This window comes from Dreissena polymorpha, chromosome 8 (assembly GCF_020536995.1).
Source record: "Dreissena polymorpha isolate Duluth1 chromosome 8, UMN_Dpol_1.0, whole genome shotgun sequence".
In the NCBI taxonomy this organism is placed as follows: domain Eukaryota; kingdom Metazoa; phylum Mollusca; class Bivalvia; order Myida; family Dreissenidae; genus Dreissena; species Dreissena polymorpha.
Genome location: NC_068362.1, coordinates 107,356,809 through 107,428,897, shown reverse-complemented (window position 1 = coordinate 107,428,897; position 72,089 = coordinate 107,356,809). Strand labels below are relative to the sequence as shown.

The following is a 72,089-nucleotide window of genomic DNA, read 5'->3' as shown; positions in this document are numbered from 1 at the left end:
AAAATTTCCCGCGACCAGACACGAATGAATACACTTCATTTATTCCATTGGCTGATTTGAGCATACCACCAGAAAATTGGAAACATGACCTCGTCTTTGTAACACTGTTTTACTGCGTGTTCAGCATGAAACAATTTTATCTCTAATGAAAAGGCTTGATAGATAGAACAGTTTTACTCTCAACTCTTGACATCAATACAGTTTGTGCGTGCACCTTTTATTTTCAGAGGAGTGCCAGCGCCAGAGCGTTTGTACTTAAAGGCTATGTTCTCATATTTAGTAATTACTTCCATATTCCCGTTTGTGTACTAGTATATTTAAGTTCATAAAAGTATCGTTTTTCCCTATCCTGATATTCGTTTTGGCCAAACCATTTTAAATTGTTTTCGAAATTGAACATTTAACTTGTAAAAGTATAAAGTAACAAGCCGTCGTTCCAGCAGTGGAACCGTGGCCTCACTTTAATGCATTGCATTCCAACCCGCAAGGTATCAGGGTCAGTTCGCGGCCAGTAAAATAATCGTTATGTAATATAGACGCTATCGCGTGAACTAGGTGAACTGGAATTTTCTTAAAACCAGAAATATGGTAAATGAAGATATTCACCGATATAATTATGGTATCTCATAATAGATTCTTAATGTGTTTCCAACAATACCATGATAAACATTACTTCTGATTAATTTAACAAGAATTAAACCACCATATTGACTAATGTACTAAGCACTAGCGCGATGATGCTCGATACTGTTAATAATCGAATCAACTAGCAATGCCCGACAAACCACTTAACAGGTTTGTTCGAAGAACGCGCGTATACATATTTAAAATATGTACGGATACTTCGCGTGTGGCCGGTTGACTCATATGTTTTAATTTCACTTCCATTCTTCTTTTGGTTTTCTATTTTGTATCTATAGGTTTATGACTAGCAATATGTAATAATGTTAAATAAGCCGCGAAAACTCCGCGTAACATCCCGTACTGCGTGTGATGCAGCTAAGAACTGCACAGAAAAAGACATTCGCTATCTTTGATCTAATTCATTGAACTCTTTACCTTATACCAACCCCAACCACAATCAACGCCGTATATCTTTTCTTTAAAGATATTTCTTGTTTTTTTTTATTATGATCCTAAACGTATACACTATTTTCAAAATATGAAAGAAAATGACATTACTTTTTATAATACTTAAAAAAACTAAAACCTACCAAATCTGGATGGATTTTCTTGTGATGGCAGAGATTGTATGTGAGAGCATGGAACGACAACTCTGCGTGGAGTTTGGAAAACACAGTCAAATAAGAGGTATTCAAGACATTATTTCCGTTACTTTCAGATAAGGGAACGTCAAATGAACGGATCCACACGCCTGCCGTCGAAAATCGTGTCACGCGGTTTCAACGATGACGTGTTCGTCGATTTTTCGTGCACCTACACGCGCACCTACACTGTCATGGCGCTGGTCACGTCAGCGATCGTGTGCGTCACCACACTGTTCGGCAACACGTTGATTATTGTTAGCATCGTGAGATTTAGGCGCTACTTCAAAGCAAGTCTATATGTGATGATAGCAAACCTAGCAGCATCCGATCTCGTGCTCGGCCTAGCAATGATCTTAATGTTCGTAGAGTTAATAGTCACTGAAATACAAGGAAATCTAAAATTTTGCATGGCAGCGTCTACCATGAAACTCGTTTCGTATTCTACGTCAATTTTGTCGTTATTGTTAATAACCGCTGATCGATTTATGGCCGTGGTGTTTCCGCTAAAACATATGCTGAAAACGAATCAAAAGAAGTTCTTTTGTGGACTTATGGCTGCAACGTGGATTATTCCAGGTACTGCCATTATTGCTATTGCTGTCCGAACGACGAGCGGTATAACACATGAATTCGTAGTCTGCCGCATTGGCGCCATTATGCCGTTTGCAGCGGATGTTGCATCAATTCTATTTATGATTACCGTCATCGTGATTTGCACCGTTCTTTACTGTATAATCTTGTGGACTGTGAAAGAAAGACCAATGAGAGCTTTAACCGAACGACTTTACAAAAAATCCGTGAAAAAGACTTCGCTTATGCTTGTTGTATCAGCTTTATTTCTTCTGTGTTGGGTGCCATTTATAATCAGTTCTATAATAGTGTTTGTTTCACGATCTCTTTTGCAGAGTGCATCATGTGCTCGAGAGTATGTTGTATTTTTAGGCTTTTTGAATTCATCCGTTAATTGGATCGTATATGGTGCATCGAATAGGAAATTCAGAACTGCGTTTAAACAAATAATTATGTGTGCATTTGGTAGAATAGGCAGAAGGAACAATACATTACAACTCCAGTCTTCATCAGAAAACGCTGATCAGGCTGTCAAGGGTTCGACATCAAGAAGACAACAAATAATTATGCAGCCAGTGACTTTGAACTGACACTTTGTCTCGGTTAATGGAGCATCAGTAAACTTTGTAGAACAAGATTTATGCATGCGATCAATTTTTTTTTCGAATAATATACCACTTTATATATTCGTATGCAATCCAAACCAAACTGCGATTGCAGTTAACTATGACCTCCAAAAATAATTATGTACATTCCAATTGCTAGTAAACTTTAATCCCAATACAAACGTACATGCCAAAGAAAATAGTTGAGAATGACTAACACACCCTTATTATAAATGAAACCGCAATAAAAGAAGTAACTACATATAAATATATATTATACCTAACGTTTTTGGTATTTTATTGAGAAACACAATAAATGTTAAAATGGACACGTTATCTTAAATATATTATCTAAAAATGTCTACACATTACAAATATAATATTGAAAAATTAACTTTAAAATAGATAGAAAGTAACACTTTTCTGATCTTTTTCGCATCTCGTTATTTTTTTTTAATTGTTTTGTTTACATGTATGATTGGGCGCATTGACACTTTGTTGAACGTTTGAAATGTTTGTGTACATGTTTTACGAGAGATAGATACAATATAGATTACTTCTCAGGCACATCCAAAGCTTCTTTGAATGTGTAGACTATGCAAGTATCCCTCAAACTGTGTTCAAACCAAGCGCAACTTAACATAAGTAAATGCATATCACATTTTTGATGATGATATTTTTAATGCACATGTAGAATATATAGTTGTCACTATGTGATGCAGAGGAGAGAAATTGTGTTGATTTTAAGATGCTTTCAACCATTGTTAGGTACTTCTGTATGAAGTAATCTTTTTTTGTGTTTTGAGTGTGAATTGTGTTGATTTTAAGATGCTTTCAACGATTGTTAGGTACTTCTGTATGAAGTAATCTTTTTTTGTGTTTTGAGTTTTTTTACGCCTACCACCAATGACTGAAAGTTATGGACATTTTGATTACGATTGTACCTTCCAGGAATTGTTCTCAACAGAGGTCGCACTTATTATAAATGGCCATAACAAATGTGTTGCTACAAAACCAATACCATTTCAAACGATGGAAAAAAAACAATTATTCAGTACTATCTCAATTATCAACTAAACGTTCATTTCACATAAACATTTTACTCATACTCCAATTCATCGCTGCCAGGCATTGTACACTGCCATGAGAACACAATTTGTCGCAGCAACTCCAATACTGAATTGTTAAATGTAGTATAATCCGGTATATTGCGAATGAAAATGTTTCAGACACAAGAGACAATGGTGCCGAATAATCACCATTAAATTCCGTTATCACGTCAGATCTTCATTGGGCGCCGGTCTTTATGGAATTATATTTTTTGTAACCTGGAAAGGATTGATTATTACTTAAAATGCCAGTTTTATGTATGTTTTAATAAGTGTGGATTGTTTAAATTGATTTTAATTGAAGAAAACCATTTTTTTTAATTTAATATTTTTTAGGCTCATATTGTTCAATTGATGATAAATACAGGATAAACGATTGATATATAAATTTTCTTTATTTATAAACGATTGCTACTTAAGTGTGTGACGATATGATTTTATTATGGCTTTTATACAAAATTGTACATGACACTTATAAATGCTATATCCTACATCAAATCAGTTATTATTTTACTATATACTCTTTAACAGGCATAAGACGACTACACCCATCCATGTCTGATTAGTGACTCGTAAGCTATTTGCATCGCAGGGTAGTACTGATTGATTTGAAATTGTATATAATAACTATTATATGTTTGTATTATATGTCACTTAAATAAAATATGAAACTACTACAGGTCTCGATTATTGTTTTCATCACGCTGAAAACAGTGTCAGAGACCATTTGTCGGATCAATATTCGGCAAATTGAATATATTCATAGACATAGTTAACCACTGTGTTTTCTGTGTAAGCATAGGACCTTTATAGCATTTTCGTTAAGATTAAATAAATTATTTTAATTTATCAATATCAACGTTTAAATAACTATGTAAATATTTCAATTAAAGTGTTTCCCGGATCGGGTTCGCCCTTGACGAAACAGGCTTGCTTCCTACGAACAGCCTTCAATAAAGAGTTCATTCGATCATTTGTTTGTCAGAACTAGAAGTTGTTAATTTAAAACTATTGTCTGTTCATTTGAATTTGACATGATGGGATATTGTTACGAGATTAAAGACGTGTGCAAGCGTACCTTGTTGTTTCAATGAATAACGTCCATGATATACGGGTATGTGTCCAATCAGATCCACATAATTAAATACAGATTGGACAAAATGACAAAGTTTAAACACTAAAAGATGTTCTCATATAAGCAGGTATTATATGACTTACAATCCTGTATTGTTTACCTTGAATGTGTTTAGTATTTATGCATTTATGTTTAACAAAACATAAGATTATGTTATGCAAAGGTATGATGATGTTGCGATAAAAAACACAGAATTTTGGTATTTAAAGAAAACTGTTTACTCTCTTGGGGCAACAGCAATGCCAGGGACGAGATGACCGTGTTACCAGCTTCACTATGGAACCAGTAATAATTAATGTATGATCACGTTATTAATAAGCATACTACTTTTTTTTCATTTTATTTTAAAACATTGACTATGCTCTGCTGGAGGATTTAGAATAAATATCTCGGAAACATTTTTTATTTCCATCTTGATTATATCGTTTGATTAAAGGGATCTTTTCACGCTTTGGTAAATTGACAAAATTGAAAAAAGTTGTAACAGATTCGTAAGTTTTCGTTTTAGTTATGATATTTGTGAGGAAACAGTAATACTGAACATTATCCATGCTCTAATATAGCCATTATATGCATCTTTTGACGATTTTAAAACCTAAAAATTATAAAGCGTTGCAACGCGAAACGATTGAACAATTTGGAGAGTTCTGTTTTTGTCGTTAAATTTTGTGAAACTACGAAGATTGCTTATATAAGGTATAAAATACGTCATGAATGTGTACACGGCGGAATAGCTCAGTAGGCTAAAGCGTTTTTACTTCAGGACTCTGGCAGGACTCCAGGGGTCACTGGTTCGAAACCTGCTCCGGGCAATGTTCTTTTCCTTTTTTTAATTTTTTTCTTGATTTTTTACTGGAGCTTTTATGATCCAATGTTTACATTTATCAATATAAAGCATTTAATGAATAAGTTTTAAAAATGCCAAAATCTGTGAAAAGGCCCCTTTAATAATGTTCTGTGTTATTTTCACAAAGATAAAGTTAAATAAGAAAACAACCATGCAGTCAAATATCACATGTGGTCGCCCCTGTAATGCAGTATAATAGACGCGTTTGTAGAATATTGCAAATAACTAATCAGCTGTTAAAATTGTATCCTTGCATATCTTCACAAATGCATGGTGCAGAGCCTGGTCGAACCTGAGCTTAACAAGTTTACAGTTTGCTGTCAGTTTGGAATGTGTATGGGTGATAATAATAATTATTAATGTGTTTTGATGGAACTTTTTGAACATGGAAATAGAGAATACTATGTCAGTTGTGTACTTGAATTTATCCGACGAGTTGAAGAAAGGTTTACATTGCGAGGCTTGCCTACTACATATTTTTTTCTCGCCTATGAATTAACGCGAAATAGTTCTGCAGTTAAGCGTAAGATTGCTAAAAAATGAAGAGATTAAACATTATATACCTCGATTCAAATTTATTCAATACATTAAAATACACATTTTTTATTATAAAATATTAAGTATTTAATGATAATGTGCAAAAAAAATTCCATAAAAAGGAGAAGGTCGCCTTTTGCAATCATGAATGAAACATGTGACAGTGTTAATACACAGCGAATAGAACTGGAACAAAAACTTAAACAAATATTACGCAAATAACACGGATCGTTGGATTTACTTGGGGTAAAAGTTGAAAGTTTGTATATTGAAGACTGCTCCATAAAACTGAGAGTGTGTTTGAAGGAGATTCGTCGAATTTGAGAGAGACACGTGATTCTGTGCCGAGTAGGTGGGGGAAAAAAGAATATCAATGATCGGAATATTGACGGGCCTAGGTTCGGATGTTGGGGCCTTGACAGCGCTTGACGTGAGGGATGATGCTGCATCGTGATCACCGTGCTGTTCACTGCATATGTCAATCATTGCTGGTGATGGTGGGGACGTCACAGTTGCAGTCTCTGGATTGCGTCGTTTCCCAGAGAGGATATGTGATCCGGCCTTTTGTGTTGCTTCAGAAATGACACTTTAATTCAATACAGATTGGATGCTTCTGTGGCCTTTGAAGTGTCAGTAGGTGCAACGTTCTCGTCCCTGAGCTTTTGGCCCATTCGCTTGCCACCAGAGTGGTTTGTCAGCGATGACGGTCCAGCCCGCACTGCTCAGCCATTCTTTGAACCATATGTCCCAGTTTACTCATGCCAACCCACTGCATCATTAACCACTCGCCATTCGGTCCAGTCAAATCCTGGGTCATTGGCGCAATTTAAAAAGGACTTCCTGGCTGACAATATGCCTTGGGTCGTTTAGAGGCAAACAATGAGACATCTTTCATCTTGTGTAGAAAACATCCTAGGCGGCACTTTCCGGATGTTTGAAATATCACATCCTGTTTTTGTTTTGGTTTGGCGCTCATTCAGTTCAAGGAACTCTGTGCCATCTGCTGCCTGCCTGAGGGTTACTTCTTCCCAGCTAAAAAAACAGATAAACATTGGAAACATAAAAAAGTAAGGACATTTAGTTTGAAAAATGAAAACGAATGTATGTTAAAAACAATTTGAAAATTTCTTGTTAAAATAGTAAATGTAAAACTTTGTGCTGTGCCGTTTGCAATAAATGGACTATGCTGACTTTTTTTGTTTATTTTTTTTACTATCTGTAATCTTTCAATGTAACTTTATATATTTTTCAGGCAAAATAGAAGAAAACTGAATGAAAATGGTTACACGAATAATAAATTACTCAAACCAGAGATTGTAGTGCTCCGTGGTTCCCAGAAGGCAAAAGTGCACACAGTTGTTGTACTATATTGTATTCAGTAATGCACTGGGCGTCTGACAACCAATAATCTACTTCTGGTACATAGCCTCAATCTCGTGATCTGTCAGTGGAGAAGCAGCTTTGGACTTGTTGCCTTTGCCTTGTCTTTTAAGACTCTTGGACAATGCTGCAAATGCATCCCTTGATAGGCCGAACTCGGGGCCAGTGTTTGATATATGGATATTTAAGGTTTTTTAGTTCCCTATCTATGCTAAAAAATATGTTAAAATACTTGAATGTTCATAATCTTTTGCTGACTTGGTATTGCATGAATGAATGAAATTTAAAACATATTCATCTAAAATATCAACATCAAGTACATGTAATTCTCTGATCTCGCCTTTTAATTTCAGGAATCGTTTAAATGTTTCAACATCGATTTGTTTAATGTTGCTTTGTTTTCTCGCTCTAAAATACGATTTTTAACAGTGCTTATGTCAATGTCCTCATTGGAATGGTCTTTGTTAAAATTGTTGATTGGTGTGTTTTATTCTATTAACATTCTAAACAACCGAAGCAGAGAGAAAGCTAGGACGTTGTATAGGGTCACATTATTAAATACTTCGTATGTACATGTGATAAAACCAATTTACTCCTGTATCGTTATAGTGAAGGCCATTATTTCATCGTTGAATTGGAAAGTTGACAAGTACGTGGTTCTTCTTGAATGCTCTGAGCTTTTATGAGTACATACGTACAGCTCCCAACGACCCGGAGGGTAAATAGCTGGGAGTTGGATTTTTGCAACTAGACAAGTACGTTACGATATGTTGTTCTGTTGTATTACAGAAAATACTCATGCCCATGGTTGGTTAAATTTCAACAATTCTTAATTTCAAGATTCGATTTAATCCAGGTTAATGATAATTAGCTTCTTCTGACTATCGGTATATTGGTGAAGTTGACGTGGTGACATATAACATTTAAGAAGATATCAATTTTACGTATATATAAATGCTACAGTTGAAAATATTATAGCGCATGTACATGTACATGCAAATCACGACGTCCCTAGCGGACCTACCCATGCAGAACACACTCACGTTTTTTTTTACTAAATATAGATTTATGTATCTGCATAAACGAACCTATACATAATTGATTAAAATGTTTAGTAGGATTGACATTAAAGGGGCATATGGACGTTTTAAACGGTATTCTATTTATATAAATAGGAATCTCATTGCATATGAGTATATACCAATTGGATGATTAAATGTTATATCTCGTTTTTATAAACAGTCAATAAAATATTCATTTTTATAAATATACACGGTTGTCCCCAAAAACACTTTTATGGAAAATAAGAAGGGAAACAAATTGTGAAGGAAATGTACACGAAATATTGTAACTCGTCTCGTTTTCATTACCTATTTATTTTTAAATATAAAAAGTTGTTCCCTGAAACACTTTGCAGTAGAATATTGTTTAAGAAAATGTGCACTAAATACCGCTATATACGGTGGCATAGAGGTGACATTCACTTCTCATTTTTTAAATTGCTCTGCTCTTTTTTTACACGTGGCCACGAGTTAGCTATGTCGTGGCCACGAGATAGAAAAAAGAGGAGTGCAAAACTAAATAAAAGCGGCGTATAATTAAAAAAAGAGCGGTGCTTCTCTTTTTTTAAATTGCTCTCCTCTTTTTTCTATCTCGTGGCCACGAGTTAGCTATGTCGTGGCCACGAGTTAGAAAAAAAGAGGAGTGCAAAACTAAATTAAAGCGGCGTACAATTTAAACTAGAAATGGCGCGGCAGAGGCCGACGCGTATCCCCACGCCGAATGTTTGACCTAGGTGTGCCCCAGGGTTGGTAATGGGGCCATGCATAGCTGAGATTGACCGTATTGTCATAAGAGAAGTTCATCATCAATTAGAAGTGAATTGGTGTAGAAATGAAGAAGTTATAGTAAAAGGCAATTTTGGGTGGGTGTGACATATGTGGGCAGGGCGCCCAAGGGTTGGTAATGGGGCCATGCATAGTTGAGATTGACCGTATTGTCATAAGAGAGGTTCAGTATCAATTTGAAGTGAATCGGTGTAGAAATGAAGAAATTATAGTAAAAGGCAATTTTGGGTGGGTGTGGTCTATGTGGGCGGGGCGCCCCAGGGTTGGTAATGGGGCCATGCATAGTTGAGATTGACTGTATTGTCATAAGAGAAGTTCAATATCAATTTGAAGTGAATCGGTGTAGAAATGAAGAAATTATAGTAAAGGCAATTTTGGGTGGGTGTGGTCTATGTGGGCGGGGCCCCAGGGTTGGTTATGGGAACATGCATAGTTGAGATTGACCCTAATGTCATAAGAGAAGTTCAGTATCAATTTGAAGTGAATCCGTGTAGAAATGAAAAAATTATAGTAAATGGAATTTTTTGGTGGGTGTGGCCTATGTGGGCGGGCGCCCCAGGGTTGGGATTGGGGCCATGCATAGTTGAGATTGACCCTAATGTCATAACAAAAGTTCAGTATCAATTTGAAGTGAATCCGTGTAGAAATGAAAAAATTATAGTAAATGGAAATTTTTGGTGGGTGTGGCCTATGTGGGCGGGGCGCCCCAGGGTTGGGAATGGGGCCATGCATGGTTGAGATTGACCGTATTGTCATAGGTGAGGTCCAGTATCAATTTGAAGTGAATCGGTGTAGAAATAAAGAAGTAAATGTAAAATAACCTAAAAAAATGAGTGATAATTTCTGACGCGGCCCCACCCCAACCCCTATAACTTTTGACCCAGGGGTCAGATCAAAATTCCAAATAGTGCAGGGTCGCACATATGCTCATAGCTACCATGTGTGTAAATTTCAAGGTTCTAGTGCTTTTAGTGTAGGAGGAGATAGTGGCCAGGACGGACGGACAGACGGACGGACAGACGGACGGACGGCGGAGATCACCACAATATCCCCACCTTTTTTTCAAAAAGCGTGGGGATAAAAAGAGCGGTGCAGTAAATAAAGGCAGAGTGCATTAAACAAAAGAGGAGAGAATTTTCGCTATATCGAGATCCCGAGTTAGTCAGCCAATCAAATTTTGCGTTACATACTATAGATGGAAAATTTAAGTACGACGCTGAAAAAAAAAACAATTTGAAACGAAACGTTTTGAATAGTTCACTATTGATGTTACGTTATATTGTATATGTAACGTTATGCAACAGACCGAAGGTTGCGGTAAAGAAGACTGTCAACAAGGATATTTAATAATTTTTTTACGACTGAGTTAAAGAACTTTGTTAAGACCAGTAATACTGTTTCAAAACCCATATAATTTATTTGAATAGCATAGCACAATTCGAAAAGCGGTTGCGAAAAACGAATAATTTAAAGCGTCTTGAAAAAACTACTGTCCGTAAAAAAACTCAACAACCAGTACGTTAGCGAAGCATCAGTATAATTTGTAAAACACCATTACTGCTCTGTTATTCCTTGTCAACATGAATGACGTTGTTAATGCCATTAGTGACAGTGGCAGATTATTTAGGGATAGCACACCACTTTCTATAATTGTTTAAAACACGTAACCATGACCTCCAACAAAATGTCAGCCCATGCTAGTAGACTTTAATCCCATCGTAAATGTACGAGTAAAACGAAAGCGTTAAAATCATTCAGATGAAAACACCCATTTCACCCTCTACACCAAAAAACGCAATCGAAGAAATTACCATTTACAAATACTTAGGAATTTTATAAAGTACCAGAGTACATTGGACATGTTTTAGTGATGAACATGTTTTATCTCACTTTGAATAGATAATTTTGTACAGCTATACCTCGCGATTTAATGCTTATGTCATTTACCCCTAGCGCAATATTAGTAAAATACCACGTCCTTACATTTGCTTGTTATAGCTTTATATCGGCACCACTTACTAATGTTTTATATCATCAAATACCGGTACGTACCGTTTATTTTCGTCACAAATTGATTTTTTAATATGTAGTGTTTTGTTCTGTGTTATGTTTTGTATTATAATCTTCATGCGCTTTATTATATATTTGCCGAACCTCATTAGTCTGATAATAAAGAACACATGTGTACATTTCGTATTTTGCGTGAACTTTCCTTTTCACCATCTGATGACTTGTACGCATTTGTTTCACGCATACAATGCATTAATGCTTACCGAAGAAGTCGTGTAGTTCTTTTTGGTATGTTTGTGAGTGTCCGTTACTCCTGTGTATGTCTTGTAACTGTCTTGTGACAATATTTAGTCAATACGTGATACATTTCAAGTTCTCGTGTATATGCCTTATGCATACAACGATTTCCATAAGTGTGTGTAGCTGTAAATTTAAATTGACGTTTACATTGAAAGAAAATTGTATATAAAACATATCGAGAGTTTAAGTTTCTTTTTGAAAGTATTGATCTCCTTTTATTTGTTGAGTGACAAAAACACAACATATATTGTTCATTTGTTAAGGAATTTTATGTTTCGATTATACTTTTAACAAGAAGAAATATAGATGTGGAATATGATGTATCATGTTTCAAAGTGACTGTCCGGTCAAAGGTCAGACTCTGTAAGTTCATGTGTAGTATAAGGCTCATCATCAATAGTCAGGTGTTCTTTCTTTTAATTATCTAGGTAACTTTGGTTCCATGGTTTACAATGGTACGTTGTATACAATATATTCGCAGACCATAAGAAGTATAGGAAATATCTATTATATATGTGTGGACACACTGCATAAATGATCCTACTAAAGATGACATAACATGTGTCCTTACATGGCCTATTTTGTATTTAACATTTATTTTTTCTTCAAGATTTAAATATATGGTACGTTATTATTTCATTGAAAACCATATTTTTGTGTTTCCTTCGTGTTTTTTTTTGTTCAAGATCTTGTGTCTATGATAATTTTATGTCAAATCTCTGCAAATTAAATCATAGATATTTATTTAATTTTGATGTTGGTGATTTATAATTGGTTCCCAATTTTCTTGTCGGAGGACAAATGCGTAAAATGCGATTTAATGATGGTGTCTGTTTGTTTTGGGGTTAACTATATATATTTTGTAATAGACAATTGTATATTAAATTTGAGATCAATATTTTTCGATTGCATTTTCAGATGACGACTATTGTTGTTTTGTCACGATAAGGCCATCAATCAATATACCGTATTATTTTTATTGTTATTGATTATCAAGAGGCTTAAGTACTTGCTGCAATCAACATATTGCCAGTCCGGGTGGAATTTTTTTTTATCGCGGCGGGAAAACACACAAATATATTCTACAATAGCTTAAAACAAATTACTTTACCCGGGACTCGAACTGGAGTATAAAAATAGAACAGTTGGCGCCTAAAAAAATGACTATACAGACTCGTTCATTTAAACTTTCAAAATTGTTCTAGAATTATTCAAAACTGAAATGATACTATGATATACGGAATAGTTGTTTGCTCCCAAGTGTCATAATAGCGTGGATAAAATATAGGAATATATAAGAAGAAAATTTAGGGATTTATGAAAAGAAATGAACATCGTCAACGTGTCACTTTATGAAACGTACATTTGCATATGATTTCCATTACTTGGGTGATTGGTGTATTGTATTATTTTTACTATCTAATAAATATAACAGTTTGTCCTCAACGATGTGGAAATGGAAATGATTTTTAAACAAAAGTGTGTATCGCAAAGTATTCGCTTGGGATAACAATCAATTTGGTTTGGTTATTTGTTTAGAGTTAATTCCCATAGCTGACGTTGTACGTTTGTTGTCGTTTCTGTTGTATTTATAAATAAACATGTTTGTTTTTGTTTTGTTTTACGACACCTTAATATTTAATAAAATGTTGTTTTGAATCAAGTGCTTTTGATGTCTGTAGAGGAGTACTTACGTAAAAATTCATAACTGCATCATGTCGGATAGCTCTTATATTATGCCTGATGTCGGTTCTAATATGCTTTGTGCCTAGAACACCATGCATGATGGCTGTTTCAACATGCCTGCTAATTTATTTGAATTTCATACTTCTTTGTTGAATCAGGATATTGATGTAATTCTTCAAGAAGTCGCCAAGAAATCAGCATGAAATATAGTGCGATCTGGTCTGGCGTTATTGATACTCGAGCGACCCGCAATGCCGAGGAAAAACGCATGAAGCTTTTAAAATGTTTATCTTTTATAAAATTGGTGATAAAAAAACGGCACACCATTTTCAATATATTTTTCAGTCTGGATATTTAATATGTGTGTTAACATATGTAAAATTTTGCTCCATTATTTTTTTAATCGTGAACATGTCACTTTAACAGCGTTCTTTGTTTAAATGGATGATTGGTGAGTTTTTCCTTGCCTCTCTAAACCACCGAAGCAGAAAGACAGCGGGGATGTAGTATCGGGTCAAAATGTTAAATACGTCACACTGAACAGTATTAACTTGTTATAAACAACAATTTTACTATTGTATCGTTATAATATAGGAATATCTTACCGTTGAATTGGAAAGTTTTACGGTAAGTTATGTTTTGTTTTTCTTTGGATTACTAAATAATCATGATTGATTAAATTTTGTTTATACGTGTAAAAATACAGAAATGATCAATATATGTAAATGATAATATGCATATAATCTTTGTCAAGTTGACGTGTGACATTCACGAATTTAACTATCGGTAGGCCATAGTATAAAAGATGATGAAGGTTTACATATATCGTTTGCTACAGTAGACAATTATTATGCGCATGGACATAGATCTATTTATCTGTGTACACACGCCCTTATATAATCGAACAATTTGTTTATAAGGATTGATATTAACGTGCATATTGCGTTTTATGCTGCCACAACTTAAGTGGTAATTTTGGATGAATTAAACTTCACTACAATGCCCGATTTTTAAAATAATTCGAAACATATTTAAACAACATATAAAAACTACTCAGCTAATAGAATTACCCGTGACATTTCAAAACATCCGGTCCTTAGCGCTACCTCGGAAGTAGCATTGGCTCATATATTAATGCACATTTAAGTCAAACCAATCCTATTGTAGATTTTGTGTTTAATATTTTGCGCTTTGCAACTTGTTCATTTAAATACAATATTAAACAAATTCGTTTGTGGATAGTTTTAAACCTATTTATGTTAGCTCGATTGCATAGAAAGCATAATGCTTACTTGAAACGCTCTCGAGTACGTTTCCTGGGACTAGAACCAGTACTCGTTATTGTATAATAGCAACTACAATTATTTTGAAACTAAACCATTTCTTAAAATTGTATTAAACATTATAAAAGAAACATTTTAAATTTCAGAATAAGGGTTTTTCTTCCATTGTTTCTGGGCTATATAATTATATTTTGTTCAGATAAGAATACGCCAGATGAACGCCTCCACAATATTTACATCGACGATCGTCTCCCGCAGCGACAACGATGATATGCTTGTCGAATTCTCGTGCAAAAACAGGCGCACGTATACTGTCATGGCGCTGGTCACATCAGCTATCGTCTGCGTCTTCACACTGTTCGGAAACACGCTGATTATAGTTAGCGTTGTGAGATTTAAGCGATTCTTCAAAACCAGCCTCTATGTGATGATTGCAAATTTAGCAGCATCCGATCTTGTGCTCGGGCTAGCAATGATCTTAATGTTTGTAAAGTTAATCGTCACTGACGTACAAGGAAATATAGAATTTTGCATGGCAGCTCGTGTCACGGTAATTGTTTCGTATGCTACTTCAAGTATGACGTTAGTATGCATAGCCGCGGACCGATTTATGGCCGTTGTTTTCCCGCTTAAACACATGCTGAAAACGAATCAAAAGAAGTTCTTTTGTGGACTTATGGCTGCAACATGGATTATTCCAGGTACTGTGATCATTGCAATTGCTGTCCGACTGACTAGCGGTGAAACAAAAGACATCGCCGTCTGCCGAACAGGCGCCATTAATGAGTTTTCTGTGGACGTGGTATCAGTTGTATTCATGATTATTGTCATAGTGGTTTGCACCATTCTCTACTTCATAATATTGTGGACTGTGAAAGTAAGACCACTGAAAGCTTTAGCCATGCGTCAACACAAAAAAACCGTGAAAAAGACTTTGCTAATGCTGGCGGTATCAGCTGTATTTGTTGTATGTTGGCTGCCATTTATAATCAGTTCCATTATAACGTCTGTTTCACCATCTTTCGAGCGAAGTGCTTCGTGTGTACGAGAGTTTCTGATTTTTCTGGGCTACTTAAATTCATCCGTTAATTGGGTCGTTTATGGTTTATCGAATAGAAAATTCAGAACTGCGTTTAGACAAATAATCATGTGTAGATGTTGTAGAACTAAGATAAGTAACAATACATTAAAAGCTCAGTCTTTGCCAGAAAACGCAATTAATTCTCTCTATGGTTTGTCATCAAATATAGAACGAATAAGTATACAGCCAGTTACTTTGCACTGATTTGTGTGCATTGGTTTGAGAGTATTTTCCGCATTTATCATGAAGTGGTTTTCAAAAGTGTTCAAAATCAACATCAAAACTTCGCAATAAGCATCGTGCGTTCTTAACCTTTTTGCGAATGTTAACAAAACAAAAGTTATTTGCGCGCAACAATTGAGGTCCCCAATGGAGTACTCCAGACTTCTAAAGGGAACAGCCAGGTACTATAACTCTTCATGCGACAATCCTCCATCAGCTATGCGTTCTTTCAAGCATGACTCGTCACATCGTTTTCCCACAGGACTGTAAGTTATATCGCTATGATCTTCATTGCGTTGGATTGCCTCAACACAAATGTCATTGAAAAGCTGGACCAGATGCAATACTCTTTTCTTCTCTTCTTCTTTTCTTATCGCGCCTGGGACCATAGCTTTTTCTTCTGCTTGTCAGCGGTGACCCAATTATTATATTCTTGGAGCCATAGCCCTTTCCTTCCTCTTTTCATGACCCGTATTCTAAGGCTTGATGTACTCGAAAGACCATTCTCTGCCAGCCGTCAGCTTAATTTCAGCTGCACTTATACATTGATTAGGAGAGTATCTTCGTCCCACGAGGAGTCTTGCCTTGGTCACATGTAACACCTCAATCAATGATAACTTAGGCACTTTCCCAGGCACTTGTTTGTGCTGTTTTTTGTTTGGACTGGCTTTTTCTTGTATGATCGTAGTGCAATGTATTATTGCATGCCTCTTTTTTATCCGGTACTGTATATGAAATTCTTTGTCATGAAATTAATCATTGCGCTTGAGACCCATTGTTCTTGTGATAGCAGGATAAAATATGCCTTCATGTGAGACTGTTTTATTATGGCGATGTTAGCCATATAGCTTCTATTTTGCGGCAACCCCATGCCGGATGCTGTCGTTGGATCTATGGCCCCTTCCCGAGAGGCCTTTCGGATGAGGTTAATTTCCAACACAAAAGGGGATAAAAAGAATTGTAAAACCGTTGATCATCTCCTCTAAACGTCGATAAACTATGTCATGAATGCCTCGGTCATGATCGTCCGGAGCAGATTGCTTAAGTAGCTGGTCAAAAGGTTCACTTTCTCTGGTAGATGGTAGTGAATCTGAGCGTGTGGAATAAGGCTCTGTGGAATCGACCAATTGACGTTAGCTTAATCAAACTAGACAGTAAGATCTGTCTAGTCAATCCTAATCAGGTATGTTTTTGCGGTGTGTTCGGAACTTCCCGACATCCTGAGAATACTGGGATGCCTCCTCTCTGGACTGAGGTTTTGATATGGCTTTTAGCGTTTGACAGCTCCCGATTATTCTTTCTATAACAGAGAATAAATGTTTTGCCGTCAGCAATAAGTAATGATATATGTATAATCTGCTGAATAAATGCTGCTGAGTTTTTCTTCTCCAGGGTCAAGAAAGACACAAGGTGTCACTTCCTTCGACCACAATACTCTCGTCAGGATCCACAGCCGTTTCAGTAATCTCCGGCAATTCTGATACACTTTTGAATGAGTTACTTGTTTCAACTTATCTGTCTTATCTCTTGTGCCTGTAAGCTGTTCATAGTTTTCCTCTATTAGTCGCTGTGAGACAAACTTATAGCGGTTTTTAAAGAATGCTGCTTGCACTATCTTTTTTAACGTAAAGCTTTTTTGCAATCTCCCTGCACTCATCAGATGTTGAGTATGCGCACTGTAATGACTGCATCATCTCATCAGACTTCACGCCTTGGTTGACCTACAGTCCTCTGAACCAGATTTTGCCAGAATGACAATTTACAGCTTCGTGTGCCTTCTCCCCAGTCAGGGTATTTTTATATAACCGGTCAATATTATTTGGTCTATCAATGTTAGCCCTTCATCCCCACCCTCTCGAAGGACTCTGGTATGTCTCCTGTCCTCTATATAGCTGGTCTGTAAGTGTGTTCCGGAAATAAACTGCAAATTCGGACTGATGATGTGTACTAAAGTTATAATGCTACAGATGTTGGGAAGGGATACTTTCGGCTTTTTATGAATGTTTTGTAAAGATAATTTGTACGTTTATGTTAAATGTGTATACATGTATACACAGTGTTTGTTGTTCTAATATGAATTACATTACGCACAGGATTGAAGTAAAAAACAACAAAAATATATCACTTTGTTATCGGCAGTAACGATATAAAATGCATCATTCCGAATATTACTTTTCGCAATATAAACGTTGCGATGTGGTACACAACACAAGTCGAAGAGATTAATTGTGACGACAAAATTATATTTTCTGAGATTACCAGAAACTTATAGTTGAACTTAAGTAAATTACAGCCATTTTTAATGTACTTTAGTTTGTTTTACTTTCGGTATGTGATGTTGCTTTGTAGGCTTTGAGAACATTTCGAACATAGGCCGTTATCGTGAAAAGCGAGTTATCAACCACTGTTTTAGCCGGACTTACAAAAAACATTCACAAATTAATACTAAACCTTGTTAGCGCCTACTGCCGCTGACTTGAACTTACGGAACTTGTAATTGTTATTGCACTATTTTCTTGTATTTTTTCTCAACAACCAATCTATAGAAGTCGCACTAATAAAAGGTCATTTCAAATTTGTTTTTTTTTTGGTTCGTTACTGCAAACAAACACGCAACAAAAACAATTCAAAATGATAAAAAAAAAACATACATTCACTACTAACAAAATTATAAATATCACTAAACACTTATTAATGCATTTAATCATTCTCCGCGTCGCCGCCTGCGGTGAATTGCAAATCAACATTATGTACACACAAGAGACAATGGGGTGAATTATCACAATTGAATTCAGTAATTATACTAAAGCCCTCGGGACTTAAATATCTTAACGTCGATCTTTTAATGGCCATATAACCAATAAGCAGTTATTGAACATGAATATGATAACAAGGGCATTTTCTCCATAGTTTTGTATTATTGAAAAACATGTTTATAATGTTAGCTGCACAGATTGCAATAATTTTGACCCACCATAAAAATGAAGAAAACGTCGATAAAAAAGACATTTTGTCTTTTGTTGAAAATCGAACTTGAGATCGTCGGGATCAAAGCAGACTGGATCCTGCTAACATCGGCCATTCAAAATTTAATGGAGCATTATAACTCGTGGTTAATGATAATGGGTTTTACGAAATACATTAGCAAAAAACCTGTTCTTTATGTTTTGCAATTTTGTATGGTCTTCATTTATTATTTTGCAATGCAAGTGAATAATTTTGTTTTCAAAGTCGTATGGCACAAAAATGAAAATAGTCCATTTGCCATGGTGTGAACAGATCCTTGGACCGTTTTCTTTCATTATATGAATATTTGCCAGAGTTGTACAGATATTTCTAAGGCACTGGGGCACTGAATCAGATAGAACACTAGGAATTGGAATTGTAACATTAGAGCATAGATACGGCAAATTATCCGAATTCGACTGCATGAAAATGTATTTTTAAAGGAGAGGGTACCCAATACATTTTCTACGTGTAGATTGAGGAGTTGTCGGGCTTGAATCACATCATGCGAATACTTTTACCCATATAGAACTATGTTTGTTGCGGAAAAAAAAACACACTTCGTTTATTTTTCATTCATCCGTTATTGTTGGATAAGTATTACTTCTACTATCTTCAATAACACTAGAAACACGGCAATACTGCAATAGTATACATGTATATCAAGTCTGTTATTTCACTCACGTCATGAAACATGATAACATGAGGTTTAAGCATGTAATGAGGGCGAGGCTATAGATATTAGAAACATAGTAACATGAGTATGGTGTATTCATGCGCATCTTTTAATCAGTGCGCATAATCGCAGCATTTAATCAATATAACTCATGAATGTCATGTTTATCATTTATAGAGTCCGAGATATTAGCATGGAAAGCATTTTTATTATATGTCTATATGTGTCTTTATGAAAATTAAAAAAAGCATCTGAAACTTGAATTTAAATTTATGAACTCGTAAAGATGCATTACGTTTTCTGTGGACAAAGATATATATTTTACTATTAAATACAAACAAATGATATATATTAATTAATTAACAAAACTAAACAGCGCATGTAATCCCTTTCTCGTTAGACTATTAAATTAGCGTGCTAATGTTATCTTTAAAAAGCTCGTGTTGGATTATTTTCTCTAGACATGCTATGCCATTGCTGACTGCAAATTAGAATAGTACATTTAAACACTCGAACGTGCTAACGATACATGTTTCGGTGATGTTTTTTTAATTACCATTATACAATATGTCAGATTTTAAAATAGACGTTGTGATATTCAGTCCGTAGCAAGACGGATCAAATCACCAAATTCGATTAACTCCATTGTGCAACTATTGGACTAAAACGTCTATTCAACCATTGTATACGTTACTGAAATATATATTGAGTTAATCTGACTTAAGATTTAAACCTTATAAACTAGGCAACACGCCTTGTTTATACCTAATGGGACACTTTTGACTGATAAATGTGTTGTGAAAATGGAATGAAAGATTTTGCTGTAAAGAATCAGTAAACCAGTGTAGATATTTGTGTTTGGTTTGTAGTTAGCATGTCAATAGCAGTGAATGCGTTTGAACGATAATTTCCAGAAAAGATTAGATATAGGTATTCGTTGCTGTCAACGCTTTTATTGGACGTATTTTACTTTGATTTAAATACTACGTGCTTTAAGATATACAAATCCGCTAGTCCCGGCGACAAACTATGGAAATTGGAATTGTTAACAACTAGTTGAATTTGAACGTATGAAAATGTTGACATTTGATAACGTATGGGAGGGATGTACTCCAACAAAGTGGATCATACATGAGGTCAGTAGAGTAACATTTGTTGTTATTTAAAAGCATTACTATGACGACCAGTTACCGTTATAGCAACTGCGACTGTTCCAGGTGCTGTGTATTTGTGTCGCATTCTGAGAAAACTGGGCATAATGCATGTGCGTACAGTGTCGTCCCAGATTAGCCTGTGCAGTCCTCACAGGTTAATCAGGGACGACACTTTCTGCTTCAAAAATTATGAAATTTTTCGTTTAAATGAAGTCTCTTCTTAGCAAAAATTCAATTTAGGCGGAAAGTGTCGTCCCTGATGAGCCTGTGCGGACTGCACAGGCTAATCTGGGACGACACTTTACGCACATGCATTAAGCCCAGTTTCCTCAGAACACGGCTTATTTAATAAGTGTTGTTTTATGACATGATCATAGTCATGCTCGCTAAATTTAGTCTAGTACACAGTTCTGGTGCTAAGCTGTGTTGCTGAATCATTCATTACGCGAAGAGCGAAAACTCTTTGTACAAAACTACTTATTATATTGCAACAAGTGCATGTTTTTCTTGCTGACACTGCATCTAAATATCCTGTAAATTACTCGACACCCTCGACTTCTAATACTGTTTCTGCTACTGCTGATGCCCCTTCTTTTGCTACTTCTGGTGTTGCTGTTGCTGCTGATACTACTAATACTATTGCTGATGCTAATACTTCTGCGAATACTTCTACAGCTATTACTATTGCTAAAATTGCTAATGATAACGCTTTTGCTACTTATACTATAACATCAACACAACTACTACCACTACTACCACTACTACCACTACTACCACTACTACTACTACTACCACTACTACTACTACTACTACTACTACTACTACTACTTCTACTACTATTACTACTACTCTACTACTACTACTACTACTACTACTACGACTACTACTACTACTACTACGACGACTACTACTACGACACTACTACTACTACGACTACCACTACGACCACTACACCACGACTACACTACTACCACTACTACCACTACTACGACTACTACCACTACTACTACTACTACGACTACTACTACTACTACGACTACTACTACTACTACTACGACTACTACGACTACGACTACTACGACTACGACTACTACTACGCTACTACGACTACTACGACTACTACACTACTAGTACTACTACTACTACTACTACTACTACTACTACTAACTACTACTACTACTACTACTCGTACTACTACTACTACTACTACTACTACAACAACTACGACCACTACTACGACGACGACGACTACTACCACTACTACTACTACTACCACTACTACTACCACTACTACTACTACGACTACTACTACTACTACTACGACTACTACTACTACTACTACGACTACTACTACTACTACTACTACTACTACTACTACTTCACTACTACTCTACTACTACTACTTACTACTACTACTACTACTACTACGACTACTACCACTACTACCTACTACTACTACCACTACTACTACTACTACACCACTACTACTACTACTACTACTACTACTACTACACTACTACTACTACTACTACTCTACTACTACTTCTACATACTACTACTACTACTACTACTACCTACGACTACTAACTATCTACTACTACTACTGCTACTACGACTTAACTGCTTACTACTACTAAACTACTACTACTCCTACTACTACAACTACTACTCTACTACTATCACTACTACTACTCTACTACTTACTACTACTACTACTACTACTACTACTACGACTACTACTACTGCTACTACTACTACTACTACTACACTGCTACTACTAGTCTACTACTCTACTACGACTGCACTACTACTACTACTACTACTACTACGTACTACTACTACTACTGAACTCTACTACTACTACTACTACTACTACTACTACTACTACTACTACTACTACTGCTACTACTACTACTACTGCTACTACTACTACTACTGCTACTACTACTACTATACTACTACTACTACTACTACTACTACTACTACTACTACTACTACTACTACTACTACTACTACTGCTACTACTACTACTACTGCTACTACTACTACTTCCACTACTACTACTACTACTTCCACTACTACTACTTCTACTACTACTACTACTACTACTACTACTACTACTACTACTACTACAACTACTACTACTACTACTACTTCTACTACTGCTTCTACTACGACTACTACTGCTACTACTACTACTACTACTACTACTACCACTACTACTACTACTACTACTACTACTACTGCTACTACTACTACTACTACTACTACTACTACTTCTACTACTGATACTACTACGACTACTACTGCTACTACTACTACTACTACTACTACTACTTATTCTACTACTGCTACTACTACTACTTCTACTACTACTACTTCCACTACTACTACTACTACACTACTACTACTAATACTGCTACTACTACTACTACTACTACTAACTAGTACTTCTACTACTACTGCTACTACTACGAACTACTACTACTACTACTACTTCTACTACTACTACTACTACTACGACTACTACTACTACTACTACTTCTACTACTACTACTACTACTACTACTACTACTACTACTACTACTACTACTACTACTACTACTGCTACTACTACTACTACTACTACTACTACTACTACTTCTCCTACTACTACTTACTACTACTACTACTATTACGGCTACTACTACGACTACTACTACTACTACTACTACTACTGCTACTACTACTACTTCTCCTACTACTACTACTACTACTGCTACTACTACGGACTACTACTACTACTACTTACTATGCTACTAATACGACTACTACTACTACTTCTACTACTACTTACTACTCTACTACTACTACTATGCTACTATACTACTTACTACTACTACTACTACTAACTTCTACTACTAGCTACTACTACGACCACTAAACTACTACTACTACTAGCTACTACTACTTACTAACTACTGACTACTACGACTACTACTACTACTACCTACTACTAATACTACGACTACTACTGCTATTACTACTACTAATACTACTAACTACGACCACTGCTAACTTACTACTAACTACGACTACTACTACTTCTACTCTACTACTACCTACTACTACGACTACTACTACTACTTACTACTACTACTACGTACTGACTACTACTACTACTACTTCTACTACTATCTACTACTACTTTACTACTACGACTACTACTACTATCTCACTGACTACTACTACTACGAACTACTACCGACTACTATACTAGCTTCTACTACTAAATACTACTAGGCTACTACTACTAACTACTAGCACTACTACTACGACTGCTACTACTAACTACTACGACTGCTACGACTACTACTACTACTACACTACCGACTTGACTACTAGCTACTACTTACTGACTACTACTACTACTACTAGCTTCGGGGCTAAGCTGACTGCTAGCTAGCTAGCTGACGACTTACGACTACTACTACTACTTACTACATACTACTTACTACTTCTACTATACTACTAACTACTTACTTAAGGTACTACTACTAGCTACTACTCACTACTACACTACGACGACTACTACTACACTACTACTACTACTACTTCTACTACTACTACACTACTACTACTCGACGACTACTACTACTACTACTAGACTATACGACTACGACTACGACTACTACTACTACTACTACGACGACTACGACTACTACTATACGACTACTACTACGACTACTACTACGACTACTACTACTACTACTTACCACTACTACTACTACTACTACTACTACTACTACTACTACTACTACGACTACTACTACTACTACTACGCTACTACTACGACTACTACTGCTACTACTACTACTACTACTACTACTACTCCTCGACTACTACTAAACTACTACTCTACTACTACTACTACGACTACTACTAACTACTACTACTACGACTACACTACTACTACTACTTCTACTACTGCTACTACTACGACTACTACTACTACTACTACTACTACTACTACTACTACTACGAACGACTACTACTACTACTACTTCTACTACTACTACTACTACTACTACTACTACTACTACTACGACTACTACGCTACTACTACTACTACTACTACTACTACTACTTCTACTTCTCCTAACTACTACACTACTACTGCTACTACTACGACTACTACTACTACTACTACTACTACTACTACTGTCCTACTACTACTACTACTACTACTACTGCTACTACTACGACTACTACTACCACTACTACTACTACTGCTACTACTACGACGACTACTACTATACTACTACTACTACTACTACTACTGCTACGACCACTACTACTACTACTACGACTACGACGACTACGACGACGACGACGACGACGACTACGACGACGACGACTACGACGACACGCCGACGACTACTACGCTACTACACGACTACTACGACGCTACGACGACTACTACTACGACTACGACGACGACTACGACACTACGACGACGACGAGACTACTACGACGACGACTACGCGACGACGACTACGACGACGACTACGACGACGACGACGACGACGACGACGACGACGACGACTACGACACGACTACGACGACGACGACTACGACTACGACGACGACTAGACGACGACGACCACGACGACGACGACGACGAGACGACTACGACGACGACTACTACTACTACGACGAGACTACGACTACGACGACGACTACGACGACGGGGACGACGACTACTACGACTTCTACTACTACGACGACGACGATTACTACGACTACTACGCTGCTACGACTACTACTACTACTACTACTACTACCACGACTACACTACTACTACTACGACTACTACTACTACTACTACTACTACTACTACTACTACTACTACTACTACTACTACTACTACTACTACTACTACTACTACTACTACTACTACTACTACTACTACTTCTACTACTACTACTACTACTGCTGCTGCTGCTGCTGCTGCTGCGCTGCTGCTACTTCTACTACTACTACTATACTACGACTACTACTACTATATACGACGACTACTACTACTACGACTACGACTACTACATACTACTAACGACGACGACGAGACGACTACGACGACTACTACTACGACTACTACTACTACGACTACGACTACTACGACTAGACGACCACTACTACTACGACTACGACTACTAGGACTACTACGACTACTACTACTACTACCACGCTACTACGACGACTACTCGACTACGACGACTACGACTACTACGACGACTACGACGACTACTACTACGACTACGACTACTACTACTACGACGACTACGACGACTACTACTAACTACGACGACTACTAATACACTACTACTACTACTTACTACTACTACGACTACTACTACTACCACTACTTACTACTTCGACTACTAATACTACGACTACAAATACTACTACTACTACTACGACTCGAACTACTACTACTACTACTACGACTAATACTATACTACTACTACTATACTACTACTACTACTACTTCTACTACTACTATACTACTGCTGCTGCTGCTGCTGCTGCTGCTGCTGCGACTTTCTAGACGACTACTACTACTACTACTACTACTACTACTACTATCTACTACTACTACTACTATTACTACTACTACTTCTACTACTACTAATACTACTAACGGACTACTACTACTAGTGACTACTTCTACTACTACTACTACTCCTTCTACTTCACATACTAACTACTTACTATCTACTTCCACTACTACTTCTACTTCTACAACAACCACCACTACTGATACTTAGACTTCTAATAATTCTACACTACTTATACCCATTACAGCATTACTACTTTATTAATAGCACCTTAATATTTTATATTCAACACTTAGGCTTTTAAATTATACCGTTAGTCTTTTGATCAAACAACTTTGAAGAAAATCACACCGAATATAAATTGGGTATTAGGAATAAAGCCAGCATAAACTGCCATATATTTGAACTGCTCACCAGTGATTTGTGATCGGAGATATTTGATTAGCTGCGGTGATGATTAAAACCTCTAACAAAGCTAACAAAAATGATAGATATTTAATGGTTCGCGACAAATGTTTATCGATAGGTTCATGTGGATGTTATTGTATTAATGTTTACAATGCTGATTTTATTTCAAATATTGATGTTTAGCAATCGTCGTATCAGTAACAATTGAAAAATTGATTATTTTGGTCTTGTTCAATCTTAAGAACATAAACATACATGTACGTTTTTACAAATGTGTATTTATTGTGTTTGGATACGATTAATAACAAACTCATTTACAACAACACAAAAAGCAATTGTTCGACTAGTGCATTATTATTGTTCGAACTTTTGACTTATTTGTTCTACATCCTTCACAGATAAACTACAGTCACGTGGTCGTTTAGGATGCCTCACGATATCGGACCGGAACTGCGACTGGCGCGACCCAGGAACCAGCGCAGCTATGTTTCTGCCGCCGTGCGCCATAGAGAAGAAATTGTCGGGCGGAGTATTTCCGCTTCCGGTTTTAGAAAATCGGAAAAGCAGGATCGCCCGTCCACAACGCCGGTGACGCCCAACACTCTCGCCTCTAATGAAGGTGAATATCACATCGAACTACTCGAGTACGAATGGCCGGATTTACCTCCTATCGTCGATATGAAAGATGCAGTGTGTCGACAGCGGGTTAGTCAAGGGATCACCTACATCCTCCCGGTTGACAAAGGTCGGAACTCCATTGACAATAAGTACAGAACTGACTTGCGTGCCATGTTCCAGGAACCGTACGCCACCGAAGGGACGCGATACGACGATACCCGCATCATTAAAAGTGCCAAAATACATTTTAGAACAAACGTGGTTGACACGCGGTGGACGGTTGATCAGATGAAAAATATCCCCATCACGCTTAACACCGAATCCGAAAACGCTAGAAAGATTTATGCTCATTCCGCCCCGGTAGGGGGTCGAGCAAGGACCATTCCTGACGACGGTAAAATACAAACTCGCTCGAGCCTGTATCTACCAATAAAGAACTCGCCTCATCTGAAAGGTCAGAAGATTCGCAAGAAATTGGAGAGAATCTCGCGTCAGTATTTGGCTGAGCAGGACAACGACGGCACTGCAAATAAAGCTGAAACGCCGGATGACGACAAGGACAGTGATGACATGGACGCCAGTGCAAAGCAGGAAGAAGAGACGCCAGTCAAGCCTGAAACACAGGAACAAGCTGGGCAACCTTCAGAGGAGATTCGTCAGCGTAATAAAGATGGCAACCATAAAGTTGTGCTTGAAAGATCCCAGAGTCGTAAAAGCATAGTACCATTTAAAAGAATTGTTATCGAACAGAATACATCTGATGAAAACGTTAGAAAAGAAATTCGGTTTTCAGCGGACGAATTCGAATCGTATGAGCAATTAAAGGCAACTAAACCCCCGAAGCAAATTATACCGGACATGTTTAAATCGGAATTTCTTTCCAACGAAAAGAACCAAGGCATTTGGGACTGGCTGCATTATGGTGAAAGCATTTCGGATTTTGAATATTTCCTGTCTGTATGTGGATGATCATTCCTGTTTTGATTTTTTTGCACCAATTAATTTTTTTTTTTTTTTGTGTTAATACATCTGAATATCATCAGGAACGTTTTCATATGATACAACAAACGGGACATATGTTGTTCTTTTTTTCAATTGTGTTATCAATTGCCCAATAACAATTTTCACATTCGAAAAATGCTCAGGTAAATTGAAATGCGAATGCTAATTAACATTCGTGCAATTTGTGCATCTTCAATATAATTTCCGTTGCCAGGAACGTCAGCTAAATTTCATACATGCATGCATGCATATTTACCACGGTTATCTTCTATTTTTTTATATTACATTTCTTACAAAGGCAACGCCCATGTATTCGACATACTTTTGAGATTATTACATTCAGATAATAATGTTTGCACGGTATGAGCTGATAAATACTCAAATATTTCGAAAACCATGTACAGGTGATTTTCATCTAAATTTTATAATAAACGACTTATATTCGCATAAAATGAAATGCATTTGGTATAACGTTGCTTACTATATTTTTGTATGTAATAAAACGCTGAAAAATGTATGTGTGTACGTGTTAAGACATCAATCACATCAGCCTGATTAAACTTTACTTTTTTATTTTTAACTATACAATATTTTAATAACGGTTGTCTGTCTTCGAGGTTCGAAACTTCATCGTTCTTTTTCATGCAGTGAGCGAAGAAAACCAAATTGTATTTATGTTATACCAAAGTTATAAAGGTTTATTTTTAAGTTTAATCAATTGTGTTATTTTTTTAATCATTGATATTCAATCAAGGATTGATAATCCCGGTTTGATTGCAATCTATAACATATTGAAATGAAAATATGGAAACACAAGGCTTACAATTAGAAATTTTTTCTATGTGGTTTTTAACACATTTATGCCTAGCGTCTAGAAAAAAAGACATTGGCAAACAGCGTAGACCCAGATGATCGGCGCTGTTTGCTTAAAGGAATATCTGTAAGAAATATTCTAAATATAGAAATAAATATACTAGACATCCCTAATTTTGGGAATAAATTAATCCAATTTAGAAAGATGGGAGAGTCCACTAGGCATAAATGGGTTAAGAAGACTATATGTAGGATATTATATCTTTTTTTAAATTCCTTTCACAAGACATCATCGTTGAAATATAAACACAAAGTCTAGTTCCTAATTACTTAATTCTAATTAGATTACAATGTTTGAAAATAAAGATATTCCAGCGCGGATTGTTTAGATTACCTGCTGAGCTCGAGTCTATAACGTGCCTGTGTAATTCCTTAAATAAGCATTGGCAATACTCTATCACACCTCGGTGTGACAGATCACATTTAAATAGCTCAAATATAATGATTAAAGATAATCCCAAATCAGAGGAGTCTAGCCGTGTGGATTACGTCGGCACCGAATTATTAACTTTCGTATTGAATCGATACAAATGACTGGTTTTCGCTGAATACATACATTTGAGTATCCCTCAAACAAATATGTAAAAAAATTATTATTATTTATCGTTTTATGAATTTTCATGACAAAAAAAGAAATCAAACGATTGACTATGTAACTAAAAGAGAACACACGTGCATTTAAAATAAATGCTTTCATAGAAATATGTGTCATCTGAAAATGTCGACGTCATATGGACTATGTATATATACAAATAATCATTATCATTATTATGGTGAAAGTAAACGTGGCAAGATTATCGCATCGTTCGTCTACACATTTTACACACACCGTTCTCCTTTATATACGAGTACACACATTACATGACGAACAATCTTCATTGCGTCCATTCCATTCGGAAAATGTTTCACATAGCTATATGACCCTTACATGTTTTAATACTATCAATTCCCGTATGATTAGGGCCGATCGTCAAACTCTGGCATATGCAAAGATATTCAATATGTATTAGAATTTGTAATCAAAGTAAATTTTATGCATTATAATGGTACAATAATGGCACACACGACTGCTTTTGTTGTTACGCTTTACCGCATAAACGTAAACCTTCTACAAAAAGTGTTTTTTGTGTGTTGGCTGCTACGTGCCGCTTTAACACCGCCTTGCATTATTCATCGCATCACTACTTTTAGTTTATTTTCAAAACTGTTTCATTTCTAAGAAATATTGGTTTCGTTTCCGGTTTGAAGTGAAAATAATATGAGCAATGCAAATAGTAATGCACACTGATTGTTTTCATATTAAATAAGTCGTCTCTTTTCAGATCTATAAAATAGTAATGAAAACTTTAATATATATATATATATATATATATATATATATATATATATATATATATATATATATGTATATATATATATATAATAAGTTTTTATTACTATTTTAAAGATAGTAATGAAACATATATATATGTTTACGAGTTTAACCCTCAACTCTACCCACATAAAATCATATAATACTGTGAAGATATTAGTTCCCGTTTTATGTTTTATTTTAAATATTTCAACGTACACAAACAAAATACAATAAATAAAAACAGTTTATGCATTTTATTTACAAACAACATCGCAATATAAAACTCAGTTTTAATACTGAACACACATCTGAGTTGCGAGATTCACACAAAAAAGAATTTAAGGTCAATCATGGTTATACAAAACAGAACAAAAATGTAAGTTATATGGACAAAGTCACATATATCTACAAATACAGCAACTAACTCATTTCAACACTTCCGCGGTGTAGTACTAACTCCTACAGCACTAAAATATATTAGTTACTATTTGCAAGAAGATACCTGAAAGTTAAAATTGTTCAGATAAATCAATGCATTCTAGTTGTTCTAAAGTGGACAGAAACAGTTTAACCTCGCATGCGATTCATCCTATCGGTAACACACCACCAATTCTACTGGCGGCAAGTGCGTGTCATGCTACCCTCGATTAGGATCTGTCTTAGTTTGCTAATAGTGTGGACCTTCTCGTGTGTCTTCAGGTTGCTATGCGACTTGTAAGACTTGTTGCAGACGGCGCACACATACTTGCCGGTGGCGCGCGCATGTTCCTTCATGTGTCTCAACAGAGCTGCTGGGGCGCTGGTCTTGAAGTCACATGACTTACAGCAGAATGGCATGTCAAGGTCCAACTGACTTAAAGATTCATTTCCGGTGATCTTCGTGAGGAAGGAGAATACATTCAGACTGTCCATGCCTTTTGAGAAGTCTCTGTTGCTAATCGATCGAGTACTATAATACCGTTGAGCGGAGTCTTTGGCGTTATCGGCAGATATGACGTCATCGGATTGCGTCACCACTTCACGAGACTCTCCGCGATGGACGAAACTGTGCGCCTTCAGCGAGGAGAGGTACTTGAATTGTTTGTCGCAGCTTTCGCACTTGTACGGCGTATCTATGGAGTGTATTTTCATGTGAGTGTCCAGGAACTTTTGTGAGTCGTAGCTACGCCCACATTTCTCGCACGGGTATATCTTGATCGGCGTACTTACGAGCGATTCGCACACCGTCGGAATCTCGAGCTGGAAAAAGAATGTTATTGCAAATGATTGCGTTAATGCTATACTTAAGACGTAGATACATACAAATAAATAGAGTACTGAAACAGTACGAGTTAACCTGCCCAAATCAAGCTTTTTAATTTGGATTTAATACTTAAACAAACAAAAAATGAAGCGCACTTCATAAATAATATGATTTAAAGTATTCTAAGTACTATCTTCATTGTTTTTATAAGTGTCATCAAGATAAATGCATTAAAAACTTGATGTAATATTGATTTTTTAAGTCGCTAATATTTGACGAGCAATATAATTATGAGTACCTGCTTATTCATTAAGTTGCGTTTCAGCGTTCGGCGGGGTATTCCGCACTTTTCCGGAGTCTCGTGTGCATGCGCTGCAAAGTGTACCTCGAGCTTCGCGCGCTCCACAAACGTCTTCCCACATTTCACGCACGTGAATTTTTCACCGCCAGGATGCGCTGGGCCCTTCGTGGCAGAATTCTTTGCCTTTCTCAACACGTCTTTCTTTGTTGAAGGTATCAGCGTCGCGCTTCTCGGGGTCTTTGGCGTTTTAGGTGTTTTAGGTGTTTTAGGTGTTTTCGGTGTCTTTGTTTTTTTCGGCGTCTTTGGCTTACTATTTGGTGTCCCTGGAACCTGTTGTTTGCCTCCAGGCGTATTATCTCTATGGTGACTCCAATTGGGAGTCCTTCTCTGTGAGATCGGGGTCCGGTCTATGCGGGGTGTATTGCATCTCTTCAGAGGAGTTCTCAGTCTAGCCTTTCTGTCACTGGAACGCTGTGCTGTCGTCGAGCTTGACGGCGTTTTAGGTCGTGGTATCAGTGACGACCTCCGTCTAATCTGGATTGGAGTGTTCGTATTAACAGTTTCACAGTCTGATTTATATTTGTCAACCGACTTATGATTCAGTTCGAGAACTCGTCTATGAAGTGGCACTGGTATTGCACTGTAACGTCGAGAAGTTCTTTTCCTATCGGACACTGGTGATGATTCGGAAATATAACTATCCGTTGTTCGATGTTCCACATCATGCACATCCGGTTCGTTGGTTATCGTGACGTCATGTTCATCACACATACTGACGTCATCATCGGGAGAATGTGACACGTTGCTGTTGACTGTAGATGTGGACGCGTCTAATATAGTGAAAGTCACGTCGGCACATTCTAGCGCACCGGAAATGTCCATTGACGCCCGACGTACGTTCCTCGACGAGTTCAGAAAGCCGTCTTCTTGGGAAAAGTAGTTGGGATGCGTCCGAGCATGATTTCGTAGTGCCGTCTGTAAATAGAAAATAGAATTGTATGCTTTTAATAAATTAATGTTACACGTATAACTTTTTAGATAGCATAGACGGAAACCTTTCATTTTTGCTTGCTTTTCATTATATCATTCGGTGAATAGTTACGTAACATTTTTTTTACAAATATTGCATACAAAAAGACATTTTAATTACATGTATATTGATCTTGTTTCCAAAAATTACAATTGCAGCGCAATAGTGTATGCCTTGGGGTATGCATTCTTCACAATAATATTGCTGATATCGATAATGAAACATAACAAAAAATTTTTGTTTATTATTTTTATGATACGTTAAGTGTACATGTTTCCAATCCATTTTCGAAAACGTCAACGCATACTGGCTTATTTTATTGTTGAAAATCTTTAAATAAGGTAGTTAGGTAATTTATTTTAATGTGTGATCTTTCATAAATAAAGGATTTACAGGTGTTAATAATAATAATTTATTTATTTATTTATTATAAATAAATATGAATAAATAAATATATGAATAAATAAATATATGAATAAATAAATATATGAATAAATAAATAAATAAATAAATAAATAAATAAATAAATAAATAAATAAATAAATAAATGAATGAATGAATGAATGAATGAATGAATGAATGAATGAATGAATGAATGAATGAATGAATGAATGAATGAATGAATGAATGAATGAATGAATGAATGATGAATGAATGAATGAATAAATAAATAAATAAATAATAATAAATAGACTATTATTATAGTTGTTGTTATTGTTGTTATCATTATTATTTATTTTCATTATTTCTTTTATTATTATTATGAGTAGTAGTAGTAGTAGTAGTAGTAGTAGTATTATTGTTATTATTATTGTTATTATTATTATTATTATTATTATTATTATTATTATTATTATATTGTTTATTATTAGTATTATTATTATTATTATTATTATATTATTATTATTATTCTTATTATTATGTATTATTATTATTATTATCATCATCAATTATTTTATCACTATGATTATTATTATCATTATCATTATATTAACTTATATTATTTCTCCCTGTATGTATACAGTGAAACTGTAAACTTTTTTCGACAAAATAATCACGCCTCCAATAAGTGGAAGTTGCAACCTAAACAACACTTTGCAGTCTGAAACAAATTCATCTGATTCACCAATTCAGTGCATACGGGCGGAGCTGTGATGATGATGAGACGAAGGAGAGGAAGGAAGATGTTGTAGATGATGATGATGGTGTTGAACGACCTTTATAAATTACTTTTACAGATAAAGAAAAACAACAAACATGTGAATGTCAACAAAACAAACTTGTAATTGTAAAATTACACTTACCATAGTTTTGAACGAACGCTGACACTGGTCACAACGGAACTTCCTGCGCCCGCTTATGGCGCTGACATGCTGCTGGTGTGCCTCCTTCACGTGCCGGAAGAGGTTTTCCCTGTCCCGGAAGTTTCCCGCACACTGCGGGCACGTCAACATTTCTGAATCCGATATATCCTCACTGACGGCCAGAGAACAGCTACTGGTCGCGAAAACTGATGACATATCCGAATTGAGGCTGCAGTCTACCTCAGTTGCTCCATCCTCCATGTATATTTCGTCTGAGAGATCGTGTTGTACCGCGGTAACATTATGTGTACCCCTCGAGGCATATCTGTCGCTACTGTTGTTGCGATAAGCGTCACCAATCACGCGCGCCGAGTCAAAGGTCACGATTTGGTCTCCCGGTCCATCCCCATGGGACACACGCCTCTTCGATTGATGAATATCAGCGATCACCATGTTAATGATCGTGAAGAGTGGAGTGGTATACCGTGTGACCGTAGATAATCGCTGAAAATTGAATGAAGATTATGTTTAGCTTAAGAAGTTAAACATACTATATTGCTGCTTAATTGACGCGACAGGATGTTCCAAAACACTAAACATGTGACGCTTTTTTCTTCTGTCAATAGTATTTTTTTCTATAGAATTGCCCTACAGCAATTTAACCACATGTCTAACATAGAAATTATATATGGACCTGCCGTTTATTGTAATGAATGTATTTAAACAACAAAATCAATACAATAACACGTGCGTGGATATAATATACGTACAAATTAAGATTGAAAAACAGCATTGTTACCTTTATCAGACGGGTGAAGTCAAGTCTTAACATGCACGCCTTGAAATATGTTAAGTTTGAACATAACAAGTGTTTATATACCTTGCAATCGTTAGATTGAATATAACATTTATCAACCGAAATCATCAAGACAGTAAATTTCATCAAAACATTTGTATTAATTTATGCTGTCAACAACAAATACATTTAGATAAATTCAAGTCAATAAATCCATTCATCCTTTGTATTTATGTACTAGCTGACAACTAATTATATATTTTGATAAAATCAAAATATTTTAATAGATCGTGTTAGTGTTTTGCTTGTCAACAGGTTTACAACACCACTAGTGGTGCGACCGCTTATCTCAAATAGTATCTTTTTATCGACGTGATTTCGATCTGTATGATAAAGAAACCTGCGTAGCTATTTACGACTCAAATGCATTCCATATGGATATTTATCAATCGGAATCTAGTAATTAGTCTTTATGACGAGCAATTTTCATAAATAACGTAAACGTCAAAATGACAATAGGAACAAAATTAAATCCATAATATAGAATCAAATATGAAAAAGTAACATGAAATACACGTGACTAAATTAAGTTACCACCAAAGGCCGGACTTACTTGTCTTTAAACGCTGAAACAACCTGACTTTCGTTAAAGAAACAGCCACGCAGATATCCCAGTTCAAAATAAATCTTTGTGTGTAAATTAGTAGGCTTTACGTTAGAAATAGAATATTGACTGACGTTTGTGGTGTATGGAATATCTACTATCTTGTTAGCGAGTAAACATGTTGCCAAAAGAAGTGTAAGTATTATTCAAATCACGCGTGTCATTTCACACCGCTATTTCCCGTACTCCGAAGTGTCAGCACGCGAAATTGCTGCTTTTGACACGTGTAGCGTTATTTGTTTCCGTTGTTTCTAAACGTGTGTGATTTTATCACCATATGCCACGATTGCTGGGATTGTCACATATGTTTCTATAAAAAGCAGTTATCGGTAAAACGCACGAACATAAAAATGTTCTTAATATTTGAATGCCTGAATTATTGTCATTTTAAACGACACCTACTGTTGTTCAGCAATATGAAAGATCATAAATAAAAAATGCATTAATTTGTTGATCTTCTCTGATGTCCTTAGTAGTTATCGGTGTTATTTGTAGAACTTAATTTCCCTTAACTATAATTGTAAAAAAGAAAAGAAGAAAAATGTGAAAAGATCACTAAATGTGTAATTGTTTATACATACTTTCGATTTACAAAATATGTATTATTTAGTACCAATGCAGATTGGTGATTTTAAAATAATGTTCTTACCTCTGCTTATAATCTTTGAATATCCGTTTTCAGGCCACTTTACAGCATTTACGTATACTTTTACAATGTCTATACTTGCAGACTGTCTTAGGATTTATATTTCACAATCCATAGACGTTGAGAATTACTATCTCTTCTTAGTTTCTCAAAACGAAATGCTGCTCGGTTGAGATGTCTCACAAGTAATCAATGCGATATCGCAACTATCACAAACTAATTATTTTCTAATTATTATTCATCCACAGTCTGTACCTTAATTACGTTGTTTGGTCTTTAATCGACCGCCAACATCCATTAATCTCATACGGCGATAATATCCCAATCAATATGACGGCAATTGCTAGCATGCTTTGGTGCTAATTAGAAATTTTTTGTGTTAAATTGACCGCGAACAAACTAGCGAGTTTTGGGTGGAATAAAGGTGTTTGCAAAAAAACTAACGACTTCAAAAGGAAAAGTACTTTATTAAAGCGGGTATATACGATTTTTATATGTGCTGAATTGTAAAATATTGATACAAATATGTTATAATAACACACAATATGCAAGAAGAATGATACATTTAAGACGAATTTCATAAAATACAGCAAATACAAATTAGCGCCCCGAGCCGATTGTGACGAAGATAATTCGTAATTATTTTCCTACAATAACCGATGCATTCGTCTTTTTAGTAAGTGTTCGTGTGTCGTGTGAATCGATATCGCTGCAGGAATTTCAAATGAACCGTTAAACTAAATTTAGATTCACATCGTACATGCATGATATACATGCTGGCGAATTCGGCTGTACAGCCTTTTTCGATTTCAGAATTAAATATCTGGCTTATTCAGCATTTTTCGACACATGTTCTTCTAAACTTTTATTTTAGTTTATATTGAAATATATGTATAATAAGTTTTTTTTACACATTTTATATTAATTAATAAATATTTGACAAGATCGTATATACCCGCTTTAAGTTGTTATTTTATTTTATTTGAAAAGTAACTCGCTGAATCGGTTACATTGTATAACGAATGTCAGCAGCGACTAATCGGTTCAAGCAATGACTCATTTTTACATTTTTAGGTCACTGGTTGTAGTATAGGTTGTTTTTAAACAAACCAAAGCAAAAAATAAAGACTCACGCATGTTGTAGTTTTTGTTGTTGACGTTGTAAACTACTAACGGTAAATGACGTTAATAAGAAAACAGCCTTTACGATAAACAAACAAATATCTTAGAAACGATATTCGGCAAGCAAGTTCGAAATATACAAGTTTAATTATATAATTGCATGTAAATTAATTAAAAACGTGTTATTGCGCAACGTGTATCATGCGTTCATTTTTTTTATCCGCCGTAAGTCAATTATTTATTAAATCTTTAAGATTTATGAAGATTTATACATACACTATTTGTAAGGTTTATAAGATTCCGCGACGATTTTATGTCGATATTCGATAATATAATGTTATTATTATTATGTATACCGTTCCTGTGTTTATTTACCAAGTAGAGTAAATAATAGTCAGGCACTCGTGCAACATTTGTAAGGTCATTAAAAGTGAATGAGGTCATTAAAGGTGAACAGCTGATTAAGACAAATACGACCAAATATAAATAAATATGTTTACTGTCTTCATTAATTAACATATAACGAATGCTCAATGGTGGTAGTGTGTGGCAGTGATAGAACGATAAGCAATTATATCACACGCAGGTCCGTCAACCGGGGGTACCAAGCACAGGTGGTTAGCGTGTGGCTATGATATTAATTAGTGAAAACATCATTTTGAATGATAAATAATCATATTATAACGAAAAATTAACTTTTCTGAAAAAAAATATTTCACTATCAAATATATATATAACGGTGGTTAGCGTGTGGCTATGATATTAATTAGTGAAAACATCATTTTGAATGATAAATAATCATATTATAACGAAAAATTAACTTTTCTGAAAAAAAATATTTCACTATATAATATATATATTTGATAGTGAAATATTTTTTTCAGAAAAGTTAATTTTTCGTTATAATATGATTATTTATCATTCAAAATGATGTTTTCACTAATTAATAGCATAGCCACACGCTAACCACCTGTGGTACCAAGATCTTCATTATTGTCTTGTTCTGTTATTGTTTTTGTTTTTTTCAAATGGCTTGCGCCTGTTTACATGAAACGGATTTTGTTGGGAAATATGGCTTTGTGTAACACTCTCTTGATAGCATTTTCACCAGAAAATATAACATAGAAGATAAGCTCACATGTTACCCGATTTTGATATTTTGACGTGTCAGTAGAAATCCACCAACGAAACTGATGTGACACATATTGTACTAAAATGTGCATATCAACCAAATGTGTAGTATACAGTCTATTATAACTTCGCTATTTCGTGTTTTGGCTTTCCAGATTATTTTATTGAAAGGCGAAGATTCAGATGACGTGAACGGAATTCACCAATTGTCAGATTGTGAAATTCGTTCTAGATTTAACCCATTTATGCCTAGCGTCTAGAAAAAAGGCCTTGGCACACAGCGTAGACCCAGATGAGACGCCGCATGATGCGGCGTTTCATCAGGGTCCGCGCTGTTTGCTTAAAGGAATTTCTGTAAGAAATATTCTAAATATAGAAATAAATATACTAGACATCCCTAATTTTGGAAATAAATTGATCCAATTTAGAAGGATGGGAGAGTCCACTAGGCATAAATGGGTTAATACGTTTGGGGCGACTTTCACCTGCCACACAAGCATGCCTAAATTGACAACGTTCATGTACACAACTTGTTATATCTCTAAATCATGTGATAAGACCGACAGACGGAACGTTATGGAACATAAGTGACTCTGTTTTTAGATTGCCAACATGTCTCGCAAACTGTTATGCTCCTTTGGAATTGCAGTGCTTTTCTCCATTGCTGGTAAATTATTTTTTTAAATAATTGATCATTATCATCAGCACCATCATCAGCATAATCGCCCACATCATCACTATCTTTTTCATAATTATAAATATCGCAATCGCAGCAACTATCATTTTAAATAATAGCAAAACAAAGTTCACCAGAAACACTATCAATCAACCACCGCGACAAAACGGGCACATCTACATGAACACCCCATTAGGGCTTTGGTCAACGTGTCTAATTAATAATTTCAATGTTCTTGTTTGTTTTAGACAGTCGCGCGGTAAGGCAGGACAGCAGTACGTCTGGGGCAAACGCCTTGGGGTGGGGAAGCAATGGTTCCGGTGGAGGCGACGGGGGTTTCGGTTCCCCATCAGGCGGCGGCTCTGCAGCCCTAGGGGGAAATAACGGAGGCAGTGGCGGCTTCGGAGCTCCTGATGGCTCAAACCCACCAGGAGGAGGTTTTGGAGGCCCTAGCAGTGGTGGGTTTGGTGATCCGGGTAACAGCTCCGGAAGTTCAAATCCATTCGGCGGAAGTTTTGGCGGTCCTAGCAGCGGTGGATTTGGAACTCCAGGAAACGGCTCCGGTAGTTCGTCTGGAAAAGACGCCTTGGGGTGGGGAAGCAATGGTTCCGGTGGAGGCGACGGAGGTTTCGGTTCCCCATCAGGCGGCGGCTCTGCAGCCCAAGGGGCAAACAACGGCGGCAGTAGCGGCATCGGAGCTCCTAATGGTTCAAACCCATTAGGAGGAGGTTTTGGGGGTCCTAGCAGTGGTGGGTTTGGAGATCCAGGTAACCATAAAGTTGTGCTTGAAAGATCCCAGAGTCGTAAAAGCATAGTACCATTTAAAAGAATTGTTATCGAACAGAATACATCTGATGAAAACGTTAGAAAAGAAATTCGGTTTTCAGCGGACGAATTCGAATCGTATGAGCAATTAAAGGCAACTAAACCCCCGAAGCAAATTATACCGGACATGTTTAAATCGGAATTTCTTTCCAACGAAAAGAACCAAGGCATTTGGGACTGGCTGCATTATGGTGAAAGCATTTCGGATTTTGAATATTTCCTGTCTGTATGTGGATGATCATTCCTGTTTTGATTTTTTTGCACCAATTAAATTTTTTTTTTTTTGTTAATACATCTGAATATCATCAGGAACGTTTTCATATGATACAACAAACGGGACATATGTTGTTCTTTTTTTCAATTGTGTTATCAATTGCCCAATAACAATTTTCACATTCGAAAAATGCTCAGGTAAATTGAAATGCGAATGCTAATTAACATTCGTGCAATTTGTGCATCTTCAATATAATTTCCGTTGCCAGGAACGTCAGCTAAATTTCATACATGCATGCATGCATATTTACCACGGTTATCTTCTATTTTTTTATATTACATTTCTTACAAAGGCAACGCCCATGTATTCGACATACTTTTGAGATTATTACATTCAGATAATAATGTTTGCACGGTATGAGCTGATAAATACTCAAATATTTCGAAAACCATGTACAGGTGATTTTCATCTAAATTTTATAATAAACGACTTATATTCGCATAAAATGAAATGCATTTGGTATAACGTTGCTTACTATATTTTTGTATGTAATAAAACGCTGAAAAATGTATGTGTGTACGTGTTAAGACATCAATCACATCAGCCTGATTAAACTTTACTTTTTTATTTTTAACTATACAATATTTTAATAACGGTTGTCTGTCTTCGAGGTTCGAAACTTCATCGTTCTTTTTCATGCAGTGAGCGAAGAAAACCAAATTGTATTTATGTTATACCAAAGTTATAAAGGTTTATTTTTAAGTTTAATCAATTGTGTTATTTTTTTAATCATTGATATTCAATCAAGGATTAATAATCCCGGTTTGATTGCAATCTATAACATATTGAAATGAAAATATGGAAACACAAGGCTTACAATTAGAAATTTTTTCTATGTGGTTTTTAACACATTTATGCCTAGCGTCTAGAAAAAAAGACATTGGCAAACAGCGTAGACCCAGATGATCGGCGCTGTTTGCTTAAAGGAATATCTGTAAGAAATATTCTAAATATAGAAATAAATATACTAGACATCCCTAATTTTGGGAATAAATTAATCCAATTTAGAAAGATGGGAGAGTCCACTAGGCATAAATGGGTTAAGAAGACTATATGTAGGATATTATATCTTTTTTTAAATTCCTTTCACAAGACATCATCGTTGAAATATAAACACAAAGTCTAGTTCCTAATTACTTAATTCTAATTAGATTACAATGTTTGAAAATAAAGATATTCCAGCGCGGATTGTTTAGATTACCTGCTGAGCTCGAGTCTATAACGTGCCTGTGTAATTCCTTAAATAAGCATTGGCAATACTCTATCACACCTCGGTGTGACAGATCACATTTAAATAGCTCAAATATAATGATTAAAGATAATCCCAAATCAGAGGAGTCTAGCCGTGTGGATTACGTCGGCACCGAATTATTAACTTTCGTATTGAATCGATACAAATGACTGGTTTTCGCTGAATACATACATTTGAGTATCCCTCAAACAAATATGTAAAAAAATTATTATTATTTATCGTTTTATGAATTTTCATGACAAAAAAAGAAATCAAACGATTGACTATGTAACTAAAAGAGAACACACGTGCATTTAAAATAAATGCTTTCATAGAAATATGTGTCATCTGAAAATGTCGACGTCATATGGACTATGTATATATACAAATAATCATTATCATTATTATGGTGAAAGTAAACGTGGCAAGATTATCGCATCGTTCGTCTACACATTTTACACACACCGTTCTCCTTTATATACGAGTACACACATTACATGACGAACAATCTTCATTGCGTCCATTCCATTCGGAAAATGTTTCACATAGCTATATGACCCTTACATGTTTTAATACTATCAATTCCCGTATGATTAGGGCCGATCGTCAAACTCTGGCATATGCAAAGATATTCAATATGTATTAGAATTTGTAATCAAAGTAAATTTTATGCATTATAATGGTACAATAATGGCACACACGACTGCTTTTGTTGTTACGCTTTACCGCATAAACGTAAACCTTCTACAAAAAGTGTTTTTTGTGTGTTGGCTGCTACGTGCCGCTTTAAACACCGCCTTGCATTATTCATCGCATCACTACTTTTAGTTTATTTTCAAAACTGTTTCATTTCTAAGAAATATTGGTTTCGTTTCCGGTTTGAAGTGAAAATAATATGAGCAATGCAAATAGTAATGCACACTGATTGTTTTCATATTAAATAAGTCGTCTCTTTTCAGATCTTTAAAATAGTAATGAAAACTTAATATATATATATATATATATATATATATATATATATATATATATATATATATATATATATATATATATATATATATATATATGTATATATATATATATAATAAGTTTTTATTACTATTTTAAAGATAGTAATGAAACATATATATATGTTTACGAGTTTAACCCTCAACTCTACCCACATAAAATCATATAATACTGTGAAGATATTAGTTCCCGTTTTATGTTTTATTTTAAATATTTCAACGTACACAAACAAAATACAATAAATAAAAACAGTTTATGCATTTTATTTACAAACAACATCGCAATATAAAACTCAGTTTTAATACTGAACACACATCTGAGTTGCGAGATTCACACAAAAAAGAATTTAAGGTCAATCATGGTTATACAAAACAGAACAAAAATGTAAGTTATATGGACAAGTCACATATATCTACAAATACAGCAACTAACTCATTTCAACACGTCCGCGGTGTAGTACTAACTCCTACAGCACTAAAATATATTAGTTACTATTTGCAAGAAGATACCTGAAAGTTAAAATTGTTCAGATAAATCAATGCATTCTAGTTGTTCTAAAGTGGACAGAAACAGTTTAACCTCGCATGCGATTCATCCTATCGGTAACACACCACCAATTCTACTGGCGGCAAGTGCGTGTCATGCTACCCTCGATTAGGATCTGTCTTAGTTTGCTAATAGTGTGGACCTTCTCGTGTGTCTTCAGGTTGCTATGCGACTTGTAAGACTTGTTGCAGACGGCGCACACATACTTGCCGGTGGCGCGCGCATGTTCCTTCATGTGTCTCAACAGAGCTGCTGGGGCGCTGGTCTTGAAGTCACATGACTTACAGCAGAATGGCAGGTCAAGGTCCAACTGACTTAAAGATTCATTTCCGGTGATCTTCGTGAGGAAGGAGAATACATTCAGACTGTCCATGCCTTTTGAGAAGTCTCTGTTGCTAATCGATCGAGTACTATAATACCGTTGAGCGGAGTCTTTGGCGTTATCGGCAGATATGACGTCATCGGATTGCGTCACCACTTCACGAGACTCTCCGCGATGGACGAAACTGTGCGCCTTCAGCGAGGAGAGGTACTTGAATTGTTTGTCGCAGCTTTCGCACTTGTACGGCGTATCTATGGAGTGTATTTTCATGTGAGTGTCCAGGAACTTTTGTGAGTCGTAGCTACGCCCACATTTCTCGCACGGGTATATCTTGATCGGCGTACTTACGAGCGATTCGCACACCGTCGGAATCTCGAGCTGGAAAAAGAATGTTATTGCAAATGATTGCGTTAATGCTATACTTAAGACGTAGATACATACAAATAAATAGAGTACTGAAACAGTACGAGTTAACCTGCCCAAATCAAGCTTTTTAATTTGGATTTAATACTTAAACAAACAAAAAATGAAGCGCACTTCATAAATAATATGATTTAAAGTATTCTAAGTACTATCTTCATTGTTTTTATAAGTGTCATCAAGATAAATGCATTAAAAACTTGATGTAATATTGATTTTTTAAGTCGCTAATATTTGACGAGCAATATAATTATGAGTACCTGCTTATTCATTAAGTTGCGTTTCAGCGTTCGGCGGGGTATTCCGCACTTTTCCGGAGTCTCGTGTGCATGCGCTGCAAAGTGTACCTCGAGCTTCGCGCGCTCCACAAACGTCTTCCCACATTTCACGCACGTGAATTTTTCACCGCCAGGATGCGCTGGGCCCTTCGTGGCAGAATTCTTTGCCTTTCTCAACACGTCTTTCTTTGTTGAAGGTATCAGCGTCGCGCTTCTCGGGGTCTTTGGCGTTTTAGGTGTTTTAGGTGTTTTCGGTGTCTTTGTTTTTTTCGGCGTCTTCGGCTTACTATTTGGTGTCCCTGGAACCTGTTGTTTGCCTCCAGGCGTATTATCTCTATGGTGACTCCAATTGGGAGTCCTTCTCTGTGAGATCGGGGTCCGGTCTATGCGGGGTGTATTGCATCTCTTCAGAGGAGTTCTCAGTCTAGCCGTTCTGTCACTGGAACGCTGTGCTGTCGTCGAGCTTGACGGCGTTTTAGGTCGTGGTATCAGTGACGACCTCCGTCTAATCTGGATTGGAGTGTTCGTATTAACAGTTTCACAGTCTGATTTATATTTGTCAACCGACTTATGATTCAGTTCGAGAACTCGTCTATGAAGTGGCACTGGTATTGCACTGTAACGTCGAGAAGTTCTTTTCCTATCGGACACTGGTGATGATTCGGAAATATAACTATCCGTTGTTCGATGTTCCACATCATGCACATCCGGTTCGTTGGTTATCGTGACGTCATGTTCATCACACATACTGACGTCATCATCGGGAGAATGTGACACGTTGCTGTTGACTGTAGATGTGGACGCGTCTAATATAGTGAAAGTCACGTCGGCACATTCTAGCGCACCGGAAATGTCCATTGACGCCCGACGTACGTTCCTCGACGAGTTCAGAAAGCCGTCTTCTTGGGAAAAGTAGTTGGGATGCGTCCGAGCATGATTTCGTAGTGCCGTCTGTAAATAGAAAATAGAATTGTATGCTTTTAATAAATTAATGTTACACGTATAACTTTTTAGATAGCATAGACGGAAACCTTTCATTTTTGCTTGCTTTTCATTATATCATTCGGTGAATAGTTACGTAACATTTTTTTTACAAATATTGCATACAAAAAGACATTTTAATTACATGTATATTGATCTTGTTTCCAAAAATTACAATTGCAGCGCAATAGTGTATAATCTTGGGGTATGCATTCTTCACAATAATATTGCTGATATCGATAATGAAACATAACAAAAAATTTTTGTTTATTATTTTTATGATACGTTAAGTGTACATGTTTCCAATCCATTTTCGAAAACGTCAACGCATACTGGCTTATTTTATTGTTGAAAATCTTTAAATAAGGTAGTTAGGTAATTTATTTTAATGTGTGATCTTTCATAAATAAAGGATTTACAGGTGTTAATAATAATAATTTATTTATTTATTTATTATAAATAAATATGAATAAATAAATATATGAATAAATAAATATATGAATAAATAAATATATAAATAAATAAATATATAAATAAATAAATAAATAAATAAATAAATCAATAAATCAATGAATGAATGAATGAATGAATGAATGAATGAATGAATGAATGAATGAATGAATGAATGAATAAATAAATAAATAAATAAATAAATAAATAAATAATACTATTATTATAGTTGTTGTTATTGTTGTTATCATTATTATTTATTTTCATTATTTCTTTTATTATTATTATTATTATTAGTAGTAGTAGTAGTAGTAGTAGTAGTAGTAGTAGTAGTATTGTTATTATTATTATTATTATTATTATTATTATTATTATTATTATTATTATTATTATTATTATATTGTTATTATTATTATTATTATTATTATTATTATTATTATTATTATTATTATTATTATTATATTATTATTATTATTATTATTATTATTATTATTATTATTATTATTATTATTATCTTCAATCTTATTTTTATCACTATGATTATTATTATCATTATCATTATATTAACTTATATTATTTCTCCCTGTATGTATACAGTGAAACTGTAAACTTTTTTCGACAAAATAATCACGCCTCCAAATAAGTGGAAGTTTGCAAACCTAAACAACACTTTGCAGTCTGAAACAAATTCATCTGATTCACCAATTCAGTGCATACGGGCGGAGCTGTGATGATGATGAGACGAAGGAGATGAAGGAAGATGTTGTAGATGATGATGATGGTGTTGAACGACCTTTATAAATTACTTTTACAGATAAAGAAAAACAACAAACATGTGAATGTCAACAAAACAAACTTGTAATTGTAAAATTACACTTACCATAGTTTTGAACGAACGCTGACACTGGTCACAACGGAACTTCCTGCGCCCGCTTATGGCGCTGACATGCTGCTGGTGTGCCTCCTTCACGTGCCGGAAGAGGTTTTCCCTGTCCCGGAAGTTTCCCGCACACTGCGGGCACGTCAACATTTCTGAATCCGATATATCCTCACTGACGGCCAGAGAACAGCTACTGGTCGCGAAAACTGATGACATATCCGAATTGAGGCTGCAGTCTACCTCAGTTGCTCCATCCTCCATGTATATTTCGTCTGAGAGATCGTGTTGTACCGCGGTAACATTATGTGTACCCCTCGAGGCATATCTGTCGCTACTGTTGTTGCGATAAGCGTCACCAATCACGCGCGCCGAGTCAAAGGTCACGATTTGGTCTCCCGGTCCATCCCCATGGGACACACGCCTCTTCGATTGATGAATATCAGCGATCACCATGTTAATGATCGTGAAGAGTGGAGTGGTATACCGTGTGACCGTAGATAATCGCTGAAAATTGAATGAAGATTATGTTTAGCTTAAGAAGTTAAACATACTATATTGCTGCTTAATTGACGCGACAGGATGTTCCAAAACACTAAACATGTGACGCTTTTTTCTTCTGTCAATAGTATTTTTTTCTATAGAATTGCCCTACAGCAATTTAACCACATGTCTAACATAGAAATTATATATGGACCTGCCGTTTATTGTAATGAATGTATTTAAACAACAAAATCAATACAATAACACGTGCGTGGATATAATATACGTACAAATTAAGATTGAAAAACAGCATTGTTACCTTTATCAGACGGGTGAAGTCAAGTCTTAACATGCACGCCTTGAAATATGTTAAGTTTGAACATAACAAGTGTTTATATACCTTGCAATCGTTAGATTGAATATAACATTTATCAACCGAAATCATCAAGACAGTAAATTTCATCAAAACATTTGTATTAATTTATGCTGTCAACAACAAATACATTTAGATAAATTCAAGTCAATAAATCCATTCATCCTTTGTATTTATGTACTAGCTGACAACTAATTATATATTTTGATAAAATCAAAATATTTTAATAGATCGTGTTAGTGTTTTGCTTGTCAACAGGTTTACAACACCACTAGTGGGTTGCGACCGCTTATCTCAAATAGTATCTTTTTATCGACGTGATTTCGATCTGTATGATAAAGAAACCTGCGTAGCTATTTACGACTCAAATGCATTCCATATGGATATTTATCAATCGGAATCTAGTAATTAGTCTTTATGACGAGCAATTTTCATAAATAACGTAAACGTCAAAATGACAATAGGAACAAAATTAAATCCATAATATAGAATCAAATATGAAAAAGTAACATGAAATACACGTGACTAAATTAAGTTACCACCAAAGGCCGGACTTACTTGTCTTTAAACGCTGAAACAACCTGACTTTCGTTAAAGAAACAGCCACGCAGATATCCCAGTTCAAAATAAATCTTTGTGTGTAAATTAGTAGGCTTTACGTTAGAAATAGAATATTGACTGACGTTTGTGGTGTATGGAATATCTACTATCTTGTTAGCGAGTAAACATGTTGCCAAAAGAAGTGTAAGTATTATTCAAATCACGCGTGTCATTTCACACCGCTATTTCCCGTACTCCGAAGTGTCAGCACGCGAAATTGCTGCTTTTGACACGTGTAGCGTTATTTGTTTCCGTTGTTTCTAAACGTGTGTGATTTTATCACCATATGCCACGATTGCTGGGATTGTCACATATGTTTCTATAAAAAGCAGTTATCGGTAAAACGCACGAACATAAAAATGTTCTTAATATTTGAATGCCTGAATTATTGTCATTTTAAACGACACCTACTGTTGTTCAGCAATATGAAAGATCATAAATAAAAAATGCATTAATTTGTTGATCTTCTCTGATGTCCTTAGTAGTTATCGGTGTTATTTGTAGAACTTAATTTCCCTTAACTATAATTGTAAAAAAGAATAGAAGAAAAATGTGAAAAGATCACTAAATGTGTAATTGTTTATACATACTTTCGATTTACAAAATATGTATTATTTAGTACCAATGCAGATTGGTGATTTTAAAATAATGTTCTTACCTCTGCTTATAATCTTTGAATATCCGTTTTCAGGCCACTTTACAGCATTTACGTATACTTTTACAATGTCTATACTTGCAGACTGTCTTAGGATTTATATTTCACAATCCATAGACGTTGAGAATTACTATCTCTTCTTAGTTTCTCAAAACGAAATGCTGCTCGGTTGAGATGTCTCACAAGTAATCAATGCGATATCGCAACTATCACAAACTAATTATTTTCTAATTATTATTCATCCACAGTCTGTACCTTAATTACGTTGTTTGGTCTTTAATCGACCGCCAACATCCATTAATCTCATACGGCGATAATATCCCAATCAATATGACGGCAATTGCTAGCATGCTTTGGTGCTAATTAGAAATTTTTTGTGTTAAATTGACCGCGAACAAACTAGCGAGTTTTGGGTGGAATAAAGGTGTTTGCAAAAAAACTAACGACTTCAAAAGGAAAAGTACTTTATTAAAGCGGGTATATACGATTTTTATATGTGCTGAATTGTAAAATATTGATACAAATATGTTATAATAACACACAATATGCAAGAAGAATGATACATTTAAGACGAATTTCATAAAATACAGCAAATACAAATTAGCGCCCCGAGCCGATTGTGACGAAGATAATTCGTAATTATTTTCCTACAATAACCGATGCATTCGTCTTTTTAGTAAGTGTTCGTGTGTCGTGTGAATCGATATCGCTGCAGGAATTTCAAATGAACCGTTAAACTAAATTTAGATTCACATCGTACATGCATGATATACATGCTGGCGAATTCGGCTGTACAGCCTTTTTCGATTTCAGAATTAAATATCTGGCTTATTCAGCATTTTTCGACACCTGTTCTTCTAAACTTTTATTTTAGTTTATATTGAAATATATGTATAATAAGTTTTTTTTACACATTTTATATTAATTAATAAATATTTGACAAGATCGTATATACCCGCTTTAAGTTGTTATTTTATTTTATTTGAAAAGTAACTCGCTGAATCGGTTACATTTTATAACGAATGTCAGCAGCGACTAATCGGTTCAAGCAATGACTCATTTTTACATTTTTAGGTCACTGGTTGTAGTATAGGTTGTTTTTAAACAAACCAAAGCAAAAAATAAAGACTCACGCATGTTGTAGTTTTTGTTGTTGACGTTGTAAACTACTAACGGTAAATGACGTTAATAAGAAAACAGCCTTTACGATAAACAAACAAATATCTTAGAAACGATATTCGGCAAGCAAGTTCGAAATATACAAGTTTAATTATATAATTGCATGTAAATTAATTAAAAACGTGTTATTGCGCAACGTGTATCATGCGTTCATTTTTTTTATCCGCCGTAAGTCAATTATTTATTAAATCTTTAAGATTTATGAAGATTTATACATACACTATTTGTAAGGTTTATAAGATTCCGCGACGATTTTATGTCGATATTCGATAATATAATGTTATTATTATTATGTATACCGTTCCTGTGTTTATTTACCAAGTAGAGTAAATAATAGTCAGGCACTCGTGCAACATTTATAAGGTCATTAAAAGTGAATGAGGTCATTAAAGGTGAACAGCTGATTAAGACAAATACGACCAAATATAAATAAATATGTTTACTGTTTTCATTAATTAACATATAACGAATGCTCAATGGTGGTAGTGTGTGGCAGTGATAGAACGATAAGCAATTATATCACACGCAGGTCCGTCAACCGGGGGTACCAAGCACAGGTGGTTAGCGTGTGGCTATGATATTAATTAGTGAAAACATCATTTTGAATGATAAATAATCATATTATAACGAAAAATTAACTTTTCTGAAAAAAAATATTTCACTATCAAATATATATATAACGGTGGTTAGCGTGTGGCTATGCTATTAATTAGTGAAAACATCATTTTGAATGATAAATAATCATATTATAACGAAAAATTAACTTTTCTGAAAAAAAATATTTCACTATATAATATATATATTTGATAGTGAAATATTTTTTCAGAAAAGTTAATTTTTCGTTATAATATGATTATTTATCATTCAAAATGATGTTTTCACTAATTAATAGCATAGCCACACGCTAACCACCTGTGGTACCAAGATCTTCATTATTGTCTTGTTCTGTTATTGTTTTTTTTTTTCAAATGGCTTGCGCCTGTTTACATGAAACGGATTTTGTTGGGAAATATGGCTTTGTGTAACACTCTCTTGATAGCATTTTCACCAGAAAATATAACATAGAAGATAAGCTCACATGTTACCCGATTTTGATATTTTGACGTGTCAGTAGAAATCCACCAACGAAACTGATGTGACACATATTGTACTAAAATGTGCATATTAACCAAATGTGTAGTATACAGTCTATTATAACTTCGCTATTTCGTGTTTTGGCTTTCCAGATTATTTTATTGAAAGGCGAAGATTCAGATGACGTGAACGGAATTCACCAATTGTCAGATTGTGAAATTCGTTCTAGATTTAACCCATTTATGCCTAGCGTCTAGAAAAAAGGCCTTGGCACACAGCGTAGACCCAGATGAGACGCCGCATGATGCGGCGTTTCATCAGGGTCCGCGCTGTTTGCTTAAAGGAATTTCTGTAAGAAATATTCTAAATATAGAAATAAATATACTAGACATCCCTAATTTTGGAAATAAATTGATCCAATTTAGAAGGATGGGAGAGTCCACTTGGCATAAATGGGTTAATACGTTTGGGGCGACTTTCACCTGCCACACAAGCATGCCTAAATTGACAACGTTCATGTACACAACTTGTTATATCTCTAAATCATGTGATAAGACCGACAGACGGAACGTTATGGAACATAAGTGACTCTGTTTTTAGATTGCCAACATGTCTCGCAAACTGTTATGCTCCTTTGGAATTGCAGTGCTTTTCTCCATTGCTGGTAAATTATTTTTTTAAATAATTGATCATTATCATCAGCACCATCATCAGCATAATCGCCCACATCATCACTATCTTTTTCATAATTATAAATATCGCAATCGCAGCAACTATCATTTTAAATAATAGCAAAACAAAGTTCACCAGAAACACTATCAATCAACCACCGCGACAAAACGGGCACATCTACATGAACACCCCATTAGGGCTTTGGTCAACGTGTCTAATTAATAATTTCAATGTTCTTGTTTGTTTTAGACAGTCGCGCGGTAAGGCAGGACAGCAGTACGTCTGGGGCAAACGCCTTGGGGTGGGGAAGCAATGGTTCCGGTGGAGGCGACGGGGGTTTCGGTTCCCCATCAGGCGGCGGCTCTGCAGCCCTAGGGGGAAATAACGGAGGCAGTGGCGGCTTCGGAGCTCCTGATGGCTCAAACCCACCAGGAGGAGGTTTTGGAGGCCCTAGCAGTGGTGGGTTTGGTGATCCGGGTAACAGCTCCGGAAGTTCAAATCCATTCGGCGGAAGTTTTGGCGGTCCTAGCAGCGGTGGATTTGGAACTCCAGGAAACGGCTCCGGTAGTTCGTCTGGAAAAGACGCCTTGGGGTGGGGAAGCAATGGTTCCGGTGGAGGCGACGGAGGTTTCGGTTCCCCATCAGGCGGCGGCTCTGCAGCCCAAGGGGCAAACAACGGCGGCAGTAGCGGCATCGGAGCTTCTAATGGTTCAAACCCATTAGGAGGAGGTTTTGGGGGTCCTAGCAGTGGTGGGTTTGGAGATCCAGGTAACAGCTCCGGAAGTTCAAACCCGTTCGGCGGAAGTTTTGGAGGTCCAAGCAGTGGAGGATTTGGCGCCCCAGGTAACAGCTCCGGAAATTCGAATCCGTTTGGCGGAAGTTTTGGAGGAGATGGCTCAGGAGGCTTCGGTGCTCCGACGGGTAATGGGCCCAATCCATTCGGCACGCCAAGCGGAAACGGGGGATCCGACAATAGCGCATCCAGCTTTGGTTCCGGTAGTGGTTTCGGGCAAGCAGGAAACCAAACAGGAAACGGGTTTGGTGGTGACTTTGGTGGCGGCGGTTTCGGGGTTGCGAACGGCACCAATCCTTGGGGACCAAGTGGAGGTAATTCTACTTCCGGGAACCCCTGGGGAGGACAGACCGCGGGCCAAGGTACGAGCAACGACGGCGGGTTTGGAGAAAATGGTTCTGGCAATTCATTTTCATTTCCTGGCGGTATGGTTGGGAAGTAGAATTCGGAGATAGCATTTAAAAAAGCTTTTATGTATTTGTTGTTATTGCTTTACATCAAACTGAACAATTGCCTCTAAGAAAATCAAGTTATTTTATATTAACAGTATATTATGTGATAACATGGTCTACATAATTTGAATACGTATTTAAAACTCGGAAGTAACTTTTCTCTACTGTACATGGCACCGAGATAAGCCTAAAGGAACTAAGTCTTAGCAAACAGAACAAAGGCCTATCTCCATTTAAATACTTAACAAATACGACTGCATTAAGGCTACATTTCCTTCTTCAGTATCTTTTCTGGCACGGTTTTCATCTGCTTAATAGGCGTGGCTGTTTTATCCGGGTTTTCTTTCACATCAAATGGCAATTATGAAATACTATGGAAATTTCCCTCTAACAGACCCGAATGAATAATTTCCGAATATGTATTTGTTGGTTTAAGAGAAATCCCTCAGAACATTGGCCACATCACTGCGTCCTTTTGGGTATTAGTGAGTACAGCGCATAGAATGTATGGAAATCCGGTCTAGCCCCTGCATGTTCATACGATATAAAGACACACATTTTTAGCTCAGTTACAATTACGCATTTAAGTCCAACGTGCAAAGTTTTAGGGTCAGTACTCGGTCAGTAAATAGTCAGGGGAAGAAGGATTGTTCTTTCGTTGAGCGCCTTATGATGATAAAGCACTATTGCTGTTGAAAAAAACAACAACAAATTCTATGTGAAGAAATGAGTGAAACCAATCGGTGAATCACACTCATGTGGTAAGAAAACAAACATCGAAATACTTAAGTGTCATGATGAGGGGAAAATCTTTAACTTATCTATTCCCACATATGTGACGTTCATTTCCAATTACCTGGTACGTACTCGAGTGCGTGACGATTTTTTTCTTTATTTATTTTTTTCTATTTATTACTGTCTATGTTAGTTAATGAATAGACTCAGGGACGCAATACATAAATTATATGTCCAATATAAACGTGAAAACATATCGAGATGTACCATAACAAAAAGCGTTAACATTATTAACTGGGTATGCAATCCACTTTTAGTTTATTAAATACATGGGCTCAGATCAAATTGTCTAATTTTAACTTTCATGTTTGAAATTAATGCTAAACATCATTTTAAAGATATTTCTTATTTAAAAAATGGCTACAACGCTGTTTCCACATGTCCACAATCTTAAAGGGGCCTTTTCACAGATTTTGGCATTTTTTTTAACTTATTCATTAAATGCTTTATATTAATAAATGTAAACATTGGATCATAAAAGCTCCAGTAAAAATTCAAGAAAAAAAAATAAAAAAAGGAAAAGAACATTGCCCGGAGCAGGTTTCGAACCATTGACCCCTGGAGTCCTGCCAGAGTCCTGAAGTAAAAACGCTTTAGCCTACTGAGCTATTCCGCCGAGTACACATTCTTCACGTATTTTATACCTTATATAAGCAATCTTCGTAGTTTCACAAAACTTAACGACAAAAACAGAACTCTCCAAATTATTCAATCGTTTCGCGTTGCAACGCTTTATAATTTTTATGTTTTAAAATCGTCAAAAGATGCATATAATGGCTATATTAGAGCATGGTTAATGTTCAGTATTACTGTTTCCTCACAAATATCATAACTAAAACAAAAACTTACGAATCTGAAACAACTTTTTTCAATTTTGTCAATTTACCAAAGCGTGAAAAGATCCCTTTAACCACTATATAGTATACCTGCCCGTAACCGCTACCGGGGCGTCACTTTAAAGCACATTAATGAAATTCAAATAAAAAAATAGCACAATTAAGAGAATCTAAATCGTGTAATAACGATATTAAGTTCTATAATGATTATACACAAAGTTTCGGGCTAAAAAGTACACTTGCGTCAATATAGTAATATAAAATAATTAAAGACTGATGGCGCAAAAACTTAACTAAGTAGTGCTATTCGCAATTTATACGTCTTTTAGGAATTACTTCTTTCTTTTAAAGGCTACGATATTAATCGATATTTTCATGCGCTTCGTTTTAGATGTAAAAAAAAGTCCGCCCAAAAATCACCAGGAATTTACATGAAGTAAGCAAACACTTGTTGTATAGCAAAGATCTATTAACATATCTTTGGGTATAGTGAAACAATACTTCGATTGGTTATGGAGTACAAAGTCTTTATATGATATGAAGGCTATGGATCAAAATGAAAACAGCGACAACAAAGTTTGAGCGCCAGTAACAATGATAACAAAAAACACAATTCTTGCAGCTTGAAAAATACAGGCATCGAACGCAATCGACGCTATGATCACGTGATTATGAACATTAAGTGGCAATCAAACGCAACTATCGTTACACTCAGGTGTACAACAAGAGTCATTGTAGGACAGACACACATGGCCCAGTTGGTTCTGGTCTTCTGGATACACCATTTTAAGTCCAAATTAGGTTCACGTCAATGAAAGGCAGAGCATTATGGATTGTATGGGACTGGTCATGACTAAACGGTGATGGGGCATGACGAAACGATAAAATCTGATAAACTTTTTGTGAACGGATATGTTTTAGTGCTGTATCAATCGTGTTGGATCTAAAGGAGACGGCAAAATATAATTAAACCACAAAATAGCCCATTTAAATTAAGTCCCTATTAGGTAAAGTTCAAAATCAAAGTATGGCTGGATGATAAGGTTGATAAGGAATACTTACTGGTTTTACAGTGAACTAGACGGTTTAAAGCGTATACTAAAATATTCGGCGTCTTCTGTATCTTGACCCAATAAACATCTTATCTTGGGTCGAAAGTAATGCGGAAGAGAATCTTATGATACTGCTTGTATTTCACCATACACAAATCATAGCAAAAATGGCCACTATTATCACCTTCACAACAAGCACCGCCAACACTTGACTACTGGTAATTTTCTATCCCGAAAAACAAACAGCTAAACTGTTTATAATATCAACAAAGGATATGTTTGCCTTTAAATTTCCATGGGCCATTTTCAGTATATGCATCATTGATAGGAGGATCCGGGGTATATTTCCTTTAAAAACTTCCTGTCATCGCGTGAAAGATGCATTTTGAAGGGTATTTAAAGCCAACAACTAACTTAAGTCATGCTTAAAATTGAACGGCTAGATATATGTATGATACTTTTGTGTTAACCAGTATTGTATGTCTCATTCCGCTACAATAGTTTCAGCTTTGTAAAATTATGAGAAAAATAGGTTTGTTTACCTGGCGACGGGTTGAATTGTTTTATAATTTGCCGACTTTATAAATCAACTGAGCCTACTGAGAGTACGTGCGTAAATTGGAAAGCACAAACACGCTCCGTATTTCATATACATTTTCGATATAAAAATCAATTCTACATAAAACCTTGAAATCCATGTTTAATTTCCTCGACAAATATTAGCATCCAGTACAAGCTTCGAATTGCTAGCACTGTATACAAGGAGCGAAGTAGCCTAATTGATGAATATAAATGACAACAGCTTCTCCATGTTTAGCTTCTTTAAGTTTGTAAATCTGACAGTAATTTAAATGTGTTTAATTGTATGCACATATACGTGTTTATGAAAAAGCAATACAATATTAATAAACCAAGCCGTGCAATACTATCAAACTAAACGATTACAGCAGGTCTGGACCAACACCAACACCAACCAGTTATTGCACAAACATCAACTATTAGTGTATCATGGCCCGTTTCTTTCTTGTTTTTTTCTGTTTGGGGCAATTGATTGGCGCTGCTTGTATCACGGCAAAGTAAAATGATATATTATTCAATTATTTTCAGGTATAAGTAAGGTTCATATTGTCGTGTGTTTTTTTTTCTCAAACTTTAATTGTTTTTTTTTTTAAATAATTTTAAATCTGACGCTGCTGAAAAGTAACAGTGTAAATTATCACGTTGTTCAACGTTGTAAGCGGCATTACAATTGTGTTCCCATCAAAATGTAAACAAACGTGGAGTCTAGAATGGATCCTTTTATTTTGCTATATAGGATACCACTAAAGTTGGCCGTAAAAAGGCGGCCTCACCGCAAAGTAGTCGTATTTCCAAGATGTCTGTCAAGTCTGTCAAAGAATGCTGAAGGGAACGAATTTTTCTCGACGGTCCAGAATGGGCTAAAGATTAAATAAAATTATAAGAGTGAAGCGAATTGTCGTCAATTGAATTGGAACTAAAAACTGTTGCGAAAATTCAGGTAGGCTAAAAATAAAAAGTCGTTTAAAAGCTGATGAATCTTTCTATTATAAATGTTTTCATGTCATTTTAAATACATAATATTGATGAATCAAAGCAACACAAATTGGTTATAAAATGTAATAAATTAAAGATTAAGGCACAGGGATGCCTTGTGGTCAAAGTTCTTTGCTGAAGGCCTGTATGTTAAAAGGTAAAGCTATGTTTTGCACGGTCACACGCGTACCCCCATTTTGGCATTTGTGAATATATTAAAACAGAGTGACTGAGTCTGCAGTTAATTACTTATAGCCACACAACTTATTTGACATAGTAAATTTAATTATAAATAAAAAAACATTTTTTATCTATGCAAATTAGAATATATATGGTGGTTACAAGGTAGAAATCCATTTTGTTTGTGGTTAAAAACTTCAAAATAATCGCATTTGTCAAAATGGACGTATACAATTTACATATAGAGCAGTTCATTGTTATTGTTTTGATTTTTGCACATGCGCAATGCACTGGTAGGCAAAAGCATGGGTTATAGTAGCGCAAAACATATGGATAACGACACTTGTTTAGTAACTGTATCGAAAAGAAGGTCCGAAAAAACAACACCTAAATAATATTTCAAAAATATAATATTTAGTGCAAAAAGAATTTATTAATACATTTATTTGCATCTTAAAACAATGCGTCATAAGTATCAAAGTAAAGATTGTCTGAAGACTGAAAGACCGGCAATTTGACACAACAAAGAGCTCTATAATGTATTAGCGGTATTATTTTTTGCATAAAAGCTTCAATAAAATTAAATTACAATAATAATACATCTAATTATAAAATAATAATTATCAATGGCATGAGTACGCTAGTGTGATAAAAATGAGTGATAGAAAGTGTAAGGGGTGCTTTGAAAATTATGTACTTCAAAGCCCTATTATAAGCGAAGTGCATGACGGTATTTACATGTAATTTTAATTTTGATGGGTTTTGTACAGAGAATGACACTATTGAGGAAAATTAACATACAGCTGAAAAACACAACTTTACATGATGCGAATTGAACTGTGTATTCATGTATATTGAAAACTTGTTACTAGTAGTATGTGTGACACATATTTAACATTTTAACACACATATACCTATATACATATTGTTTTATTATTATTTTTTGAAAACATTATTTACCCCTGTTGGTGTTAAGCGTAATTTCTTGTTTTTATGATGTCGTTCGTGCATTGCTGTAACATTAAATCATCATACAGAATCATTCAGAATGACGTGGTTTTAATTAACTGATACCCGCTAAATACGTTAAATGTTTTCTACGTAAATTATATACTTATTGAATACTTTATTTTTTATAAATTAAACGGGCTAATATCTTTACTGTTTACAATTTCTGATAATCCATATTGGACATGACTTTGAATTTGCACAATATGTAACATATCTAATTTAAGCAACTGTTAAGTATTTCAGCGGTAAATAATTTAACCAAATGACTGCTTATACTACCAGAAAGAGAAGACATGGTGGTATCCTCAATTGTGTTGAATGCCCAGACTGTCATCTGCCACCCAGTGTGGTTTACACCATGTTGTTAGTGAAGTCTGGACAATATTTGATAAAAACGCGATAATTGGTTTATGCAGAACTTAAACACAGTAATACAAAGGCTTACATGGTTTTAAGATTGATGCAAACAATGAAATGAAAAATATTGCATTTAATTTAATTAAATGTTTATTTAGTTAATTTTTATATGTTGTTTTTTTGGAATTGATCTATTTATTGCTTGTTTTCAATCTGTGTTTCAGTAAAGTAGAACAACTTGTTGACATGTTCAAAAATAAAATTGTGTAAATATGAACGATCATGCTCTATTTCTTCCCATTGATTGTGTCTTTCTTTTGCCTACCAATGTAGTCCGGATGTAAACACGCAGGTGCGGGTGACGTCACACGTGAACTGGTCTATAGAAATCCTACTTTCTGTTTTAAAAGCAGTTTCGTTTGAAAATTAATAAATTACTTGCTAACTAGGCTATAGATTTAATGACAATTTTGCACACCTTAAAATTGCATCTATATGTATTGATTAACATGTATTTCATTTCAAGGTGTGCTTTAAAGCCACACATCTTTAAATGAAATACATGGCATAGTAAATTTAAGTATAAATAAGAAACATATTTTATCTATGCCAATTAGAATATATCTGGTGGTAACAAGGTAGAAATCTGTCTCTTTTGCGCTTTGAAACTTAGCATTAATCGCGTTTGTCGAAAATGGACGTATACGTCTAGAAATCCTACTTTCTGTTTTAAAAGCGGTACCGGTTGAAAAATAATAAATTACTTGTTAACTAGGCTATAGATTTAATTTTATCTATCTCAATAAGAATATATCGATGGTCCCAATTTAAAATGTCGAACCTACAAAAACACAAGTTTTCAGGAGACGTATTTTTGTTAAACATTTCTTGCACAAAGTCAAATAAAGATTATTTTAAACATTTTTAAAAGTGTCGCATGATGAACCATGTTCGTATGGAACTAATTTGACGTTAAGTTAATAAATCTGCTTTAAAATGTATCTTCGTCATTTAGACTTGCATTTATGTGATGTTTCGGCAAATTGGACAGCTTATTGTAAGAGATTTTGTTTCAATAGAATAAATTTGTCCATTTTTTCCGTTAGATATAGCAAAGCAATGCGTGTTTTTCTGTTTTACACGGTGGAACAGAGGTGACAACCTCAACTCTTTATTTATAGTGTGGCCTCAACTTTGTAACTTGTGGGAACAATTTTTAAAATAACTTGTGGAAACAACTAAGTACGTTGTCCCCACAACTGTTTAAGTTGAGACCTCAGCTTAGTAACTTGTGGCCACAACTTCATAACTTGCTCCCAAAACTTCAACCTAGTAATTTGTTCATTTAACTTATTAAGTTATTCCTTCAACAAAATAACTTGTGGGAACAACTTATTTATTAAGTTGAGGCCTCAGCTCAGAAACTTGTGTCGACAACTTCATAACTTGTTCCCACAACTTATTAGTTGTTGCCTCAACTAAATAACTTGTGGGACCAACTAACTATGTTGAGGCCACTAATTTAAGTTTAACCAATAAGATCGGGCTTTTCATCTTTACCGTTTTATCACAATTAGTACCCCTTATTTTACTAGATGCTCGGGTTCGAGCACTATCTCTGTTAGCTATGGATCCCCCGTTCGAGCCCTATCTGAGCACTTGCCATGTAAGCCATGGATTTCAGATTTGAGCCCCTATCTGAGAGATCGCCAAGTTAGCGACTTGGTTCAGGGTTTGAACCCTGGTGTGAAAACTAGGCACATAAGCGACGGATTCCGGTTGGGAATCCAGGTCTGATACCCCCCTTTTTAAACGATGGGTCTTTGGGTTTTAGCCCCAGTCTAAGGACTTTCCCTGTAAGCGACTTGGATCCCAGTCTGAGCATTCGCTCCCTACGTAACGGATCCTGGTTTGGATGCCCTGCTTGAGCACTCACCCTGTATGCTATGGGCCCCGGGCTCAAATCCCGGTTTAAGTACTTGCCATTTAAGCGAACGGACCCTGATCAAAGTCCTAGTCTTAGCGCCGGACCCGAAAATGCGGGATTTATAGCTTACAGGGCTAGTGCTCAGACCGGCGCTAGAACCAGAACACCCATAGCTTGCGAGGCTAGCTCTCATTTCGGGACTCGAACGCGGGAAATGTTGCTTACGAAGCTTGTGCTCATTTCGGCAGCCGGTCGCTTAGAAGGCGAGTGCTCAGTATGGTATGTTAGCGACGGCTGTTTGGTTCAAGTCTCTGTGTGAACCTTAAGCTTTCGGTGCGAACGCTCAGACTGAGGGTCGCAACCGGGATCCTTCCCTTACTGGGTAAGTGGTAAGACACAGGCTTGAACCCGGGATCCATAGCTTTCAGGGCTAGTACTCAGACTGGGGCTCGAACCCGGGACCGGTCACTGTTGGTGCAAATTCTCACATCGGAATTCGAGCCGTCGCTTATAGGGTAAATCCTCAAACCGAGGATTGATCTAGAGACCCAAAGCTTTCAGGGCTAGTGCTCGTACTATGATTCGAAACCCGGGGCCGTCGATAACTCCTAATTAGATTTTCAGACCGTCGAAAACTTAGGCATCTTGCACTCGCCTCGTAAACGATGGTTCCCGGGATCGAGCTCCGGTCAGAGGAATCGCCCTTTACAAGAAGGGTCCCGGGTTCAAATCCAAAAAACATGGGACTCGAAACCGGGACCCGACGCGTACGTTGCTAGTGCTCAGACCGGGGATGGAACTCTGAACCCAGTCGCAAACAAGGCAAGTGCTCAGACAGGGACTCAATCCCGGGATCCATAGCTTACAGGGATAGTGCTCAAATCGGCGCACAATATTACGCGTATACAGGTACTAAACGTGATAAAACGGTAAAGATGAAACGGCCTATCTGATTGCTTAAACTATATATATGTTGTGGTCGAAGCTTAATAAGTTGTTCCCACAACACATTAAGTTGTGGTTATAACATAGTAACTTGCGGCCAGAAGTTATTAAGTTGAAGGAACAACTAACTATGTTGAAACCTCAACTTAATAAGTTGTAGGAACAAGCTATTAGTTGCGGCCACAAGTTACTAAGTTAATACCTCAACATTTTATATTATTTTGATATCTTTTTGCGTTTATCAATGCTATAAAATGTACATCATTTAATTTTTTGATAAGCGAACGTTTACGTTTCGTCAATTTGCCTTAACATACATGGCTATATTGATACTTTAATATATTAATAAGCGCGCAAAATGCCGACGTAACAATTTTTTTCAGCTTCGTTATTTTGACTTCAAGCAATTGCGGTTCGTCATTACATCACGTGACTTTATGGAGCTGTTGCGATTGGTTAACTATTTTGTTGTTTTAGGGGTATATGTGCATTGATTTCACGCTTTGCACAGTATCAAAATCGCGAAATGCCAAAAATGTAGGTTCGTCATTTTAAATTGGGACCATCGATATCTATTGGTTACAAAGTAGAAATCCGTCTTTTTTGCGCTTTAAAACTTAAAAATAATCGTGTTTGACGAAACGGACGTACACGTAAAGAAATTCTACTTTCGGTTTTAAAATTAAACAGAATAAAAATTTACTTGCTAACTAGGCTATAGATTGAAGGACAATTTTGCACACTTTTAAATTGCATCTATATGTATTGATCAACATGTGCTTAATTTCAAGGTGTGTGGCTTTAAATGAAATCATACTTCAGTAGGGTGATAAGAAAAAAACAGTATCTTGGTTACCGCTTTCAGTCAATATTCCAGTGACGTTGTGGAAGATGTTTTGTTAACACCAACAATTTGGAAATTTAGAGTTAAAAAAATAGATTAATATGAACTGTTATCAGATAAGGTATCATAGTTAATTCGGCCCAAAATGTATACATTGGCAGTAGGTCTACTAGCCTTAAATATACAAGTATTTTCCCTGTATTGAATTGATCTATTCAGTTAATAATACTGTTACTGCAGATTCATGAACTCTGATAAAAACAAATACTAAATTAAAACCACCTGTGGAACTCAGATTGGAACTCAGATGTACTGAAATTTAATAAAATAATCAAATATATGAATTGTTGTGATAGGCAGCATGTGCATATAATTTATTATAACTTTTGGTAATCTAACATTAATTTATGAATTTGAAAATAAGTAAAAAAAGACAAGAGACTGCAAAGATAAGTTAATTGCAATTAATGACTTGTACATTATTCTTGATAAATAGATTAATCATCATCTGGAGTAGTTTAAGAAATACTGTTAATGATCCATTATGAGATATTGTGAATGGTAATTTTCTGTGGTGGTGTGTTAACATCTTTAACTGAAATAACTGATATCATTTTCTTCTGAAACACTAAGAGATCCATGATAAAACTTTCATGGAATGTTCCGTGCTCAGGTGTTGAACTGTTCTTTTTTCAAAGCGAAAGCATTGCATATCATTCATTAGTTATGTTAGCAAGTCAACCAGAGTGATAACAGCAAAAAATCGTCTCTGAAACAATGTGACTTATAGCTTATATATTTAGCTTAAGACATCATCTTGTTATCCACTGTGGTGTCTGTAAATGTTATTTTAATCATATACATGTGTTATCTGACCTGAAACAACGTTGGTGCTCAGAAATCTTAATTAGCAGCCAATTGTTTTGATTTTAACCAAAATAAACAAACAGTGACAATTGAAAACATTTTCAATGAAACCACAAGGCCAAGAGATGTAGATTAATAAGCAGTATCATGTTAAATTAAAATATCCTTCAAAATTGCTCCACACTTTCATGTATGTTGAACAGGTTTGAACAGATTTAACCTTTCCATTGTATTTTATTCATGTGACACCATGTATGTTGAAGAGCCCCTTGTTTGTTTGTTTTTTAAAGTGATGCAACTTAGTAATGGATTTTCTGGTTTAATTTGCAGATTGTTGAGCAAGGCGTTCATGCCAGAAGGTTTACATCCAATATTGCCCAGGGGGACAGTAATTAGAACAATTTCTTTAAGTTTGTGTGGACACAGAGGCTTGAATGTAGAAATCAAAGAGTGGACATGCGTATAAAATATCGCCAACAGACCATGGACGGATAAAGAGAAAAATCTACTATTGTGATTGAAAGTTGAAAATAAACAGCAAATAAACTTCAAATAGAAATTTAAACATACAAGAAGTAGGACCTTGACCATGCCTCAACAACATCAGGAACAAGAAGTCAAACATGCAATATTAATTCACATGCTTGTAGCTAATAGCACATGAGCATTAGCAAGTGAAGGAGAGAAACAATAACTAATGACCATAAAATTCTATATTGATACTTATCAAAATTGGATCCATTCTGAACAACTTCAAGAGTCTAGCCAGCTCTATTGATACTTAAAAATTGGATCCATTCTGGAAATTGTAAGAGTCTAGCCAGCTCTATTGATACTAACCATAATTGGATCCATTCTGGAGAATTTCAAGTGTGTAGCCAGCTCTATTGATATTGACCAAAACTCGATCCATTCTGGACATTTGCAAGAGTGTATCCAGTCCTGTTGAAATTGACCGAGTTTTGATCCATTCTGGACATTTTCAAGAGTGAAGCCAGCTCTATTGTTACTTACTAAAATTGGATCAATTGTGGACACGTTCAAGATTCTAGCTAGCTCTATTGATACTTACCAAAATTTGATCCATTCGGGACAATTTTAAGAGTCAAGCCAGCTGTATTGGTACTCACCAAAATTGGATCCATTCTGGACAACTTCAAGACTCTAACCAGCTCTCTTGATACTTACCAAAATTTGATCTATCTATACAAATTCAAGAGTCTAGCCAGCTCTATTGATACTTACCAAAATTGGATCCATTCTGGACAATTTCAAGAGTCTAGCAAGCTCTATTGATACTTACCGAAAATGGATCCAATCTAGGCAATTTCAAGAGTCAAGCCAGCTCTCTTGATACTTACCAAAATTGGATCCATTCTGGACAATTTCAAGAGTCTAGCCAGCTCTATTGATAATTACCAAAATTGGATCCATTCTTAACAATATCAAGTGTCTAGCCAGCTTTATTGATACTTACCAAAATTGGATCCATCAGGGCTCACGCTGGGTTCAAATTTTAGGGAGAAGTGACTTCTCCCTAGACACTGATTTAGGGAGAAGTGAGCAGACTTTAGGGAGAAGTGGAGAGACTCGGACAAAGGGTTTGCTTGTAAGGGGTTACAACATACATATATGTGATAGTAATAATCGACACAACAGATAAATAACCATAATTTTACTAGCTCTTTATTCAATCCATTTTGATGTGAACATACATAGTGTAATAAAGACTTAAGTATTTCAAAGATGATAATTGAAGCAGTAGCCAACATAAATATTTATGTTTGAAATATGACATATGCCAGGGGTTTTTCTGCCTATTTTGGGAAAAGGAGTCTGACCAAATTGGGAATTTTGTATCGACAAAATTGGTCATTTTGGGAATTTTTGCTTCGATGAAACGGCTCATTTGGGAAAAAATTGTGAATTAATCATGCTTAAATAATTCAGTGGTTTAACAAATAAATTTGTTTTTATTTGTAATTTTGTCTTCTTTATATAAACACATGCAATATTGGGCATGTTCAACGTTAATTCAAGTACTGCAGTTTTGTTTTTCAGTTACAGTTACACTCTGAGATAAGAACTGAACAGTCAAAACCTTATAGCAGATATTTTTGACCAAAACAAACACTGGTTAGTCACACAAATTATAAGACAATTCATTCTTAAAAAAAATTGGGAATGTTTATTATAATTTCGGTTTGGGATCGGGTCCGTTTGCTTTGGGAGTGCCTCCGTTTTCCGGAGGCGCAGACAGTGCTGAAAAATCCCTGTATGCTAAGCAGCTTTGTTAATTTGTGGTAAAAAAAAACGTTGTGATTATCAACACTTAAATTCGTTGCTTTGAATAACTTTGAGCCAATGTTTGTCAACAATAATAATATTAATGAAAACAAAAATCTATATTGACAAATTTTAAGTCTAAACAATGATCAATGTCACCATGAAGTAACATCCAGTCTGAAGATTAAAATGAAACATAGTTATTGCTAATTATAGGATATATTTATTTTACAACACGTTATTTCAACTAATGTCAACAACGTTGACAGTTTTGTAAGGTCGCGAAAATATATGAAAATATAAGAATTACATTTTACTTGGTGAGTGATAAATCCTCCTTCCAAACAAGCTCATTATTTGTTGAAATAACAACTGTCTGTCCCTATTCATGTTAAAATTCATCATGATTGAGGACAGACAGTGTTTTAAAGTTTAGAAATAAAATCCAAACACAAATATGATTTTCCATGCCGTAATTTTGGACTAAAAATTGACCGCATATTCGCATTAAAAAATAGATTAATTTTCAAATTTTAAAAGGTACTTTGAATTAAAAAAATCAATATTTTTGCACAAAAAAAAATCATAGCCAAAGATTTCAGAAGTTTAAAAAAAATCAATAGTGCTGAGTTTGATTTCATTCGAGTGTGATAGTGCCTAACCAAGCGTGACCTGAGCCGCGTGACCTCAGAGATAATCTTTCACAGCATGTGACTATCGTCTGCAACAAAAGGCTTATTAGTGATCTGATAACAAACCATGCCCTTTGGGCATAATTCATCGTTATCCTATTAATTGATCAACATCACCCCCGTGGATTATCCCTAATCAATATCAAATCAATAACACTTGAAAGACGTCAGTAAACTTCAATTATCACCCCACACGCACGTGACTGCATTCGAGTTGAACACTGACTTGACGTTCGCCGATTGGATAAGTTTGGAGGTTGGGAGAATCGGGGGCGGGGTCTACCTCAAATTACATGTCGCTCGATTGCGACAAGCTTCGGGCAGTTACAGTGTGTATTGGAAAATGTAATCATACCTTGACATCGAGAAAACCGGATGTAAACAAATTCCGATGAAAGAGCGACTGGAAGTCGCTTTTTATCTACGATTTCTTACATTTTAGGCGACATTTGGCGTAGGGAAAGCGACTATGTCGCTCACGTCGCCCCCTAGCGCGAGCCCTGTCCATTTTGGACAATTTCAAGAGTCTAGCCAGCTCTATTGATACTGACCAAAATTGGATCCATTCTGGACAATTTCAAGAGTATAGCCAGATCTATTGATACTTACAAAAATTGGATCCATTCTGGACAATTTCAAGAGTCTAGCCAGCTCTATTGATATTTTCCAAAATTGGATCCATTCTGGACAATTTCAAGAGTCTAGCCAGCTCTATTGATACTGACCGAAACTGGATCCATTCTGGAAATTTGCAAGAGTGTATCCAGTCCTGTTGAAATTGACCGAATTTGGATCCATTCTGGACATTTTCAAGAGTGTACCCAGCACTATTGTTACTTGCCAAATTGGATCCATTCTATAAAATTTCAAGAGTCTAGCCTGCACTATTGATACTTAACAAAATTGGATCCAATCTGGACATTTTCAAGTGTTTAGCCAGCCTTGTTGATACTGACCGAATTTGGATTCATTCTGTACATTGTCAAAATATTTTTGATTGATCATATAATGTCCCAGGGATGAAAATAAGCCACACCTTTTTGCTTTTTATTAAAGGGGCCTTTTCAAGTTTTTGTAAATTGTCAAAATTGTTTCAGATTTTTATGTCGCCCACCACTATAGTGGTTTATAAAATTATAAATTGTTGCAATGCAAAACGATTGAATAATATGGAAAGTTCTGTTGTCGTTGTTATATTTTGTGAAACTACGAGAATTGCTTATATAAAGTATAAAATACCTTCCACATTGTATGACCACAAATGACCGAGTGGTCAAAGCAGTAGACTTTTTCTCCAGTACTCCAGTTGTCAGTGGTTCTATCCCTGTTGAGGGTTCAACCAAGATTTGATTTTCAATTTGTGTCTAGTTATACACTGGGGACCATGGCGTTTTCCTTATATGCATGTTATAAAAACTATTATTATCCTATGACCTAAACAACAAAGATAAGGAGCCTGCAATTGAGGTTGCATCTGAATATTGTATGGTATTTGTTTGAACGACACAGGCCCTCTGGGACCTATTTAAAAAACATTATTGATCCATTTTTTATCTTTAACAACTTTTATAATTTTTCTCAGTACATACTCCGGTTTGACTTGAAACATACAAACTAGTGAAAATAATAAGTACTGCCATAATTACCATGGCAATGTGTTGTTGTTTTTTGGTTAAAGGCCAATGTGCAGACTTACTACTAAATGATGAAACAATGATGTAATGTTACTGTTTTAAATTTGAGAAAGTATGTGTTTTTATATTCTTAGCATTTTTATTTATTTTTCATGTAAAATATACACTTTTGAAAAATGGTGTTTTATAACTGTTAAGTTAAGTACACTGGTATTTCAGTTTGGTTATGTAGCGGGGTTTGTGTATTGACACAAGGGGTTATAGTTGCCAACTTTTATTAAGCCTCCCTTTGAAGAAGAGGGGGTATATTGTTTTGCACATGTCGGTCCGTCTGTTCGTCCACCAGATGGTTTCCGGATGAGAATGCTTAGGCCTAGGATCATGTAACTTCATAGGAACATTGATCATGACTGGCAGATGACCCATATTGATTTTCAGGTCACTAGGTCAAAGGTCATGGGCACAGTGACTGGAAATAGTAAAATGGTTTCCGGATGATAACTCAAGAATGCTTACGCCTAGGATCATGAAACTTCATATGTACATTGATCATGACTGGCAAATGACCCTTTCGATTTTCAGGTCACTAGGTCAAAGGTCAAGGTCACAGTGACTCGAAACAGTAAAATGGTTTCCGGATGATAATTCAAGAATGCATACGCCCAATTTTAATTACCGGTATATAATTGATAATGGTATGAAATATAATAACATAAAGTATTATAAGTATTATCATAAATTATAAATCAGATAATTGATAAATACAATATCATTCAAATAATATAATGATTACAATTTTAACAAGTATACAAGTAAATACGCTTAAAATAATAAAATGACTCACCAGTAACCATATGAAGAAAGAAACTAAAGAGAGTAGGTTTAAGCAAATGAAAAATGCTTGTACCTCTTGCAAGGTTTAGTAACGAAATGAATCAAATGTTTCAGATATATAAAACCATAAATATGTATCTGAAATCAGCTCACCTAAAAAGCATTCTCCATTAATAATATACGGTAGCTCACTCATTCATCACACTGAATCTCTCTTGATTGGATAAGTAGTTATAATTATTTATAAAACTGGTGTTTTGTTTTGTTTTCATTGTGTTGCCTTTTTGCTTTTTGCTTTCTCTGAGAAATTTGCATCTTGATTTTTTTCATTTGCTTTATTAGGTTTGCATTCTGACGCTTTTTTTGCTTTTGCTTTCTTTGAGCTTAACAGTATGTATATATAATACTAGTGACACTACAACAGTTTGCTGTTGTTGTCTTATTTCGTTCATTTCATTAATTTTGATATCTTGTTGAAGAACTTGTAGTACTGTATGTATGTACATGTAGCATTAATCAATGCTTCTTTGCTCATCATTTGCCTTTGAAGCTCTGAAATAGTGCTAGTTACACATGCGGGATAATCATTTCAGCATTAGTATTGTATTATTTTGCTTTTATAATTATATTTTATTTTTTATTCATCAGTGTTGTATTGTTTTGCTTATATTGTGTGAAATTTGTTGATCATTTTCCTTCAAATCTGGTTTGAGATGATAATTTCCTTTAAGCCCTTTTTATTTTGTGGCACTATTGTGTTCTATTTTCTCTGTAAGCATTTTTACACCATTTCTTTTTATGGTACCTTGTGTCAACATCAAAAATCTTTTAAACAGCTCTTAATTTTGAATGTATAGTACTGATATTATATTTCTGCTTACATTTGAATAATGTCCTATAGGAATACTGCTTTAATTGTGTTTTTATTGTGCTTTATTAGAATAACTATTTCTTATGTATGCCATGTATTATTGATGTGTTGCAATTTGTTACTGCTTGTTAGTTCGGTAAACAGCTATACATAGCATATGTTATATACATGTTATTTCATACTGACAATAAATTCGTTTTGATGTGATTTGATTAAGGATGAGTGTTTGTGAATACCCTGTTACATACTCCCTCTGTAGAGAAAAATTGCTCCTGAGATTTAATTTCTTTTGTATACCCTAAACACAACAATTTAAATAAATTAATATATTCTTACTAGAATACTTCACTTTTACCTATACCAGCAATTTAAAATGACTGCGTACACTTTCCACCATAGTAGATAATGTTTACAAGGACTGGAGTGTTAAAGTGAGTGGAAAAATTAGTAAGATCATGACCTACAGCTGTATATATGCCTGAAAACAGCTGTTCAATCTGCTGAGGGTTGACCTATAAGTAAGATGTAAACAGATCTTAGAATCATGTACAGGGAAATTTAGCACAGTTATTCAACTTAGAAGTTTAAAATTAACTACACACCATAATTGCAATATAAATTTATAGATTTAAATAATAAAATAACGGAAAAAAACAACCTTTATTTAATAATTAAGATAAATATCACTATATACGGTTCTGATTATTTGAAAGTTATTTACAAACCTCTCTGTATCCGATAGTATTAATATTTAATACTAGTGATTAACAGGGTAAAAAATTATACACAAGAGGAACATACACAAAATAATATTCATCAGGTTTACATGAAACTCATTGTTAATATGGAAAATATAAACCTATATTGGAGCAAATCTTGGCAGATGGAGTTTAACGTTAAAAAATGCGCCATCATGAATATCTCCAACTCCACTAAGAAAAGACTACAACTATACTATAAATAACGAAACCCTCGAAAATCTTTAACATCACCCTTACTTAGGAGTCGATCTTTGTGATAATCTGAAATTAAACACTCGTATCGATAACGCAACCAAGAAAGCTTCACAAACTCTGGGATTCATCAAACGCAACTTGAATGACCATGGAACAAATAGTGGTTGAAACGCTATTACTGTTGACCGTATTAATCAAAAATGGAAATAATGGATCAAACATCATTGCGTAAAATCAGGATTTGAATGTCATCCTAGCAATCAGTAGGGCTTTTCCGCCAAAACGGCTCAAAAGCTAAACCCAGTTCATGCTTAATTGTATTCAAATTAATTATGATTATGTTAAGCAATTAGGTAGTTTATTTACTTTAAACATTATCATCACATTTCAGCCAAATTAAACAAAAAAGGAAAATAGCCATTTAATTTCCACTCAACTAACTATTCAAAAACACATATTTTGTTGAAAGATGTTAGATCCTATAAATACTATAAAGCTGCATAGTAAATACATAAATATATATATATATATATATTACATAACTCATACATACAGTATCAATAGAGCTGGCTAGACTCTTGAAATTGTCTAGAATGGATCCAATTTTGGTAAGTATCAATAGAGCTGGCTAGTCTCTTGAAATTGTCTAGAATGGATCCCATTTTGGTAAGTATCAATACAGCTGGCTATTCTCTTGAAATCGTCTAGAATGGATCAAATTTTGGTAAGTATAAATAGAGCTGGCTAGACTCTTGAAATCGTATAGAATGGATCAAAATTCGGTAAGTATCAATAGAGCTGGTTAACTATTGAAATCGTCTAGACGGGATCAAATTTTGGTAACCATCAACGGAGCTGGCTATACTCTTGAAATCGTCTAGAATGGATCCAATTTTGGTAAGTATAAATAGAGCTGGCTAGACTCTTGAAATCGTCTAGAATGGATCCCATTTTGGTAAGTATCAATGGAGCTGGCTAGACTTAAAATCGTATAGAATGGATCCAAATTCGGTAAGTATCAAAACAGCTGGCTAGACTCTTGAAATTGTCCAGAATGGATCCAATTTTGGTAAGTATCAATAGAGCTGGCTAGACTCTTGAATTTGTCTAGAATGGATCCCATTTTGGTAGGTATCAATAGAGCTGGCTATACTCTTGAAATCGTCTAGAATGGATCCAATTTTGGTAAGTATCAATAGAGCTGGCTTGACTCTTGAAATTGTCGAGAATGGATTCCATTTTGGTAAGTAACAATACAGCTGGCTATACTCTTTAAAACGTCTAGAATGGATCCAATTTTGGTAAGTATAAATAGAGCTGGCTAGACTCTTGAAATCGTCTAGAATGGATCCATTTTCGGTAAGTATAAATAGAGCTGGCTCAACTCTTGCAATCGTCTTGAATGGATCCCAAATTCGGTAAGTATCAATAGAGCTGGCTATACTGTTGAACTCGTCTAGAATGGATCCCATTT

The 72,089-nt window shown here is 35.5% G+C and overlaps 3 protein-coding genes and 1 long non-coding RNA gene across 8 annotated transcripts; 3 read left to right on the top strand and 1 right to left on the bottom strand.

The window, feature by feature from the left end:
- The first annotated feature begins 20,276 nt into the window (after positions 1–20,276).
- LOC127842676 (uncharacterized) lies at positions 20,277–28,903 on the top strand. The gene is made up of 2 exons (XM_052372312.1): positions 20,277–20,698; positions 27,120–28,903. The coding sequence occupies exon 2, from the start codon at positions 27,148–27,150 to the stop codon at positions 28,306–28,308; it is 1,161 nt and encodes a 386-aa protein (XP_052228272.1). The 5' UTR covers positions 20,277–20,698; positions 27,120–27,147; the 3' UTR covers positions 28,309–28,903.
- A 1,843-nt stretch (positions 28,904–30,746) lies between these two features.
- On the bottom strand, positions 30,747–47,180 carry LOC127842672 (oocyte zinc finger protein XlCOF28-like). Of its 3 annotated transcripts, none has more exons than XM_052372303.1 (3): positions 46,697–47,180; positions 32,110–33,087; positions 30,747–31,807 (listed from the first exon to the last, which is right to left on the bottom strand). In XM_052372303.1, exons 1-3 carry the CDS (start codon positions 47,147–47,149, stop codon positions 31,181–31,183), a joined length of 2,058 nt encoding a protein of 685 aa, XP_052228263.1. In that variant the 5' UTR covers positions 47,150–47,180; the 3' UTR covers positions 30,747–31,180. The 3 variants fall into 3 exon arrangements, with proteins under 3 accessions (XP_052228263.1, XP_052228262.1, XP_052228264.1); XM_052372302.1 differs by lacking the exon at positions 46,697–47,180 and adding an exon at positions 34,447–34,928; XM_052372304.1 differs by lacking the exons at positions 30,747–31,807; positions 32,110–33,087 and adding exons at positions 43,006–44,065; positions 44,368–45,336 and having other exon boundaries at positions 46,697–47,178.
- On the top strand, positions 39,318–52,991 carry LOC127842677 (uncharacterized). 3 transcript variants are annotated; one of them, XM_052372313.1, is made up of 3 exons: positions 39,318–39,472; positions 39,730–40,248; positions 52,498–52,991. In XM_052372313.1, the coding sequence occupies exons 1-3, from the start codon at positions 39,418–39,420 to the stop codon at positions 52,962–52,964; spliced, it is 1,041 nt and encodes a 346-aa protein (XP_052228273.1). In that variant the 5' UTR covers positions 39,318–39,417; the 3' UTR covers positions 52,965–52,991. The 3 variants fall into 3 exon arrangements, with proteins under 3 accessions (XP_052228273.1, XP_052228275.1, XP_052228274.1); XM_052372315.1 differs by lacking the exon at positions 39,730–40,248 and having other exon boundaries at positions 51,979–52,991; XM_052372314.1 differs by lacking the exons at positions 39,318–39,472; positions 39,730–40,248 and adding an exon at positions 51,575–51,721 and having other exon boundaries at positions 51,979–52,991.
- Positions 52,992–56,942: 3,951 nt separating this feature from the next.
- Positions 56,943–69,876, top strand: LOC127842680 (uncharacterized). The gene is made up of 2 exons (XR_008031820.1): positions 56,943–57,176; positions 63,673–69,876. It is a non-coding gene; the product is annotated as an uncharacterized LOC127842680 (long non-coding RNA).
- Positions 69,877–72,089: the final 2,213 nt, after the last annotated feature.

What these genes read in the sequence shown, in the direction of transcription:
- LOC127842676 (XM_052372312.1), top strand. Translation starts at nt 27,148, where the DNA reads ATGCCTCACGATATCGGACCGGAACTGCGACTGGCGCGACCCAGGAAC.
- LOC127842677 (XM_052372315.1), top strand. Translation starts at nt 39,418, where the DNA reads ATGTCTCGCAAACTGTTATGCTCCTTTGGAATTGCAGTGCTTTTCTCC. An exon ending in AGTGCTTTTCTCCATTGCTG is followed by an intron (nt 39,473 to 51,978) that starts GTAAATTATTTT and finishes TGTTTGTTTTAG; the next exon opens with ACAGTCGCGCGGTAAGGCAG.
- LOC127842672 (XM_052372303.1), bottom strand. Translation starts at nt 47,149, where the DNA reads ATGGTGATCGCTGATATTCATCAATCGAAGAGGCGTGTGTCCCATGGG. An exon ending in AGCGTTCGTTCAAAACTATG is followed by an intron (nt 33,088 to 46,696) that starts GTAAGTGTAATT and finishes TTCTATTTACAG; the next exon opens with ACGGCACTACGAAATCATGC. An exon ending in GCAACTTAATGAATAAGCAG is followed by an intron (nt 31,808 to 32,109) that starts GTACTCATAATT and finishes TTCTTTTTCCAG; the next exon opens with CTCGAGATTCCGACGGTGTG.